The sequence below is a fragment of the Cupressus sempervirens genome, chromosome 2 (assembly GCF_028749045.1).
Source record: "Cupressus sempervirens isolate cs-2001-9-10 chromosome 2, ASM2874904v1, whole genome shotgun sequence".
Taxonomy (NCBI): Eukaryota; Viridiplantae; Streptophyta; class Pinopsida; order Cupressales; family Cupressaceae; genus Cupressus; species Cupressus sempervirens.
The window spans coordinates 553,296,072-553,368,160 of record NC_143119.1 but is presented as its reverse complement, the minus strand read 5'-3'; positions in this window follow the sequence as shown (position 1 = coordinate 553,368,160).

Genomic DNA, 72,089 nt, shown 5'->3' with positions numbered 1-72,089 from the left:
GTGATTTTAAAACTTGATCTAAATGTGAGCCCTTGTCTAGCACTCCGACGTTGCTTGGTATAATGGCAATTTGCTATGGGTGCTCGGCGCTCTAGCAATTTGTAATGGTGTACTTGTCACGGCTACATGGGAGCTTTAATATCGAAAGCTCTCGGTGAAAAATGGTGGCCGAGCCATGCTGGCCGACCCGATCTGGCTTAGCCATTTTCGTCGACCCGATTTGGCTCTTCTTTCTCACTCCATCGGCACAAATTCGGGAGTTGTTCGACAGCGGTTGTCATTCCAATGTGTCATTGCGGTGATTTGGAGAGCGATGCTAAGGGCAGGAGCTTGCGTCTAGCATTTGGGGATGTTTGTGCAAGCGAGCAGGGGAGCTTCTCTTATCGGAACCTCTCCGTGGCCTTTGAATATAGACCCAGTGCCGACGATATCGATGGATATGAGCCTTGGATTCTAAAATTGTTCAGCTAACATTGGTTTTTGTGAGAGATGGTTACGAAAGCACTTCCCAATCGATACGCGGGAGTTCCCTAAGATCGCCTCTGTGCCAACTCGATCGGCACAACATTGGGAATGGTTCGACAGTGGTTGTCATTCCAATGTGTCATCGGGATGTCTTGGAACGCGGCCTTTCAAGGGCGAGCTCGCGTCTAGCACTTGGATTGTGCGTCATCACAAGTGATTGGGGAGATCTCTCTGTGAACGACGGCATGGCGATTGCAAGAGAAAATTGACTTAGTAGTCAGAGCATTGGCCTCGGGCCATTGTGACGGCCTTGCAATTTCTCTATAATTGCAACCTATATTTGCGCAGTAGCAGAGTTTGCACGTTAGATTGGCCTTTGTTCTTGACAGTTCGAAGTACTCTCACTAAGTCAGCAAGTCACCATGATGGCCGAGCCGATCTGGGCGAGCCATGCTAGCCGAGCCGATCTGGGCGAGCCATTCTGGATGAGCCGATCTGGGCGAGCTCCAAAAACGGTATCGTCGATGGCTGTTTGGTCACATTTTTCATTGAATTGGATTTTCAAGGGAGTTGTCCGTGCTATCGCAGATTTCTAATGCAGAGCGAGCCTCGCACTAATAGCTTATATAGGAGAGGTTGTTGCCGCGAGCCTCTCCCATGCCCCTTTCATTGATTCAACATTGGTATCTAGGCAGATCGGATTGTTGGGTTTTCAAACGGTGTATGTTGATGTTGAATGAATGAAAGGGGCATGAAGCGATCTCAGTGCTTTTCCTCGGCTCTCCTTTAGATCATGTTTTCCAATGACTCAATTTTGGAAAAGGTGAGGCAGCGGTTGCCGATCCATGGCGTGTGTTTTTGGTTGTTTTAAAACTTGATCTAAACGTGAGCCCTTGTCTAGCACTCCGGCGTTGCTTGGTATAATGGCAATTTGCTATGGGTGCTCGGCGCTCTAGCAATTTGTCATGGTGTACTTATCGCGGCTACATGGGAGCTTTAATATCAAAAGCTCTCGGCGAAAAATGGTGGCCAAGCCATGCTGGCCGACCCGATTTGGCTCTCGTTTCTCACTCCATCGGCACAAATTCGGGAGTTGTTCGATAGCGGTTGTCGTTCCAATGTGTCATTGCGGTGATCTGGAGAGCGATGCTAAGTGTGGGAGCTTGCGTCTAGCATTTGGGGATGTTTGTGGAAGCGAGCAGGGGAGCTTCTCTTATCGGAACCTCTCCGTGGCCTTTGAACATAGACCCAGTGCCGACGATATCGATGGATACGAGCCTTGGATTATAAAATTGTTCAGCTAACATTGGTTTTTGTGAGAGATGGGTACGAAAGCACTTCTCGATCGATACGCGGGAGTTCCCTAAGATCGCCTCTGTGCCAACTCGATCGGCACAACATTGGGAATGGTTCGACAGCGGTTGTCGTTCCAATGTGTCATCGGGATGTCTTGGAACGCGGCCTTTCAAGGGCAAGCTCGCATCTAGCACTTGGATTGTGCGTCGTCACAAGTGAATGGGGAGATCTCTCTGTGAACGGCGGCATGGCGATTGCAAGAGAAAATTGACTTAGTAGTCGGAGCATTGGCCTCGAGCCATTGTGAAGGCCTTGCAATTTCTCTATAATTGCAAGCTATGTTTGCGCAGTAGCAGAGTTTGCATGTTAGATTGGCCTTTGTTCTTGACAGTTCGAAGTACGTACTCTCACCGAGTCAGCAAGTCACCATGCTGGCCAAGCCGATCTGGGCGAGCCATTCTGGCCGAGCCGATCTGGGCGAGCTCCAAAAACGGTGTCGTGGATGGCTGTTTGGTCACATTTTTCATTGAATTGGATTTTTAAGGGAGTTTTCCGTGCTATCGCAGATTTCTAATGCAGAGCGAGCCTCGCACTAATAGCTTATATAGGAGAGGTTGTTGCCGTGAGCCTCTCCCATGCCCCTTTCATTGATTCAACATTGGTGTCTAGGTGGATCGGATTGTTGGGTTTTCAAATGGTGTATGCTGATGTTGAATGAATGAAAGGGGCATGAAGCGATCTCAGTGCTTTTCCTCGGCTCTCCTTTAGATCATGTTTTCCGATGACTCAATTTTGGAAAATGTGAGGCAGCGGTTGCCGATCCATGGCGTGTCTTTTTGGTGATTTTAAAACTTGATCTAAACATGAGCCCTTTTCTAGCACTCCGACATTGCTTGGTATAATGGCAATTTGCTATGGGTGCTCGGCGCTCTAGCAATTTTGTCATGGTGTACTTATCGCTGCTACATGGGAGTTTTAATATCGAAAGCTCTCGGTGAAAAATGGTGGCCGAGCCATGCTGGCCGACCCGATCTGGCTCTTCTTTCTCACTCCATCGGCACAAATTCGGGAGTTGTTTGATAGCGATTGTCGTTCCAATGTGTCATTGCGGTGATCTGGAGAGCGATGCTAAGGGCGGGAGCTTGCGTCTAGCATTTGGGGATGTTTGTGCAAGCGAGCAGGGGAGCTTCTCTTATCGTAACCTCTCTGTGGCCTTTGAATATAGACCCAGTGCTGACGATATCGATGGATACGAGCCTTGGATTCTAAAATTGTTCAGCTAACATTGGTTTTTGTGAGAGATGGGTACGAAAGCACTATCAGAATCAAGATTATGGAGATTTTAAGAATGGAAGCCACTTGTCAATACTTTCATTTTGCTTTGAATTATTGCTAATTTCCCTATGAAAAATTGCAACTGATCTTTCACCTTGTCCATGTATTCTTTCACAATAATAACTTTATCTAGTAGATCTAGCTTTTTAACTAACAATGGTATCAATTTGTCAAAGAACTAGATATATGGTCCGCATTGTTGGAAGATTGGATCAAGCCATCCAATTGAATCCTTTCATACTTGTTTTGCAGATTGTAGATTGATGAATGCACTATAAGAATCTTGAGATATTATCTTCAAAGTGCTTATTCTATGGTTTAATACATTCATCATAACACTTTTCTTCATTGCATTGTCAAATTGAGGCACTTCTATCTCCACATTAACCAAAGGCACTGGCATTGTTACCCCTATAGGTATCTCCTCTATTTGGGCCTTTGCTTCTATAGTGTGCCTTTCTTCTTCCACCTACCTAGGTGCATGTTCTACCTCTACTACAGCCTTGAGTTTCTCTTTGAGGGATGCTACTTCTACCTCTAAACATTGAATTTTCCCCTCTAACTCTTCTATTCTCTATTTTTGTACATAGCTCATCTTGAGCTCCTCTTCATAAAATTTTCTAATATCTAGACATTCATTGTATACAAAAGCTAGCCTATCCTCAATTTCATCTACCTTTACCTCATTCATGAGAGAAAAGTGTTTGACTAGGCTAGAAATTTTTTTCCTAGTAGTATTTTCTAATGTCCACACAATCATGTTACCTTGTGCAGTTTCTTGTATCTCCATCATAATGGGATTTTTGCTATGGGAAGCACTCCACATTGCCAAGGTTTTTGTACCTAAATTAAATCCTAACCCCCTCCTCAACCCCTCACTTCTACTGGCTTCATCATTGATGGCTTTATCTTGTCTCCTCATTTGGTCTAGAACAAAAACTTTCTCACTGTCCCAATTGGGTATCAAAATCATACCACTCCTATGTACCAACTCCATAGCTTTTGTAGGTGTCATTGTATCACTTTTTGGGTCATAGGTGAGTAGTTTATCAACTAATTTCTTATTTTTCTTAGGATCTTCTCCTAGCATAAGGCTCAATATGAGCTCATTCTATTTTATTTTTTAAAGAAAGCTTTTAAACTTTGATGATTTGATGAAATCATCATCTTCCATAAACTTTTTAAAATGGATGAGCCTATCATCCAATCTTAATGCTACAATTTGAAGATCACTTGAGGCTTTTCCTACCTCTATAGCTCTTTTTTGTAGATAATTTTTCCTAATATCAACAAAATACTCATCATTCCTAGGCATTACTTGTAAACCTCTACTTACCACCCTCTCTGGGATGTGCATTATCTTCTACCTTTTATTTCCCTTTGGCACCCATGTTGAAGTTGTTGACTGTTCTTCCTCCAACTCAACCTCCAACTGTACATCTGGATCAAGGGATTCGCTATTTACAGTGGCTTCCTCTCCCTCTGGCTCATGTGACATTTGAGCCATGATGAGTTCAAAATTTTCTACCATCTTTCTTAGGTTGCTAGGGTAGGGAATCTCTATGTAAAAACCCTTAAAATTAGGGTTGGTCCTACTCACAGCCTCCTCTACCTTCCTTATTTCACCATACTTCCTTAGTAGCTCATTAGCCTCCCCTATTTCAACCATGTTAGCTATTAAATCCTCCATAGGGAATGGATTACTTGGAGGTAGGATGTATCCCCTAATGGCCTTAACTTAATTGGTAATATAGTTGTCAAGGTCATACATCCTATATGACCCAATAGAAAATTTGTACTGGCCTAGGTACTCACTCAACTCCTCATATGCATTTTTTCCTATTTCAAAATCCCTTATCTTAAATGTTCTACAAAAAAATATGGGCTTATGTAGAGGAGGGATCATTTCTTTGTTCATCAATAAGAATTGCCAAAAGAATTCAACAATAGCCAATCTGGGGGGTGAATATTTGGGTAAAATATGAGGAGGCTGTGGGCATGCATATATTTTCATCAAGGTGCACTCATTAAACAAATAGATGTCCCCTTAGTTATGATCTAGTTTTGTTATTTCATCTGAAAATGAGGGTGCAAGCAAGGTCTTCAAAACATTGGGTGCCCTAAAGAAAGTGTGATCCAAGTGCTTCATAATAACAAAGCTAAACAAATTAAAGAATACAAGTGCATTTGAATAATGGAAATTCTTATCCCAAATGTGAGTACAAAGTTGCACAACTAACTCACTAAATTCAACTAAACTTTGATCAATAAAGTCCTGTTTGATGTAACCAATGTTGTAATATAAGATTAGGTGCATCAGCAATGAATAAAGGTGAAACTTGAAATCCTTCATTTCTCCTTTCTTTGCATTAACAATTTGTTTGTGCATGCTATCCATGATAAAGGCCACATAATCATATTCTTTATGGTGGAAAGGGTCTTGTATGTCACAAGCCATCAAAAACAGGGAGCCATAGACACAATCCTCTACACCATCACTTCCCAACACTTTGTGTAGCCCATATACTGTGTTCTTGAAATAATTTTTCAATCTGCTCAAGGGCATAAATTCCCCCACCTTATTTGGAATCAGCCCTAACTTTTTTACATTATAGTGAATGTGGGGCAGCATGACATTGTTCACAAAATAAGTTTTATTTCTCCCAAATTTACCTTGTAAATCTTCAAGATCAATAGGTACATCCATTTTCCCTTGCAATCCAAAAGCCTCTATGAAAGAAGTTCCATCGAATGTGCACAAAAAGCTCCCATTATGCCTTTGGAATGTCCTAGTGAGTAGATTCTAGGAATTTATTAGTGCCTTTAGTAGGTCAACACTTCTAGGAATATCAACTTTTCCATGTTTCTGTTCCATGGGTTACAAATTGGCACATTTTCTATCCTATTCTAGTAGAAATATAAAAACAAGTTGAAACCATCAATTCTAGGGCATTGTGCATCCCTTACCAAGAAGTAAGGGTCTTTGAAGATATGGTCATTTTTTGAAATGGCATTTGATGACGTTGGAAGAAGTTTTAGCCAATCTTCAACATGCTTTTTAGGCTTCCTAACCCTTGACCTTTTTTGAGTTTTCACAATGCCCTTCTTTTTGTTTTCTTCCACTACGACTTCTACAAGATTGTCACCCTCATCTTCAACATCTACCTCTTCTTTAACCTCCTTGTCAGCCATGTTGTTTGCAAACTATACTTTGAATTCTTTATACAGTAACATAGAAATCATGAGGCTATGGATGCTTGTAGAATTTTTTAGAGTATGAACACAAATTCTTTAGAATGGTAATATTTTGAATGTTCAATCAAATATTTATGTTTTAATCATATACTCTACCATATTTTTAATTAATTCTACATGCATGAGTATTTAATACCACCCTCATAGGTTGATAGTAAGAAATATTAATCGTGAAATTTGATCTTGATGTCCTTTTCAATGTTTTATTTTACTTGGCAATGGTGAATTTTCCCTTTTCTAAACTGGCATGACACTTGAGCAATTTTCTTTTCAAATTTTGGTCTTCCACTTTTATGTTGAGTCAAGATCTTTCAATCTTTGTAACCCCAAAAACACCCATGGCAAGCCTTTATGTTCTCCTAGTGAGGCTTCAGGGTACCCCAAGTGTAGAAGCATTAGGGTTTCTTAAACATTACATTGAAATTTACTTTATGCCCTTACATGACCCCTTACATTGTAGAATCTCAATTCTTCTCAATTGATTCCTTTGTTCTTATTCTTCAAGCCTTCCTCGTGTGAGCATAAAGCCTTTGTTATAGCCTTCTCTTTACTGTTTATGCTCACATGCACATGTATCAGTGGAAACCTCAAAAAATTCCTTTATGATGCTACACTTACTTCATTACTTGGGACATCATAACTCTTTACCTATCCATCCTCTAATCATATGCTTAAGGCTTTACCCATGGCATCGTAATTCCTCTTATCTTTTCTTTATTCCTCCTTTATGCTTGTATGAGTTCTTTTAACCTCATAACACTAGAAGGCCTTTACAAATGGCATCTTGCTCTTACATTTCTCCTTTCTCATAGAATCATAAAGCTTTATCTTCATTCCTTCATCTATCCCTTTATGCTTATATGCTCAAGCTTAATTCATAACCATATAGAAAGGGATGGAATAGATCTTTGTTCATACACTTACCTTACAATTGTAAAGGCATAATGAGAATTTTGATCTTTCACTTATCAATGACCTAGATTGAATCTAAGAAAAAATAGGAAAGAACATCATCATTGATTTTAAGCACATGCAAAATTAAGAACTTAAGTTGTCTACCATGTAGGCTAGGCTCGTCTGATATGTATGACATGTCACCACTTGATTTTTTTGCATCAGGGCCCATCTGACAACTCAATAGGTCCCATTTAGAATGATCACTTTTATAATATGGCTTTACAGTTGTCCACAAGTGTAGGAAGCATATGCATGTAAACACGATTTGACCTCACTTTTGCTCTTACAAATTCCTTTTACCTATAGAACCATAAAACATTTTATGCATTCTTACAAACCATCCTTTACATCATGCTAGGGTATTATGCTCTTACACCATTCATTAGAAGGTAGATGTGTAGATCAAAACTCAACACCTTTCTACCCCTTCGCTCAACTATTTACTCATAATATCATAAAGTGACATGACACATTTCCTTTAAAACCTTTTATGATCACAAGCTTAACATTTTATCATATGAATGGGAATACCTCTTCAAGCTTCTTTCACACACCCACTCAATTGTTCACTGTAAATCTGTAAAACCATTGTGAAAGCATAAAAAGCCTTTATGCTTCTTAGCCCAAAGACCAAATGTATGATTAGGGAGCCTCAAAATGAATTGATTTGCTATTATGAAAGACAAAAATTTATCCTCATAAAACAAAAACTTCTTTATGCTTTTATGTTGCATGATAAAATGCAACCATGAAAACATGAGGAAGAAGGTATTTCATTCTTATGTAAAACCCTACATCATAAGACCATAAAGGGAAAAACTTAAGCACTCTACAAACCCTTTTGAAATTTGAAAGGAGATCTAGGGTTTTTACATACTTAAGGATTGTAATGGCTATGCTCAGAGACAAACTTTGAGAATTTAAAAGAGTTCAAACAACACTTGAATTAGGGCACGACTAGGGTAACCTAAAAACTTCAAAATTATGATTGAACAAAACCCTAATCTACATAATACAATGACTTAAATGATTTTTCACCAAAATTTTAGAGTTTTCTATACTATGAAAATTCAAACAAACACAATTGAATGCTTCAAACTTAGTCAAAAGATCATGAGCCTTCATTCTATTATTCTCATACAACATGCCTTACATACTCAAATTCCTATTGGCTCTACACTTGCACCTCGCCTTGGTGTAAGAACTAGTTTAGGATTTTTATAGGAAGGAAAAGGGATTAGTAGTGTAACTCAAGAAATCTAAGAGTTAAGTCACCAATTTAAGACAATGAAATGGAGTCGATCAAATTGATGCAATTAGGTTGTCCATAAGGACTAGGGATATGAGGGTTTCAAAGAAAATTTGTGAGAAAAAAATGACTATCGTGGCTTGAAGAATTTATCTTTACCTTTTTGGACTTATATGCTAACCTTAGGACTTCTATTAGTATTAAAGATTTGAAGTTGGAGATAATATTTGTAAGATATTTGTACAAAATGGTAACTTTTACCTATGCATTTATATTTCTTAATTCTTTTGGACACACTATAGATTTCATTTTTTGTGTTTATCTATAACATTGAAACCTTTTGTGCTTACTATGAGTCTGCAAATTTTCACTATGGCTTTGTCTATTGGATTCCTTGAGAAAAATATAAGCTTTTACTTTTTAGTGGCACTATTTGAATTTTTCCTAATAGGGTTATATTTGTCTGAGGCTTACCTCTATTATTTTCACCATTTTCTATTATTTGAAGACTTCTAGGCTTTTAGTTTTTTGATATGCCTTGTGATTTTTATAATGTTTTTTGGATATATCTTGTATGGCCACCACTACCAAGGTTTTATTTGGATTTAGCTATGATTTTTCTTAGAAGTATTATTTGTAAAGCTAACTTTGTGGTTTTGTGGTTTTGTATTTGTTTAATGACTTGTTCAGTAGTAAGTTATTAATATTACATGTTGCTATATATATTACATTTTAAATCTTTTTTAGGCATTTAGTTTTTAGTATTTTAGAAGTCTTTACACTATTTCTGGCCTTTTATGGATTTGAGGTATTTTAATGTTATTAAAGGATGAAAACATTGTAAAATCTCAAGTAGTATGATTGCCTCTTTTGTCATAATGGGTTTCCATCTGTCATTGATTTTTCAGTATTGGCAGTAGTCAAAAATGAATTTTATAAATAGTAATAGCAAGATGAAAAAAATAACATCTTAAGGAGTGTTATTGCCTCTTTTGTTAGGATAGCTTTCCATATTCCATTGATTGTTCAATATTGGTAGCAACCACTAATGAATTATTTAAATAGTTTTAAACTTTTTAAATTTTTTTAGGTTGATAAATACATTTAGTGATATTTTCACAATGTATGTAAAGCTCCAAAATTTTATTTGAATGGTAAATTGTATACAAACTCCATAGTAATACACAAAATAATAGGTGACATTTATATACCATTATCTAGTTCTATAGTAATCTTCCACTATAAGATTTGATCATACTGGGATGGAGACAAAGTTTTGAAATAGTTTACAGGAGTGTATGTAAGAACAATATTTCACTTAATTGCAATCACTAGAAGATATAGGTATAGGTAAAGTGGATTCTTGTCTCTTGACCTGAGTTTTCTTGTGACAACAATTTTGTTCAATAAACAACAAAATAGATATAATTTTAGAGCTTTAGTTAACTGCCAATTTGATGTCTAATTGCCAAAACAATTTCCAAACATGATGTCCATTGAGAACTTCAAAATCTAGGTCAATCTTGTATTGTTCTTCATTTTCAAAAATTTCCTACTCTATTTTACCATACTTGACTTTTATTTCTAGAAAAGTGAGTAGCTCCATCATACATTGATTGAAGTACTAAATCAACAAGTTGAGAAGTCAATTAGTGGATAACTCAGCCTATTTATGCATCATTCTTCCTATTGTTTAGACAAGAAAATAAGCATAAAAAAGACCCTAACTATGAAATTTTTCATGTTCCCTTATATCATGTAAAAGTAGTGTCTTTGAGTTGTCATGTGTAGCAAAGAAGAATTCAAAATTTGGAGGGAAATCATATGTTAAACATATTAAGTATGGAAGAGAACCTAGAACTAGAAGTGATGCCAACTTGGATGTTTTCATTCCTTACTAGGTAGGTTTTTGATATTTCTTGTATCGAATAATTTAAGATCAATTTCTTCAAAAGAGAAAAGAATCAAAGAAAAAAAAGAAAAGATTAGTCATTAGATAGTGTTGAAATGACAAGATTTGACTTTCATAATTTAATCTAAAAACATTTTGATCACCTTATAACCATATATAATGACATTTCTCACAAGTTCAACCTATATTTAGTGATCTTGCAGTGTAGTTGTTGACCTTACAAGAAAATTTCAAGGTCTATAGAGATTTTAGTTTTTGAGCATTCTTATTTTACAATAAAACCATACACGGTGACTATATTAAAATAATGTATTCTATTCTAAAAATAGATATCAAAACATTCAATTTATTATTCATTAATATGAATTTTGGCAATATAGTTACCTAAATTAAGTTTTCTAAAAGTTCTTTAAAACAATATTGTTGACATTTTTGCCCTCCACAAATTTACTCATAATCATATTCCCTTTTTGGAAGTATTAAATATACTAAAAAATAGCCAAATTAATGCCATCCATTATGAAGTTTCCTTTGAACTCCATTTTTATAGAGTCAAACCTAAAATAATTTAACTACATATGTTTCTATTTCATCATTACTAATTCTTTAAAAGGTTTGTCAATTATATAAGTGATAATGATAATCCTACAGGGTATAGTTATACCAATCATACCTTGAAAAAGTCCCTTCAATGAGCACTAGTCAACCTTTCAAATTTTAGAAAGAAAATATTCAGCCATCACCTATCTCGGTATCCCCATTAGCTTCCATAAAATGAAACCCCTTCCATAAGCTTCAATCATAAGAATAACAAGTTAACAAAGTAGATCGACATAAAGAAAAAATTAAACTAATTTTGTGTTGGAAAGGTAAAACTTAAAAAAAACTATTGCGACATGTTTTTCAATGTCTATGCATCACTATATTAATTAAGAAATTTGATTTTTAGCAAATATACTATTGGTAATTGTTATATTATTGTACAAAAATAGGGGTATGTGTCTATAACAAGCACTACAAAATTTCTATTTGGATCAAAAAATATTTTCTTCCCCTAGTGAGTTATGTCTCACACCCTCTAAATACTACTCCACTTCTCTCTTAAAGGGGAAACCACCTTGTCATTTTACAGCCCAAAATGATGACCTTGGATAATATCTAAAGGGTGTGGCAACTACCAACTAGACCACCCTTGCTAGTAATTTATTTACTTGAAACTAAAGTTTTGATATGATTCTCCCCATTAGATTCTCAAGTGCTTCGGAAAAGGCATAATCATTCCATAAGACCCAACTCTGTGGCCACATGGAAACTATATATCTTGAAATTTTTACTAGCTAGCTAAGAAATGGAATTGATGGGTGATTTGTCCCCACTAATGGAGAAAATAGTACTACAATCTCTAGGTCTCATAAAGTTTTCAAGTTCAATGCTATTAGAGGTAGAGACAACTAAGGTTAATTATTATAACCTAGCAATGTTAAAAAAACACAATCCTTAAATCTCAATTTATGGCTTCTACATCCAAAATCTCCCAAATGAAAACATGGAATGTTGCAAAAATTAATTTGAAGTGTAGTTTTGTATAAAACATCAACATACCTGGAGTTGTTTCTAAAGAAAAATCTTATTACTTGTTGAAGGAAAAAACATAATAGTATTGTGAAAATTACAAACTGGAAGAATAATAAGCTAAATTATTACTATAAATAACAATGGTGTGGTGAAAAATCTTTTTATTAGTAGGGGGAAATAATCACCTACAAACTAATTAAAGATAAATATTAAAATGGTGCTTTAGTAAATGCTTTACTATTTGCACAATATATCAAAAGTTAGTAGCCAAGTTATTTATTCCACCTAGAACAAGATTGCATGTTAAATCATGATATCATACATTTATGGTATGCCTTATGATATTGTGTTTATATCATAATATTTTCATTGATGTTGATTGTAGTATAGACTTTTTGAAGTAGAGGTTTTTTCTTTATTTATGGCTCTAGAGTCTGGGTTTTAAAGCTATCTCAAGGATGAAACTTTTATCAAAGTAGTAACTTGTAATGTGATAGAATAATATAGATCGCTCCTTGGAATATATCATCTTTTGCCTATAGTTTGATAATTATCTATAATCATGGATGTCTCTTTCTCATCCATATGTTAAATTCATTTTCCTTTGTTTAGATTAGCTCTCACATACATGAATTATGTGTATGCATCCTCAAAATAGAGGTATGGATTTTATTTTTGAGAAATAAATAATTTATTTTGTACATTTTTTTTCACTTAGCTTGTCTAGATGTCAATAAAAAACTATTCAATTCTTGTGTAATATTTAACTATTATTCGAGAAGGCCACAATCAAGCCTTGGTGACATTATTGAAGGCAGAGCTTCTTGACACTTTAGGAGTAATGCTAATATGAGTAAAATGTACCTCCTTTTTGTGTGACTTCATTTTTACAATTAAATTACTTTAGGAAGGTCAATTTCTATCTAGTCTAGATTGGAAACCTTCCCTTTTTACCAAATCTCTTCCATATCTATGCTTTTATGAACAATTCACATATGTTCTATACCAAATTTACCAAGCAATATTGTTACATGTTGTAGATGTCATTTTCTAAGTTTAAATGTGTTCCTTATTTATCATGCATCAATTTAGTTAAGATAATGATATAGCTCTAGGTTTCTAGCTATAATTGATTAAGCCAATAGATTAAAAATTTAAAAGTTTAATTTGCATACATTGGGAATGGTTAACCACTTTTTATTTTCTAGTTGAGAGCTATGAATGTTCTTGGAAGTGGAAATGAAGATAGTGCTCTTTTGGACTCTCATTTTTCTTTTGACATAAATCTAATTCATTTGATAATTTATAACCTAACCTAGACTCTCCTACATTCCAAAGTTTCCTTGAAAATGCTTGGCTAGAACTATGCTCCTTTGGAGCTCTTGTTTCACCCAATCTAAATATTAGCATGAACTCCAAAACCAACAATAGCTCTTTGCAAGCTAAAGTCCCTGCCTTTTGGAATGAGATTAGAATATCTCTTCTTAGAGATTTAATAGAGCTATAGGTTCTTTTATCAAAACAAAAATTAATAACAAGTACAATTGTAATTTGAATCAAAATTTGTGACCAATATGTCATATGTTAGTGTTCTAATGTTTTAAGTTTTGCAAAAAATGCCAAACACAACTATCTAAAACTATGACATTGATGGCTTTAATAATTTGGATATAAGAACATTTTTCAAAAATGTCAAAGATGGTATTTAAGATAATATGAATAGTGACTCAAAAATTTTAAAGTGAATTTAGAAACTTCAAATATGTAAAATGCAACAATACAAACTAGTAAGATAGCTCAAGTGCCTAAAGATGGCAATTTGTGGAAAAAGACACATCCCTCTAAGGTAACAAGTGTTGAGATCATGAAACAAAGGCACTATGGGATGACATGTATGCTTCCCACCACTATGATCTGATGGATTTTTTTCTTTTTTATGAACTCATGAGTCCATGCATTAGTAGAACATGGAGTTGCAACAATGGTGGAGAAAGTGCTTGTGATTTCAAGAGGTCTGAGGCATAATTGTAGATCATGGTATTTTAGAATTGGTTTAGGCACTAGCTATGATGCATGCAATAAGATTTATTGTATTTTCAAATATAGTCTCAAAACCCTCAAATCCTAAGTCATTAGAAAGGTTTTATTCTTATCCATGTTTATAACTGTTGCAAAAATCTTCAACTAATTTATTTTTTATAGAATTGATGATTCTTCCAAATTATGTTGGTCTTAGGTGGAATCAATGTTCATTGTGTAAGTAAAATAATACCCTAGCAACTATAATAATGGAATTTTCAGATTTTTTTTCATAGCAATAAAATTGTCTTGGTGTAGGCATCATATCTCAAAATTTAACCATTAGATTTTATTGAATTTTATATATGCATGAAGAAACCTAGTAATATACATATCGACAAAGAGATTTGGAAAATAATATTTTTTATGAAAGTTATAAGAGTCTAAATATGGGTTTTATGCAACTGTTATTTAAATGCTAGTCAACAATAAAGAAGTGTTGTATTGTTTGAAACAAAGAATCCATTGAACTTATTTAATATGAGTATGGAAGTACTGGAAATAGAATTTAAATACATTCAAGGATCTTATATATATTGAATCAAAATTTATGATCCCTTGATGCTTGAAGACACTAACCAAGGGGATACTTTGCTAACAATGTCTTAGTGGATCAGATTTTAAAACAACAATTATACTTTGAATATAAAAATTTACTTATGATAAATATTTTTGAATGGATGGATAGATGGAGGGATATGATGTGTTGTTACTAACTTGGTAAGTTTGGAGGACCTATCGGCAAGATGAAGGTTGAACTTAGTCATGATCAGGCCAAGAATATCCTTGTTAGTGCTTGGATTAACATATATTATTATAGGTACACAATGGATAGTAGGAAAAATAAATGTATATGCATGAATGAAAACCCAAAATGGTAGTTCCAATATAAGATGAGGTATGAATATCTTTATTAGCAACCCTAGTCTTTATGTTGAGTGGATGGAACCAAATATAAAATTTTGACACCAATGCTTGAGGATGAGCGAAGTGCTGATGGAATACTTGACTATACCTTTGAAGGTTGTATTTATGGTTGAAGTGGAAAATATGGAGTGTCTTATTTAGTAAGGGTGAGGAACCTATAATGGTTTTTCATATTTCTATAACTGCATGAATGAATAAAAATGATTGAAATGCCTCTAATTGGTTTATTGATTGATACAAAGATGATTGGATCAAAATGATCCTAGTGAAAGTTGTTTGTTCAAGGATTCTCTACATCAAAAACCCTCTCATCAATTAGTCATGTGATTGACCTATGTATAATACTCATCCACTAAACCTACATAGTTGCATGAATATAGATGTGAGGCCTTGCCTTGACCCTTCATAGCCTTAGTTGTTACACTATTATTTTGATACTCATGACTCGAGATGTTGAGACATTATCTGATGCTTAGAACATATTATATTATTTCATACTATGTGATGCTACTTCTAGATATTTGATGTTTGTCATTTAATGTTTTAGGTATATGTATGTTGATGAATTAAGTAAAATGTAGGATTAACACATTGATTTTGGAATCTTTATGCTTAAGGATATAAGTAGGATGAAAGAAACCCTGATTGATGTATGTTTCAATTTATGTGAATTCTTGATACGTATATATGTACATGTGATTTTACGGGACTACTGATGTATGCAATGAGTGTGCAGATATTTTAGCTGAGAAAATCGATGGAGGAACAGAACTGATCTCTATGTGCTAATTTTGGAAACCTTTTTGTTCATAATTAAATTTATTGGGAGATATGTGTATGTATCTTTCTGTGATTAGTAAATGTTAATGTTCATAATTGTGTTCTTTTAGTGTCACTTGACACTTGTGAATTGTTTGTGTTATTCAGCATGCTAGTTAGGGTTATCTGTGTAACCTTTGGACCTAAGTCGGATTAAGTTAGTGTCTTTTTGCTAATTTGGTTCTTAATCAAGTTTAGTCACCCTAACCTAAATTAGTGCTTAATCTGCATTTTAGAGTTGTTAGTTGGTCCTAATTATTTCCTAGCTTTTTTTTGGCTCTAAACCTATTCCTAAGGCTTTAAAACATGAAATATTTATACCCAAGGGGTATGGGTATGGGTTGGGGGTCTTTTCCAACCCCTAAGCCCCTTTTATTGACTTTTGAGGTCACTCAAAAAGTCTCATTTTGCCTTTGTGCGAAAATTGACTATGGCTACCATGAGTTGCATCACCTCACCTCCATTTAGTGTTTAACCATAGTGTGGGTTAAGTTAGGATCTTCTAGATTTGTAGGTGGGTGAGTGAAGTTATTGATACCTTTGGTGGTTGAGTTTGAGGCTTATTTAGAGGCCCTTCTTGGACTAGTGGAGGTTGTTACCCAATCTCTACATTTAGAGAGGAGTCTTGGAAGATTGAAGCAAGGAAGGGAAAAGCTCTACTCAAAATTGTTCATTTGCCATTACCTCTTTGTGAAGGTAGGAATTCTCATCTCTCTTTTTAAAATTTTTATGTTTGTTTCATGCTTATGCTACCTTGTTGTGTTTGAATGCGTGTATCTATGTGGGTATGTTGGGAAGGTTTAAAAACCATGCTTTTTGAATGTTTTCCTTTCATGTTTATGTTTGAATTTTGAGATGTTCTTGCATGGGTGTTTTGGTATTACTCACCCTTGGATAAGGCAGAAGTGACGAATTTTGGGAAAGGTCTTTTTAGTTGGACTCCAACCAGTGTAGAGTCTCTTCTTAGGATGAGAAGAGGGAGAGAGGGTAGGATGTTATGGGCCCCTACTAGTCAGCACAAACTTCATATGAGTATGGCATGTTAAAATGGAAGAATGAAAGTTCTTGGTTTATAGCCCCGATTGGGCATCTATTTTGGTGTTGTGCTTAACTTCTCCTATTGAAAAAATCCACCTTTCCCTAGTTTTGATTCATTGTGAATCCTATTGTGTAAACCTTGTATGAATATGCATGTTTGATTGTCTCTTGGTTATGCTTTGTTGTCACCTGATCATATTTTGTACCCTCCATGGTTCAAGAAATGTGTTGCAAAAATTGTTATGAATCCCTAGATAAGGGTCATGAAGAAAATTTAATTAAATTATTGTAATTCAGGATTGAAGTCCTATGAAATTTGTATTTCAAAACCTTGTTGTAATGGCAACGATGCCGAGTTTTCTTCCTGGTTCTTTCTCGACTGAGCCTTTGAATCAGGTTTTTCAATAAAAATGGTGATTGAGTATATTGTTTATCATGTGATTTAATCATAATTTTTAGATAGTTGGTTGCACATCAAAAATAGGATGAAATGGTGATGGTTTAGTTAAGAAAAATTTTCAAGTTTCCTTATATGTTGAAAATAAAAATTATGTTAAGGAAAAAAAAAGAAGGGATATGGTAGATATATTTCAATTCAAGTTTGTTTAGGAGATCAAATAAATTTAGTATTTTATGACATGACTATTGAATCTATGTTTTTAATCCATTATAAAATATACACCTTAAAAAAGAAAATATATTGCTTTGTAAATCTTTACTTAGAAAAATTTGACAAAAAAAATTTCCAAGAGAGTAAAAAAACTCTCTGGTTTTTGTATGGAGGACCAAATTTAAAGTGTTTCCATTGTGATAGAGAATCTTGAAGAATCTTTATTATATTTAAAGAAATATATAAATCTGTTTTAAATATTTAAATAAATGACAAATAAATAAATCTATATGAAAATATATCCTAATATCTTTCTACCCACTTTTCTTTATGCATTTAACACCCCCCCCCCCCCCCACCTTACTTGGCATCAGCCTTTGGTGATGCATTGGTAAAGGTTTGTAGCAAAGTCAAATTATGTTGCCTCATGGTGATGGCACTGTAGCTCCACCTTTTTCTTGGAATGCACTAGCCCTCTTGTCATAGTTAATATTGAATTTGTGATAGACTTGTTTAAAGTCTTTTTTTCCTCCATCTTAACTCTCATCATCACTTTGCTAAGGGAGGGTCTGCGCTTGATCCCCTTGCGTAGAGCACTATACTTAGTAGCAACACTTGGAAATGTGTAGGGTTTGGGGGTTTGGGAGGTCGATGTGACTTGTGGAAGGGGGGGATAGAGTGGGAGTTAAGGGTTAGAGTAGGGTTTAAATGTTAGTATAGGTTAGTGTTAGTAATAGGTGTTAGGTGTTAGGGGTTAGTGTTAAATTAGTTTAAATTTTAAGTTATTTTAACTTTAGCATGTTAGTATAGGTGTTAAGTTAGTATATATTATATTATGTTTGGTAGTTACTTTTTGTTGTTAATTAATTATTTTAATTAGTTAATTTTAAATGTAATTTAAGATGTTAGTATGTTATTTTAATTTTTAAAAATTTTATAAAGTTTGCATTAAAATTAGTTCTAATGTAATTAAGTTTGGTTAATAATGTTAATGAGTTATTTAAAACGTATTTAATTTTTAAGTTAGTTATTGTTTTGTTATTTGTTAATTAATTTAGTTAGTTGTTATTTTAATATAGTTTTGTTTTATTTTTGTAAATGTAAATTTAGTTAGTTTTAATATTAATGTTAATTTAGTTTTTTTTTAATATTATTTAGTTTAAATTTAAAGGTTATAATTGTTTTGAATTAAATATAGTATATTTGTGAGTAAGGATCGATGTAATTTTCCTTTTAATAAGTTCTTGATTTAATTTTTTCCCAAATAATTTAAAACGAAACTCATTTAGATTGTTATTTAAATAATCTTCATATCTTGTTGAGAAGTTAATGGAATAACATGATTAATGATCAATATCAAACTAATAACGAAAGTTTCAAAATTTTAGCAATGTATTCATCCACTAGAGTTTTAAACTTGAGATGAAATGTAGAGAACCTTTACTTAAACTGTGATCACAAACTTATCAAACTTGAGCATTTTAATTATTATTTTTTAAAAAAAAATTGTGTTCTTGCCCTCATAGTTTGGGCATGACAATAGAACACAAGAAAAGGTTTCAATGAGAGAATATGTTCCTGAGTACTTTTTTAGGAAATTTCAGGGTTAATATGCCTCTTGCATTCTTTGTAAAGTAACTTGGTTCACTAATCTAAATATTCACCATTACACATATAAAGTGGCTTGATTTGGCTAGTTTAGTGCTTGTATGAAGCAAGCCATAAATTATACACTTTCCCATTCATGAAATACTACAATATTATACTAGGTTATCCTATTATGGTTCAATAAATATGGTGGCTATTTTATGCATATTTGTGAGAATTGATAATTGGAAAATTGGATTGAAACATCAGAAAAAATTAACTAATTTTTTTGTTCCATGTCATAAGTAGTATCTATTGCTACATTTAATGTAGGTGGTGTGCTCAATGCTATTCCAAATTTTATTATTATTGGTGGTACATTTTGGGCTTCCTCAAATGATAGCTTTTACAAACTTAGGAAAAGAACAAAAGAGGTGTGTTCTTATGATATCACTCTCAAAAGCAATTGTTGTAGAATCTCATAAGCTTAAGTTTGTATTTTGTTGTGGACCTATCCAACATGGTGATTTGTGAAATATCTTATTGTTCCCTAGTTTTAAGTTTTTTCATAGAAGAACAATAATTGAAATGATGTTGAAATATGCTATGTATATATATTTTGTAAATAATTTGATTTCCAAAATTGGCCCAAGCCTCAAAAATGGCTTTATTTTGGTTCAAATATGTATCTAGTCAATCTTGTATTAATAGGCCATTTTAGGACAAGTTTTTTTCCTTAGGTGCATGATAGTTGTAGATTTCTTTGAAAAGAATGATCAATTTTATCCTCCAACAATGAAAAAAGTATGAACAATCCTAGACAATGAACACATAATATTATCATATCAAACCTTATTGTTACTCTCTAATAGTTGTATCAATTTAGGGTAAATCCTTTGGATCAAGGTTGACCTAATAGTCATTTGTAAATCCTATAACTAGGTGACATTCCAAGTGAATGGTCTAAAGTCTTCTAACAAGGCTCACTCCTAACAATGTGTATTGTAACCTTTAATAGGGTTGGCCTTTCATAGGGCATCACTTCAAAAGAGTGAGAAAGAGTAGCACGTTAGTGGCGGTTTTTCCAAATTGAATTTCCACATAAATCATTGTGTCAAGTCTGTTGATTGAATTTGCTATGTTTTATGTTTAAATTTCTACAAATTTATTGATAGTAACCTATAAGTTTTAAGTGATTTCATAATCTTATGGATGCATGCATGATGATAAATGTTTTATGGGTTCATTAAGTTGTAAAAAGTTTTATTTACACATCTAGAACTTGGTTAAATGATTCACCCCTCCCCCTCACTCTTAGTTATTCTAAATAATTCCAAAAATTACTATCAAAGCCATCTACTTAAGAGGAATACTTTGAAGGTACTAGAAGCACAAAGATCAAGATGTCAAAAAGGGAAATGCCCAAGATTAATAGAGATAACTTCCCTACATGAAAAAACTTGATGAAGCTACACATTGGAGGATTTGGAGATCATGCATAATCTACCATTACTATTGAGCATGTTGATCCTATTGGAGCCCTAATTATTGAGGATTTGAAAAAGGAGAAAGAACACAACTAGGAAATGTTGGAGATTGCCTTTGCCCTAAGCTATGTTGTCTTTAATGATATCAAAAGTCTTGATAGTGCGAAGAAAATGTGGGATGCTTTACACACCATCTATGAAGGAGACAAGAATGTTCTAAGAGCCAAATCTAAAAAGTTTGATGATATGAGAATGCAAGAAGTTGAAAATATTACTTACTATTGTTCAAGGGTAAAAGATGTTGTTAATGCAATAAGAAGAGATACTGGTGAAATAGATGATGATATCATACTAAGATTTTGTTTAGAACATTACTACTTATATATGCTATTAGAGATTTTGCAATTGAAGAATTGAGATGTATATTAGGGAATGATCTTGTAGATGCTCAAAAATGGTTCGCATCTATGAATTCATCACTTTTTCATGCTAATTTGTCCCATTTTCTCATTCTACTAACTTTGATCTTTTGGCCAGATTGACCACATTTTGTCATTTGTATCCCCTTTCACATCAATTTCATATCAACTCGAAATCATATCAAATCAACTCAGAATCACCCCAAATCAACTTGAAATCACCCCAAATCAACCCAAAATCACTCAAAATCAGTCTTAATCAACCTGAAACATATCAAACATCCCAAATCAATCATCATTTATCTGCTCCTAGGCATTGTTGTGGCTTTCAGTGTCTTGGAAACCTATCAACTTATCAATCTTATCAATCTAACCTTAGTACTGTTGTGGCTCTCAGTGCTAGGTCAAACTATCATTCATATCATTCAATATTTGACATTGTTGAGGCTTTCAATGTCAGATCATGGCATCATCAAACATTTTAATAACATTGACAATGTCGGTCAATGTTATTATGATCAAACCTTATCAATCAATTTCAATCCTATAGCATTTACAATGTCGGTTAAATGTTACATATCAACCAATTCATGTCATGTTTCCTTGGCATGTTATCAACTTCAATAAATCAATCTGATCATGGCTTTGATCTATTGGTCATCATCTTATTCGATCTATATCATCATCAAATTTTCATCAAAGGGTATAGTCGCATTCATTTAATCAATTTGGCCAATCATCTACTAATTTTCTCTATAGGATTAAATAACCCATAATGTAATCCTATTCTTTCTAATTATTCTTCCTAATTATCATCCTCAATTAATTAATTTTATTAATTAATCGATTCATTATTTGCAAGACATGGAAATTCTTAATTTCCCAAGATCCATTTTCCATCATTAATTCCATTTTCTACTAATTCTTATTTTGTGGAATAAGAGGATTTTTAATTCGAATATTCCATAAAATATTGTATCATCATGACACTTGGATATGACACCTTGTGGATTCTCCTTCGACACTTTGCTAAGACTTCTCATAATCAAATATTCTTATTCTCTTATGCATGTCTCTATTTGGCTTCTTTGTCATAGATTCTTGGCTTTAAGTAGGTTGAGGTGTCTTATGATGCGTCATAGATTCTCTTGCACATTTAGCCAAGTTTGACTTGCATGTGTCATAGAATCTTACAATTGGCATACTTTTTCATATGCGTTATAGATTCTCAAAGGAATATCTAGACACATCACATATCTATGGGTGAAAAATCCAATGCTCTCATCCTCCATGTCAATTATAAATTGGACACTCTTCCTCTCATTTTTGGTCTTTGAATCCTTGAAATCTTGAGTCCTTGGTCCTAATTCTTGAGAATTTTTCAAGTCCTTGTCTTATTTTCATTTTGCATTCTTGCTCTCACATTAAATCAAACTTCAAGTATTCTCATGGCATTATCCACATCATAGACTTTTGCTTCAATTTTGTGTGCACTATAGGCAACTTTGGAGCTACAATCATTTGGAGAAGAAAGAAGGACATGGGAGCTACAAATGAAAAAGGGGGTTTCTACTACTTTCTTTATTAGTTTGGCTTTCATGGTAGACTAGTGGGTGCTAATATATGTTGATTGGGTTTGTGATTTTCTCATAGTATGTTATGCATTTAACCCATTTTCTGGTCCTAGATTTGGTGAACTCGACATGGACATGCATATCTAACTTGCATTTTCTTGTCTTGTGCTTGTAGGTGCAAGGAAGGAGCTCACTTCGAAGGGTATAAAGACTATCTGCTCTTCCTTTTCACACCTAGATTAATTATGGGGTCCAGTAAAATGCTTATATGCTCTTGTTTCATGCATTCTATTAGCTTTCTATCCTAGGGTGCACTTTGCTCTGTTAGGGAGCACTTGGGACCCCTAGGAGCAGTTTTAGGAGTCCAAAAACCACCAAAATCTCATTTTGTTGTTTTTGACTTACCAACTATGCCCAACTGGGCCCCAACTTCATCATTGATGTAGTCTACACTATTTGAGTGCACTTGGGAGTGTAGTCTTGAAAATTTCAATTTCTGAGTCTTGTCTAGGCACCATTTCCCTACACTTTACACTTGACCTCCCAACTATGCCTAGAAACTACCAACTGCACCCAACTAGGCCCCAACTACATCATTGATGTAGTTGGCACTATTTGGGTGCACTTGGGGGTGTTCAAAGCCATTTTGGCCTTTTGGTGAGCAATTTACTCTGTCAGAGCACACCTGGGTTCACAGTAAACACATGCATCAATAAAAATTTTCATCTAAGGTTCCTATCACTCTCTATGACATAGATTAGGTGATTTTGTGTTACTAATGGTCTATTTGCAGCATGTGGTGATCATTGGATGGAGATGTGATCATAAAAAACTACTAATGTGTGCTTTGCAGGACATTGTCGAAGACTTTGTGTGTCTTTCAAAACTGTGTGTGGATTTCCTAGATTAGATAACATTTCATTTGGTGCTTAAAAATAACCTTTTTCTTTTCTACCTGGCGTGTCTACAATGTTAAATCCCTAAGAGTTGCATTAGACATATCCTCTCCCCTTGCCATTCGTGGATCTTGGGTGTAAGAGAAATCCATGTAACTTATATAGGAGGCATGCCTTGGACCAAGATACTCGATATTGGGTATGCCAGGGGATGACCTCAGAGTGGTAATAGGCCAAAGCTAGGTCAACATTCTAGCCGCTATATAAAATTTGATTATAGTGAAAGTCATATCGATGGTATTGCTATGTGATAGCTCTCCTCCAGTACCCTTGTGGTGCGTCAAACCCCAATTCTCGAGGCTAGGAGACCATCTGCAAAATTTTATCATTAACTTGCCAAACGAAATGCCCTTACTAAAAACCATGTTTTAGTGGCCAAAATCCTTTCTATCCACTAGCTCAAGGGGTCACCCATGCTCATGAAGACATCCTACATTATTGTGGTCCTTAGTAGAGGCAACAGTCCCTTAGGAAGTCATGCCCCTTGGGAAGCAGATCTTGGTAGCCCCGAGAAGTGAGTGCGCTGTAAGGGGGAGCCTGTGGTGCCAAGATCCTAGGTTGTCTACTCTGGTTAAGCATGACTAAACTTTGGTTCAAGTAGGAATTCAGTGGATATAGTCCTAAAAGCCTAGGTTGTGGTGTGTTTGTTAACTTTTTACAACTATTCTTGTCTTAATGTGTCTTGCATGTGTGCAAAACATAATCAAGATAAAAGCCAAACTTTTAAATTTACACCTTAGATATCATTTGAACTTGTCATAACATCACACATTGCCAAAAAAATTCAACCTTATCAAAATTTGCAAACATTGGTTCAACAGACTCAAACCTTGGAAAACATGGCAACTTTTGCTCTTAAACGTGCTTTGAAAAATGTAGATCTCACACTAGCATAGACTTCACTCACATTCACCCTAGTATAGGCCTCATTAATGCATCATATAGACTTCATATTGCACCTTTTAGTTCTCATTTAGTATCTATTACCTTTCATATTGCATCCATTTAGGTTCAGTTTACTTTCCTTAGTTTTTGCATTCCCATCTCAAAATCAGCACTTTGCATTCACCACCTTACATCTTTTCATACCTATTCATCATCTTGACCACTTTATCCATCATTTTGAGTGTCCTAACCATCATTTTGAGCATTCATACTAGCCCTAACACTATCCTCTACTATATAGCTCTCTGTGACATCAATCCTGAAATCATAGCTTCCAAAATTGCCTCAGTTTTTAGTCTAGTTTACCAACTGTGCCTAGAAACTACCAACTGCACCCAACTGGGCCCCAACTACATCATTGACATAGTCTACATTTTCTGGGTGCACTTGGTGGTCTTGAGATCTAGTTTTGGGTTCTAGATAACATTTTGGGGCTTCGACAGCGTCCTTAGGTACTTGGTTAGCTCTCCTTGCACTAGCTTGCCCAGATCTGCATTCTACAGCACCTAATCTTCATCACCTTCAATTAATAAATCATTCTATATTTCATAACCTTCATTTCTCATCTCCCAACCCATCCTAACATCAACCCCAACATCTTAGCTTCCTGGCATGTCAGTTTGGTAACCATACCCTTTAGAATTAGCAAACATTCTTCCTAGCTTACCAACTGTGCCTAGAAACTACCAACTTGCCCAAACTGGCTCCAAGTGTGTCAATTATGTAGTTGGTACTATTAGGGAACACTTGGCATTGTTAGGTGACACTTGGGTACCTACATGACCATTTTGGGCCTCCAAACTACACTTTAGGACCCCAAAACTGCATCTAGGAGCCTCTACACCTACCCATTTTGCACTTGACCCAAAACCATATCTTGCACCCAAAATACCCTTTTTCATCATAGTAATTGTCCATATCACATATCTACTCAACATCACCACCATTTTGAGTCCTCTAAATGTCATTTTGAACCCCCAAAACCTTTGAATTTAGTCAAAAATCTAAACAAAGTATGAGTCTTAGAGTATCTCCTAGTGTTGATGGATAATGGATCTTGACTAGTCTTTTTCTCTTTTCTTATCATTTTCTTTGGTCAAAATTTTTCTATGTCTTGATAGATTTGACCTTGTGATCTTTTATTCATTTTCCCTTTTCATCTTGATCAATTTTTTGGTCATGATCCAAAGTTCTTTATCACAAGGTTAAACTCCTAGACAAAATACTTTCTAAAAGGTTTTACCTAAGTTCAAAACTTTCCATTTACCCTTGTCATATCATAATAATATCCGTAGCATCCCCAAACATCATTTTTACTTACCCTAGTGGTATATCCCCTTCATATTGCATTGATCAAAATCCTTAGCATCATTTTCACTACCAAACCCTATCAAATTGTCCATCAACCAAATTGCCCTCTTGAGCATCTACCCCCATTTTGAATGTCCCAAAAATCATTACTAACCCTAGAACATCATCCTTTGCATGATATACCTTGCATACATCAATCTTTAGCATCCTTAAGAAGTCCAAAACATAACCCTAATTGTCATTTTGCATACCTTAGAGTCATTTTCATCCCCACTAGTCAAACTTCAAAACATCACCTTGCATTTGCATTTGCATAACATCCCTAGGACATTTTCACTTTGCACATAAAAACCATAATTCATCTATCATTTCCTCACATTGCATTCCTAAACACTTAAAAATCCCAAAAACACTCATATCTTTCATACCCACCACTCTAAATCACCCAAAATGCTCAAAAATTCCATTGCATTCGCACTCTTAGGTATCATGCCAGCACTTACTAGGACACAATCAGCTCAGAGACCAGAAGAACTCTATCAACCTTTATTTTTTGATGCACAAGCACAACCAAAACCTCATCCAATACAAAGAAAGAGCAAGAAAATCCAACAAACCTTTGATGAAGACCAAATTGAGGCATCACAACCATTACTAGCAGACCCCTTGAACATGTTTCGCAAGATCCTCATAATCAAGCTATGGTACAACAAACCTTGAACAATGAACCTACCATGAGATTTCCTCCAAACACTTCCCCCACACATGGGATGGTTCAATGGAGTCCTGAATTTGAACCTATATTTGTGCCCATACCACCTGGAGGTGGAAGTGTACCAACCACACCTGAAGATGAACAATCACATTCCTTTGAATTCAGCCAACCTAACACATCAAACATACAACAAGGTACTGTACACCTAAGTGATGACTCTGACACTGATTATGGCATCATTGATGAAGAAATGGCTAGGGCATGTCAAGACAAAAATTTTCACAAGAACTTCAAATGTTTGGCAGCCCAAGAAATTGTCAAATTTAACCCAAACTTGGAAGGTCCTAAGTCCAAAAATAAAACCAACACAACTATTGAAAACATCCAACCCATGATAAATTTGGACTTAGACAAGGGAAAACAACCTTTGGAGTTTTCAAACACAATACTGGCACCTATAAGGTCCCATCAAGAGTCAACTATCGAAATCCTCCAAAGTACATTTGAACACATCAATGTTAATCCCTTGTTTGATGAAATATGACCAATCCCTAAACACCCCAAAAGGACATTAAGACTTGATTTTAGTCACATGATGCAACAACAAGATGCACCTAAAGGGACTTTTACTCTAGGGATGCCAAACATACCTTCTTTGGAGGAAAATCAACAAAGTACACCTTTGCTCCTAACTTTACCAAGTGTTATGGCATCAAATGCTATGGAGCCTGTCATTAATACAACATGTGAAACATCAAGTGCAATCATCCCTATGGACACACAAAAGAAAAGTCTTATTGATATTATGCCCATTACCAACAAGGACACATCTCATAGTCAAGTCAATATGATGTCACAAATAGGAACATCTAACACACAAAGGTACCAAAGCCACAATCCAAACATGACATTCAATTCTCAAGGACTTGGTCAACCCCCATGACAACAAAAACCTACAATGGTATAAGGACTCAACACTTCCAAGGCACAACCAAGTCTACATCCACTTGACACCAATCCCACATATCAAAAAAAAAATCAACCACAATGACAACAACCGCAAGTGGTGCAAACATCCAACATTCCTAATACACAATCCCATGTGAACCCACTTGACTTACACACAATTTATCAACAACAATTTCAGCAGCAATTCCAACAACAACAAATGATGTTTTCTAAATAAAAAGAGCAAGTCAATCAATAGTTGGAATACCAAAGATGCCTTGAGAAACAAATTGCATACCAGAAACATTTGTTACAACAACATGTGCCACAACAACCTCAAAAAATACCTCTACAAAAACAAGCACATACATGGTCTCACATACAACCAACAGAGGTATCCCAACAACAACCACAACACATGGCACAACAACAATACATGGTACAACAATCACAGTCAATCCCACAACAAGTGCCACATCAAATACCACAACAAGTACCCCAACAACAAGGACCTTTCTGTCTTCAAGGTGCCAACATACCTCCACCACCTAGCGACACTTCATTAGATTCATCAGACATAGAAATGTTAGAATCAAGTAGACATAGTTCTCGCCACAGCAAATGGTCTACTCATAGACACAAAAGACTTGAAGGAAAGACCATCATGTAAAACCCCAATGAAGAACTATTACAAAAATTCAAAGAACTTTCCAAATAAGTCGAGGCATTGGGAGTCCAAAAGAAAAAGGCTCTATATATAGAAAGGGACCTACGTCCTAATCCATTTGATAAAAGCCTATATATGCCTCCATTCCCAAAACACTTTGAGGCTCCTAGGTTTGAAAAATACTAAGGAAAAGGAAACCCTATTGATCACATCTGAGAATTTCGTGCTTCATGTACCAAACTTAGTGATGAGCCCACTTAGCTTATGAGATTTTTCCTTTGTTCTCTAGGTGGGCCTACACTTGAATGGTACTCCAAACTTCCTAGTAATATCAAATCTTGGTCAGAGCTAGCAGACAAGTTTATCTCCCACTTTTCCTTTAATATTACAAATGAGGTGACACTTTCTGATTTGTGCTCAACTAAACAAAAGATGGGAGAATCATTCATCACATTCTTACTATGTTGGAGAAGCTTAGTTAGTAAATGCTCACTAGACATTCTTGAAGAACAAAAAGTAAACCTATGCATTGAAAACTTAGTCCCAGACTTAATGTATAAACTCAAAATCAAGAATCCAAGCAGCATTTCTAAATTGATGAAAAAAGTGGCTAGTATTGAAGATGCTCTTATTCGTAAGGGAATCCTCAAGATAAACAAAGAAAACACAAACACCAACTCATCTAATAACAAGGCAAAAATTTTCTCCAAAAACAAGAATGTGACTAATGATGGCATTGTAGATGCCTGCATGATTAGCACAACACAACGTCAAATGACTTTGAAAGGTGTAAACCCTACAAATTCACAAACTCCTAATCAAACAACACCTCAACAACAAAAAAATGAGACTTCCACACAAGACAAAAGACATCCTAGAACCAAGGATAGAAAATTCACACCATTGGGAATACCTTTTGAGACAGCATTGCAACAGTTACTGAGTAATAACTTCCTAGAATTACCCCTAATAAAAGATGAACTAGTAACTAAAGCAAATTGGTGGGATGACAAAAAGTATTGTGATTACCATTGCACCAAAGGACACAAGACTTCATCATGCTTCCAATTGAAACATGCAATACATGACCTTATTGATGATGGTGTAATCATAGTTGATCCATCATTGTTAGCATCCAACTCTGATCATACTATTTTCAAAGATCCTTTGGGTAATCATGACAAAGAGAAACCCTCAAGTTCAAACTCAAACTCACAAGGTAATGTGAATTACACATGCACTAGCTATGACTACACCATCAATTTCTTTAATGAGTCTAACTTTTGCATATCCACATTCACATTGAAGGCTAAAGACCCTCGTTGTGCTATCACCACATGCTATAGCAAGATCACCCTACCTGGAGCCCCATCTAGACCTACTGCTTCTACTAGACCTGCACTTCTACTTCATCTGATTATAGACTTGTTGAACAACTTGAAAAAATCCCCACACAAATATCCATTTTAAACTTACTACATGCATCTCCCCAACATCAGAAGATCTTGGATCAAGCCCTTAAAGAGTTAGCTATCCCAGATAACATTGATGTTGCCCAGTTCCAAGACATGGTTGGGAACCTATCTATATCACAACATATTACTTTTTCACCTCATGATATTCCTAAGGACAAACCTAACCATAATGATCCCCTTTATCTCGAAGTCTTCGTCCATAATTCCAAAGTCAGGCATTTTTTTATAGATGGAGGAGCAGGACTAAACATCTATACTCTTAAGGTTGTCAACAATTTAGGTTATTCTAAAGATGATGTAGATCCTTCTCAAAGAATCACAATAAAAGATTATAATGATGGTGAACACTATTCCAAGGGCATCATCACATTACCTGTCAGAGCTGGTCCTGATATTGAAGATACATTGTTTCATGTCCTAGATATAGAAATGAATTGCAACATGATACTAGGATGCCCTTGGCTTCATGCTATGAAAGCAGTCCCTTCTACATATCATCAATGTCTAAAGTTTTCCTATCACAATGTAGAGGTTACCATCCTTGGTGATCCAGATCCTTTCTGGTTGTGTGCAAATCTAAGAGATGCTATTGCATACCAAATCCCAACAAACAATGAAGCACAATCCACAAATTCCTCTAAGTATGTGGATGCTGATATACTACTCAGTAAAGCCAAGGAAAAGATGAAGATTGATGACAATGGGTGTGGAGAGTACTTTATGTCTCAAGTCTCTCACATTAGGGAGTCACCACTTTCTCCCATCAGTACAAAGAATTATACTTCTATCAATGAGAATACATCCGTATGTATTGAGAAAGAAAATGCAGAACGAGAACCCACTTTGATATCTCCTAGAAAGTATGGACTTGGGTTTACTATCATGCAGAAACAAGGCTATGATGGCTACAGTGGTCTTGGATCTCAAAAATAAGGTATAATTGAACCCATCACTACAAAAGGACAACCTCCTAGTTTGGCGCTTGGATTTAAACCATTACGAATAGGTCCTCCTAGTCCTATGGTACCTACGTGTAAGACTATGGATGTTTTGAATGATGAAAAGGCATCTGAGGATATCCCACTTGAAACCAACAATCCTCTAGCCTATGAGCATAACCCCAATGACCTAGTTGAATCAGTTACCCATATATCTACCTTCAACCAAAGCCCATTCAACACTAATGATGACATCTCCTCAAGTTATCCTGAACCTTTGGATTGGGACCAATGTGGACCACCAATTTTTGATTGATTTGACAATGATGAAACTCTTATAATATAATTTGAAGGCATTATGATTGAAGATCATACAGAAGTAGTTTCTCCTAAAGAGAACACATTGGCGTATTTTGGGGACCCAACTCCACCTTCTAGTTACAAAGCAAAAAGAGAAAGAAATAACAAGCATAGGTCTCTTGGTGAAAACCAAAAGGCACCATTAGACCATAAAAAATCAAAAGCTAAGCAGCTCCCATTGATACAAAATGAAAAATATGATGCGATGAATATCAGTGTTCCAGTGTTCAACATGCCACAAAGTCTTTTGGAGGTCTCTCAATCAGCGTTCATGCGAAAGGTCATTGGTCTCAACCCTCCCAACCCTCCCTTATATCCCTTTGTTTATCCCAAAATCCAGCTACTTAATTTTTCCAATGACAAAAATTAGTCCTTTATCCAACAAGCCTTTGCATATGTCATCATCAGTGACATCCCACATGATACATCTATTGACCCAATTATCCTCAAATGCCTTGATTTGCAAGAGATAGACATTGTCTTACATACGGTACATGACGGTATCTCTCGAGGCCTTTCTAGTGGTTTGATTTTAGCTAAAAACTTGGAACAAATCCTCCATAGTTATGGTTAGTCATGGATCCATAGCTCATCGGCTAGTAGCACCAACAATAGATATCTTCTCAGCATGTGTCAGTGACATTCTTGATTCCATCCAAAAGTCCTGAAAAAAATATCAAAAAAAAAGTCATGAAAAAAAGGAAAAAATAGTCATGAAAAAATGGATGCCTTGATGAAAACTTGGCAAACAGGCATCTTGGCACAAAAATTTGAGTCAAGAGAAAAATTCCGTCCAAAAGTGAAAACCTGGCAAACAGGCGCTTTAGGCAAGTACCATGGTGAAAACTTGGCAAACAGGCGCCATGTGTAATCAGTGTTGCTCCTCCATCTATCAAGATTCCATTTGGTCTTTTCCCCCTCCATCATTCCTTGATCACATCCTTCATATTGCAAGACATCCTTGGTCCCTTATCATGGCTCACAAACTGGTTAATGTCCTTCGTTACCTTGTCTAAGCATCACCAGTCTACACACACACTCTGTCATTGGCCTTTGTACATAGTTTGCATCTTGTCTGGGGGCATATTACCTACATGGTGCATGAGTTTGAATTTGAACTAGGGGCATATCCCTAAGTGCTTTCTATCCATTGGACTTATCACATAATGAATTGGAGCTAACACTTGTATATGCTTATACGATCTTGAAAAAATCACTAAAAATCATAAAATGTCCTGAGAAAATCACTAAAAATCACATAATGTCCTAAAAAATCCTAAACATTCAAATAAAATCCTGAAAAAATCACTAAAAACCATAACATGTCCTAAAAAAAGCACTAAAAATCATAAAATGTCCTAAAATAGACCCTAAAAATCGTAACATGTCTTGAAAAAATCACTAAAAATCATCAAATATCCTCAAAAAACCCTAAAAATCATAAAACCCATAAAAAATATGCAATAAACCTTGTACATGTTCATTGGTGATAACCACCCCTTTTACATAAACACTTGCACTTTGTAGACTGAAAATCAAAGCACTACACTTCAATGCCAATCACAATATATGAGCAACATGAACCAACAATCAGTCCAACCAGTCATTATGAACTTATCAACTAAATCCACCAATAGTGCTATCACACCGTCAACATGTCAAACACCATCTAAACACCTAACACACTAAAAAGAAAGTAATAATGGACAAGGATAGCTATTGGCTCACGTTGTTTAGTGAGTGATTTATTTTTTGCTTTGTTTTTCTTTGATCATGTTCCTATGCCACACAATGATATAAAAATAATCTATGAGACTGGTTGGGATGGTTCATGGTCATCTTTTTCCATTTTTTTCTATTACAATGTACCTTTGAGAGTCTTAGGCATGTACATATGCCTCAGGAAGGACAAGGTCATTCTCTATTTGCATTGTACTTGTTTACGCAAAAAGCTTGCATTTGCGCTCTGGCCCTTTATGCTATGATGCGTTGCATTCCCTTTGCCATATAAAATTAAAGCTCCATTTGACATATAGTGCACTTTCTAGAAGCAAAATTCTTTCCATCATACTAACATCTCCTCATCTCATCTTTCTTTTTCATCTCATTCTCCATCACCATGATCATGTCTTCTGATTCACCAAATCATCTTCATCTTGCATTCATGCATTCTTGCATCATCCTACACTGTCAATCAACTTTTTATGGCTTTCCACCTAGCTCAACCTTAGTCTGAGATTTGTATCATCATATTTGACCAAATACAACCATTTTTGATGATTTACTTCATGTTATGACATCTTTCCATCATTTTGGGCATGCACACATAATTTTAGGTCATTCTGAGCCCAATCGGGTTGATTCTGGGCCCCAGAACCTTTTAAGGCACAATCTGTGATTTCAAGGCATAGTTGGGGTTCCCAACTATGTCATTGACATAATTGGTCATGCCAACTGCATCATTGATGCACTTGGTAGAGTTTGGGCACACTTGGGAACCTAGGTTATCTAGAACTGCTCCTAGAACCCCTAGGTTGCACTCCGGAAGCCATAACTTTTGCGTTTCAACTCCAATTTACAAACTGTTAGTTGCATTGGAATCATATCTTGATTTTGAAAAAAAATAAGCTATAATTTTCATTATTTGGTCACTATATGGAGTTTTAATCCTTTCAATTACTCTTGGGCTCCTACTTGCCCCCCGTCATGTTGATTTTGGCCCCCAGGGCCTTCTCAGGCACATTTTTCACTTTCAGAGAACACTTGGGCTTCCCAAGTGCATAATTGATGAAATTTTACTATCATGGCACACTTGGACTTACCAATTTCATCAATGACACACTTGGTTGAGTTTTAGGTGCAGTTGGGGACCTAGGATACCCAGAACTGCTCTCGGAGCCCCTATGTTGCACTCCGGAGCCCATAACTTTTGCGTTTTAACTCAAATTTGCAATCTGTCAGTTGCGTTGGATTTGTATCTTCGTTTTGTAAAACATGAAATATAATTTTCATCATTTTTTGTTCTTCTTGATTGGTAACCCATGCAATCACTCTCGGGCTCCCGATTGACCCTGTTTTGCACTCTAGACCTCATAACTTTCACATCTTAGCTCTGATTTGCTATCTGTCAATTACTATGGTTTTTTCTTCTTATTGTCAATAAATTTACTTATCATATGCTTATATTAGTCAATTTATTGAGGGGGCACCCATAAATATCATCCCTACAGGGGCATGTTGTGGCTTTCTCATCAGTTATTCTTTGATACAACATTCTAAATCACATTGTATCAAAGAGGGGCAAAATGTAGATGCTCAAAAATGGTTCGCATCTATGAATTCACCACTTTTTCATACTAATTTTTCCTATTTTCTCATTCTACTAACTTTGATCTTTTGGCCAAATTGACCATATTTTGTCATTTGTATCCCCTTTCACATCAATTTCATATCAACTCAAAATCATATCAAATCAACTCAGAATCACCCCAAATCAACTCAAAATCACCCCAAATCAACCCAAAATCACTCAAAATTAGTCCTAATCAACCTAAAACATATTAAACATCCCAAATCAATCATCATTTATCTTCTCCTAGGCATTGTTGTGGCTTTCACTGTCTTGGAAACCTATCAACTTATCAATCTTATCAATCTAACCTTAGTACTATCGTGGCTCTCAGTGCTAGGTCAAACTATCATTCATATCATTCAATCTTTGACATTTTTGAGGCTTTCAATGTCAGATCATGGCATCATCAACCATTTTAATAACATCAACAATGTCGGTCGATGTTATTATGATCAAACCTTATCAATCAATTTCAATCCTATAGCATTTACAATGTCGGTTAAATGTTACATATCAACCAATTCATGTCATGTTTCCTTGGCATGTTATCAACTTCAATAAATCAATCTGATCATGGCTTTGATCTATTGGTCATCATCTTATTCGATCTATATCATCATCAAATTTTCATCAAAGGGTACAGTCGCATTCATTTAATCAATTTGACCAATCATCTGCTAATTTTCTCTATAGGATTAAATAACCCATAATTTAATCCTATTCTTTCTAATTATTATTCCTAATTATCATCCTCAATTAATTAATTTTATTAATTAATCAATTCATTATCTACAAGCCATGGAAATTCTTAATTTCCCAAGATCCATTTTCCATCATTAATTCTATTTTCTACTAATTCTTATTTTGTGGAATAAGAGGATTTTTAATTCGAATATTCCATAAAATATTGCATCATCATGACACTTGGATATGACACCTTGTGGATTCTCCTTCGACACTTTGCTAAGACTTCTCATAATCAAACATTCTTATTCTCTTACGCATGTCTCTATTTGGGTTCTTTGTCATAGATTTTTGGCTTTAAGTGGGTTGAGGTGTCTTATGATGTGTCATAGATTCTCTTCCACATTTAGCCAAGTTTGACTTGCATGTGTCATAAAATCTTACAATTGGCATACTTTGTCATATGCATCAGAGATTCTCAAAGGAATCTTTGGACACATCACATATCTATGGGTGAAAAATCCAATGCTCTCATCCTCCATGTCAATTATAAATTGGACACTCTTCCTCTCATTTTTGGTCTTTGAATCCTTGAAATCTTGAGTCCTTGTTCCTAATTCTTGAGCATTTTTCAAGTCCTTGGCTTATTTGCATTTTGCATTCTTGCTCTCACATTAAATCAAACTTCAAGTAATCTCATGGCATTATCCACATCATAGACTTTTGCTTCAATTTTGTGTGCACTATAGGCAACTCTGGAGCTACAATCATTTGGAAAAGAAAGAAGGACATGGGAGCTACAAACAAAAAAGGGGGTTTCTATTTCTTTCTTTATTAGTTTTGCTTTCATGGTAGACTAGTGGGTGCTAATATATGTTGATTGGGTTTGTGATTTGCTCATAGTATGTTATGCATTTAACCCATTTTTTGGTCCTACAGATCTAACTCTTGAAGGTCTGGTAGGTAGACTTAATACTTTTGATCTATCTAACTTTGATAATTACAAACTTGAAAATATTGAATCTTGTTTCAAAGCCAAGATCTCATTGAAGGAACCTAATGAGAAGACGAAGAAGAAAAAGATAAAATATGTGTCTAGTGATAGTAATACAAATGAGGAAGATGGAGATCAACTTGAAGCACTACTGACAGGGAAATTTCATAGAGGTAAAGGAAAGTTTAAAGGAAAATTTCCTATCATTTTTTTCAATTGAAATGAAGTTGGTCATATTGTTTCTAGATGTCTAGAGAAGAAGAACCATAGAGGTTGTGACAAGTACAAAAGTAGAAGAGATGAAGACAAGGATTATAAAGACAAAGGCAAGAAGTCTTACTACATTTTTGAAGAGGAAAAAAGAGATGAATCTAATGAACATGATGATGAAGTGGTATATGTTGCAATGAATAATGAATTTGATGAAGATGAAGCTACTACACTTGTCTCTTACGTAAACAAGAATGAGAGATGGATCATTGATAGTGGATGTTTACATCACATGACTAGAGATAAAAGTAAGTTCATTACCTTAAATTTTTATGATGGAAATAGTGTAAGATTTGGTAATGATACACCATGTTTGATAAAAGGAAAAGGTTCTATCAAAATCACAAAAAATATTTTATGTGACAATGCTTACTATGTTGAAGGACTTAACTATAATCTATTGAGTGTGTCACAACTAAATTATTCAAGATGTACGGTTGAGTTTGGATACAAGATTTCTAAGATATATGATACTAATGGAAAATTGATTGGAAAGGGTGATTAATATAAAAGTAATCTATTCTACCTTGATATAGAGGATGCTATATGTTTAATTATAATTTTTTTTGATGTGTGGCTATGGCACAAAAATTCATGTCATGTTAATTTTGATAACTTGGTCAATATTAGTAACATGGGAAAAGTTAGTGGTTTGCCTAAGTTGAAGAAGTTTGATAATATAATGTGCAAACAATGTTAGTTAGACAAAATGACAAAATCAAGGTTTAAGAGTAAAACTCACACCTCTAAATCAATACTAGAGATTATTCATTCTAACTTGTGTGGACCAATTGAAGTGAAAATATATGAAGGAGATAAATACATTATGCTACTTGTTGATGATTATTCTAGAATGATGATAGTTATGTTTCTAAAATAAATATCTAATTCTTTCCAAATGTTTAAGTGGTACTTAGCAAGAGTTGAGAAGGAAATAGGTAAAAGTCTAAAATATTTGAGATCTAATAGAGGAGGAGAATTTACATCAAATGAGTTTGAGATGTTTTGTAATAATAGGGGAATGAAAATATAGACATCTACTCCTAGAAACTCTCCACAAAATAAAATAGCTAAAAGGAGGAACAAGTCTATAATGGACTATGCTAGGATACTCATGATGGAGAAAAATGTTACTTTAAAATACTATACAGAAGTTGTAAGTACAATTTTTTATACCTTGAATCATGTACAAGTCAAGAAAGGTACTTATTCAACACCTTTTGAACTATGGTATGGATACTCACCCAATGTAGAATATTTAAAGGTATTTGAAAGCAAATGCTTCATTCTCAAGGATATCAAGAATGGTAAACTAGATGCAAAAAATAAAGAAGGTATATTCTTAGGATTTTCCATAAGAAGTAAAGCTTATAAGTGTTTAAATACTAACACTTACAAAACTATGGAAAGTGAAAATGTGAAATTTGATGAATATATAGAAGTGTATGAAGCTAAACCTATGAAGAAAATAGAAAAATACAAATCATTTGTATACTTTTATGAAGGTATGCCTACTAAAGAAGATGTTGCAAATCAAGCTACAAACCTATAGCAAGTTTTAGTGATTGTCAAGTCACATACTATGAATGTTGAGTTGCATTTAGGAATCAAGTTACATTTAGTTGTTGAGTTATATTGGAAATGATTGAAAAGATCATGAGGAAAGTTTTTGGAATGATCATATAGAACTGGTAAAGAATTTTCTCAATCATTGTTTTGTCATTGATGTCAAACTTGCTACTTGTAGGAATGAAAATTGCTTTAGTGATTCAAAAACCATCAATTAGTTGATTGATAAGGAGGAGGCAATCAATAAGAGGTAACTAGAACACCTAGAAAAAGGTTGAAGTTATGATGTTGTAATGAAGTACAAGGATCAGCCAAGCCATTGATGAAAAAAGTGTATTTGATGACATACTATAAGATACAGAGAATGGGCACACTAAAACATATCAAAATGTAAAGCTTTAGCTAAGTCTTTTGTAAAGCCCAACTAAATTCATTAGAGAGAGGGAGCCAAGAAAGCTAGTAGGTGCCAAACAAATTCCTAGTTGAAGCCGAGCAAGTAAACTTCAGATGCTAAGTGATATCATAAAATTTAGATGCTGAGTGATACAGAGTTTATCAAGTGCCAAGCAAATATAGGTGTCGAGTAACATAGAGGTGTTGAGCACTAGTAAACCAATAGTGCCAAGTAACGCAGAGGTGCTGAGTGTTAGTAAACCAATAATGCTGAGTTGCTGCATTATTTTGAAAATCAATGATTCACCAGATCTAAGTAGACAAAGTTGTTAACTAGAAGTTTGTGAAATAAATGGAAGATAAGAATCATGAGCTGGTGGCACAGAACACTATGTAGAACATTTTTTTTTTTAAGATACAACTAATAAAGTTTCTAGATAAGAGCAAGATATGGGGTAGATACATTGTATCCTACCTAATCCATTTGAAACCCTAAAATTGGAGAGGAAGAATTCAGCAGGAAAGGCAAATCAAATCTCTATTTAAGGAGTCATAAGGTCATGAAAAAAGAGAGAGAGGTGGTCAAGCATGAAAGCATAAAATGCTAATTGAGGTGCTAAGGAGAAAGAGAGCATAGTTACCCTATTTTAATAAGAAGACCCCAGATATGGATGCATTGGTATGATGTGTAAGAAGACTCAAGGAGATAAAGCTTGAGATGAAGACAAGCAGTTAGAGCTGAAGTGATTGAAGCCAAGCATAAGGATTGAACTGAAAGTGTGATCTAAAATATGCAAAGTATGTTGTAAGTTATATCATATCAAAAGGCCATTATCATTACTTTCTAGCAATTGTAACAGTTAGTTTAAATCCTATGGAATTAGGTTGGTTTAATAGTCATGAGATAAATCCTTTAATAGGGTGACATTCCAAGTGAATGTTCTAAAGTCCTTTAACTAGGCCCATTCCTAACAGTTTGGTAAAATCCTCTAACAAGGTCACATTTAATAGTGTGTTGTAATCCTTTAACATGGAATCACTTTAGAAGAGTGAGAATAAAGTAGCATGTTACTAGTGGTTTTTCCCAAATTGGGTTTCCACGTAAATCATTATGTCATGTGTTGATCTTGCATGTTTTATCTCTGCATGTTGATTTACTGTAACTTGCTAATATAGTTGATTTAAGTTTGGATGGATGAAAAGTGTATGGATTCATTGAAAGTAGTGAAAAATTATTATTAGGGCATTTGGACCTTAGATAACTGATTCACCCCCCCTCTCAATTATTCTAAATAATTTTAACAATTGGTATCAGAGCAAGACTACTAATTCAATTTAAAAGGACTATAAGAAGAAAAGATCAAAATGCCTAAGAGAGAAGTTCCCAAGCTCAACAAAGACAACTTTGTTGCATGGAAAAGCTTGATGAAGCTACATCTTGGATCCATAGGATATTATGCCCAAAATTCAATTGTCACTAAACATGTAGATCCAACTGGTACTCTTACTACAAAAGACATGGAAAACAAGTAGGAACACAATTAGACAATGCTAGAAATTGCCTCTACACTCAACTATGTTGAATTTGATGATATCAAAGGATGTGACACTGCATTCAAAATGTGGAAAGCCATATTAGACATCTATGGAGGAGATCAAAATGTGCAAAGAGCAAAAAGAGAAAGTCTCAGAGGAAAGTTTGATGATATGAAAATGGAGGAAAATGAGAATGTTGCTCAAAAAGGCACAAGAATAAAGGAAGTGGTAAGTGCAATAAGATTCTTGAGTGGTCAATTGGATGAAGATACTATTAATAGTAAGTTCTTAAGAACCTTGCTCCATATCTATGCTATTAGAGTATCAACAATACAAGAACTAAGATGTGTACCAGGAAACAATCTAAGTTTTGAAGGTATAATAGGTAGACTCACTGCATTTGAGTTATCTAATTTTGACAACTACAGACCAGAGAATGTTGAATCTTCTTTTAAGGCCAAGTTATCACTGAAAGATGCAGAACAGGTGAAATCAAAGAAAGGAAGAAAAATGAAATATGTATCCAGTGATAGTAGCACTGATGAGGAAGATGTGGAACAATTGGAAGCATTTCTTGCTAGAAGATTTCATAGAGGTAAAGGAAAATTCAAAGATAAGATGCCTATCATTTGTTTCAATTGCAATGAAGTAGGTCATATTGCTACCAGGTGTACACAGAAGAAGGATTACAAGGAAGGCACAAAAAAAAATTCAGAAGAGATGATGACAAGAGAGATTACAAAGAAAAAGGCAAGAAGTGTTATATTGTTGAAGAAAATTCTAATGATAATGATGATGAAGTTGTTTATGTAGCCATCAAGGATCAATCTGATGAAGAAGAGCCTACAACACTCGTAACATGTGTGAACAAGAATGATAGGTGGATCATAGATAGTGGATGCTCACATCACATAATAGGAGACAAAAGTAAGTTTGTTAACTTTACTCAATATGATGGAAATAGTGTTAGATTTGGTAATGATGCTCCATGTCAAATCATAGGAAAAGGTTCCATTAAGCTCACAGAGAAAATTTTATGTGATAATGCATACTATGTTGAAAGATTAAACTACAATTTGCTGAGTGTCTCACAGTTAGGCAATATAGGATGCAAAGTAGAATTTGGAAACAAAATAGCAAAAATCTATGATACTGATGGTAAACTGATAGGAAAAGGAGATCAAACAAGGAGTAATCTATTTTACCTTGATATGGATGATGTTTCTTATTTTATTGAAAAATTTGATGATGAATGGTTATGGAATAGAAGATTATATCATGTCAACTTTGATAATCTAGTCAATATCAGTAAAATGAAGAAAGTCAGAAGTTTACCAAAATTTAAGAAGCTTGATAATATCATGTGCAAAAAATGTCAGCTAGGAAAGATGATAAAGTCAAGTTTCAAAAGTAAAAACTATATATCTAAAGAAATACTGGAGTTAGTTCATACCGATTTATGTGGTCCAATAGAAGTACAAAGCTATAGAGGAGATAAATACATAATGTTTTCTGTTGATGACTATTCGAGGATGATGATTGTTATGTTCTTAAAATAAAAATCTGATACTTTTCAAATGTTTAAGTGGTATGTGGCTAGAGTTGAAAAGGAAATAGGAAAAAGCTTGAAATGCCTAAGATTAGATAGAGGTGGTGAATTAACTTCAAATGAATTCAAGATATTCTATATTGATAAAGGAATCAAAAGGAAAATGTCACCTCCTAGAACTCCCACATAGAATGGAATTGCTAAAAGAATAAATAGATCTATGATTGACTATGCTAGAACATTAATGATGGAAAAGACCGTTGCCTTAAAATACTAGAGAGAAGCTATAAGTGTAGCTGTTCATACACTAAACCAAGTACAAGCCAAGAAAGGTACAAATACAACACCTTTTGAATTATGGTATGGTCACTCACCTAATGTAAAACATTTCAAAGTGTTTGGTTGCAAATGTTTTATCTTTAAAGATGCTAGAAATGGAAAATTTGATGCAAAAAGTGATGAAGGCATATTTCCTGGTTACTCCACTAGAAGTAAGGCATACAAGTGTTTGAATACTAACACTAACAAAATTGTGAAAAGTGCAAATGTAAACTTTGGTGAGCACACAAAAGTCCAAGCTAAAGAACCAAAGAAAATGGAAGAGTATAGAACCTTTGTGTATTCTTATGAAGGAATTCCTATTGATGAGGATATTGTCAATCAAATTGATACTCAAAAAATTTCAATTTCAGCTGATTCACAACTAGTGAATGTCGAGTTGCATTCAGAAGTCGAGTTACAGAATGAAGAAAATGTACAATCTAATTTTGAAGATAGGACACATGAAATAAATGAAGTGCATAGTGATCTTAAATTTGAAAGATCAAACATGGAAACAAGGATAGAGCCAAGATTATCCAAATATGTAAAAAGACATCACCTTACTGAACAGATAATTGGTGACAAAGATGCAAGACCAGTGACAAGGAAAAAATTGAGACATGAATCATGTCTGATAAGAAAATTTGAACCCAAGACAATATATGGTGCATTACAAAATGATGATTGGTATAAAGCTATGGAAGAAGAGATTGATCAAATAAAGAAAAACAAAACTTGGAGTTTGGTTCCTAGACTAGTTGATAAGAATGTGATTGGCACCAAATGGGTATTCAGAAAAAAGCTAGATGAGAATGGTGAGATTACTAGAAACAAAGCTAGACTAGTATGCAAGGGTTATGCTCAAGAAGAAGGACTAGATTATGGGGAAACATTCGCCCCTGTTGCTAGAATGGAAGGAGTAAGAACTTTACTTGCATATGTTGCATATAAAGATTTTAAAGTCTATCAGATGGATGTAAAGTCTACTTTTTTAAATGGTATACTAAAAGAAGAAGTCAACATTGAACAACCAAAAGGATTTGTTGATGAGAATAACAGGGATATGGTTTGTAAGCTACATAAAGCACTCTATGGTTTGAAACAAGCACCTAGAGCATGGTATGAGAGACTTCACAAGTATCTAATGCAAATAGGATTTAAAAGAACTGATGATAATAGCAACATATACATCAAAGCAGAAGAAGGAAAGGATATTATTGTATCTAAAATATTTGTGGATGACATAGTGTTTGGTGGAAAGGAAGTGCTTTGCAAAGGCTTTGTTGACAAAATGAAACATGAATTTGAGATGTCTATGTTTGGAGAAATCAAATTTTTTGTTGGACTACAAGTACATAAACTCAAACATGGTATATTTGTGACACAATCAAAGTACATCAAAGAGATTCTTAAAACATTTGTATTGGATGAGTCCAAACCAGTCAGCACACCAATGGCAATAGGAAATAAGCTATCCAAAAATGATGAATTAGCTAAAGTCAATCAAAAAATGTACATATCTATGATTGGAAAACTATAATATGTTGTACATAGTAGACCAGACATAGCATTAGCAGTTGGAATAGTGGCTAGATTCTCTGCTAATCCTAAAGAAAATCATCTCATAATAGTAAAAAGAATGATGAGATATCTTAAAGGAACTAATAACTTTGGTCTATACTAAAAAAAGAATGGAAAATTTGAGCTCAATGCATATACAAATGCAGATTGGGGAGGCAACATTGATGATAAAAAAAGCACAAGTGGAGGTGCATTATTTTTAGGCAAAAGGCTTATTACCTAAACTAACAAGAAACAAACATGCACATCTCAGTCCACTACACAATCAAAATATGTGACAGCAGCAATCAATTGCACAAACATTGTGTGGCTCACACATCTATTGAAAGGAATAAAAGAAGAGGTAACAAAACTTGTGATATTGTATTGTGATAACACAAGTGCTATAAATATATCAAAAAATCCAGTAATGCATGCAAAAATCAAGCATATCACAATCAAGTATCATTATGTCAGAGAATTGGTAGAAGACAAAAAAGTGAAATTAGAATACATTCACACAAAGGAACAAACTGCAGATATCTTCACCAAACCATTGCCCAAGAATGCTTATGAATATCTTAGAGGCAAGCTGGGAACTCAAGTAGTTTAAAGCAACAAGGAAGCTACCCTGCATCAATAGGAACAAATCATTGAAATATCAATAGATTGATGCAAAGGATAACAACAGGAGCATAAAATCCAAATCAGTCACAAGCATGGTGACAGAGGGAGACAACATCAAGAAGCCAAAGCTTATATTTTGCATGATAAAGATGCTACATCTTTGGCATTTATGTCAAAGAGGGAGAAATGTTTAGAAACCTGATTAATACAAAGCAAGAGGGAGATATATGAGATCAATAGTAAAGATGCAGTAGCCAAGAAAAGTAGCAGACAACGTATACAATCTTGGTGGTAACTAAGTTGATTAATTGATCAATTTGATTTGCCATCAATGTCAAAGAGGGAGATTGTTGGAAATGATTGAAAAGATCATGAGGAAATTTGTTGGAATGATCATATAGAACTGGTAAAGAATGTTCTCAATCATTGTTTTGTCATTGATGTAATACTTGCTACTTGCAGGAATGACAATTGCTTTAGTGATCCAAATACTATCAATTAGTTGATTGACAAGGAGGAGGCAATCAATAAGAGGTAACTAGAACACCTGGAGAAAGGTTGGAGTTATGATGTTGTAATGAAGTACAAGGATCAGCTAAGCCATTGATGAAAAAAAGTGTATTTGATGACATACTATAAGACACAGAGAATGGGCAAACTAAAATATATCAAAATGTAAAGCTTTAGCCAAGTCTTTTGTAAAGCCCAACTAAGTTCATTAGAGAGAGGGAGTCAAGCAAGCTAGTAGGTGCTGAACAGATTCCTAGTTGAAGCTGAGCAAGTAAACTTCAGATGTTGAGTGATATCGTAAACTTCAGATGCCGAGTGATACAAAATTTATCAAGTGTCAAGAAAATACAAGTGTCGAGCAGATATAAGTGTTGAGTAACACAGAGGTGTCGAGCACTAGTAAACTAATAGTGCCAAGTAAGACAAAGGTGTCGAGCATCAGTAAACCAATAATGCCAAGTTGCTACATTATTTTGAAAATTGAAGATTTACCAAATCTAAGCCGACAAGGTTGTTATCTAGAAGTTTGTGAAATAAATGGAAGATAAGAATCATGAGCTGGTGGCATAGAACAACATGTAGAACATTTTTTTTTTAAAGATACAACTAACGAATTTTCTAGATAAGAGCAAGATATGGGGTAGATACATTTTATCCTACCTAATCCATTTGAAACCCTAAAATTGGAGAGGAAGAATTGAGTGACAAAGGCAAATCAGATCTCTATTTAAGGAGTCATAAGGTCATGAAAAAAGAGAGAGAGGCGGTCAAGCATGAAAGCATAAAATGCTAAAGGAGGTGATAAGGAGAAAGAGAACATAGTTACCCTATTTCAATAAGAAGACCCTAGATATGGATTCATTGGTATGATGAGTAAGAAGACTCAAGGAGATGAAGCTTGAGAGGAAGACAATCAATTAGAGCTGAAGTGATTGAAGCTAAGTATAAGGATTGTACTAAAAGTGTGATCTGAAATCTGCAAAGTATGTTGTAAGTTATATTAGATCTAAAGGCCATTATTGCTACTTTCTAGCAAGTGTAATAGTTAGTTTAAATCCTATGGACTTAGGTTGGTTTAATAGCCATGAGATAAATCCTTTAATAGGGTGACATTCCAAGTGAATGTTCTAAAGTCCTTTAACTAGGCCCATTCCCTATAGTTTGGTAAAATCCTCTAACAAGGTCACATTTAAAAGTGTGTTGTAAGCCTTTAACAGGGCAGGCTTTTAACAGGGCATCACTTTAGAAGAGTGAGAATCAAGTAGCATGTTACTAGTGGTTTTTTCCAAATTGGGTTTCCACATAAATCATTGTGTTATGTGTTGATCTTGCATGTTTTATCTTTACATGTTGATTTACTGTAGCTTGCTAATATGGTTGATTTAAGTTTGGATGGATGAAAAGTGAATGGATTCATTACAAGTAGTGAAAAAGTAATATTAGGGCATTTGGACCTTGGATAACTGATTCACGCCTCACCCCCCCCCCCCCCCCCTTCTCAGTTATTCTAAAGAATTCTAACAAGCAGAGGAACTTTCTAATTTTTATGTTAGTATACATCAGAGAGATGCCAAAATACCTAATAGAGATTTACATAGTGAGTCTAAAGTAGATAGACCAAATGAAGAAACTAGAGCTAAACCAAGATTGTCTAAATATGTCAAGAGTCATCATCCTACTACACAAATCATTGGAGATAAAGATGTTAGACTAATGACAAGAAATAAGTTGAGAAATGATACATGCTTGCTAAGCATGAAAGAACCCAAAATAATGAAAGATTCCTTAGGAGATGTGGAATGGAATAAATCCATAGAATAAGAGATTGAATAAATTAAGAAAAATAAAACATGGACTCTAGTTCATAGACTAGAAGACAAAAATGTGATTGACACCAAGTGGATATACAAAAATAAGTAAGCTGAAAGTGGTGAAGTCACAAGGAACAAGGCAAGATTAGTCTACAAAGGATATGCACAAGAAGAAGGAATTGATGATGGAGAAATATTTGCTCCTATTGCTAGATTGAAAGGAGTAAGAACTCTGATTTCTTATTATGCATACAAAGGTTTCAAAGTTTATCAAATGGATGTTAAATCTGCATTTCTGAATGACATATTAGAGGAAGAAGTTTACATAGAACAACTGGGAGGATTTTTTGATGTTAATAATAAAAACATGGTATCTAGATTACACAAAACTTTATATGGTTTGAAGTAAGCACCAAGAGCATGGCATGAGAAACTTTATAATTATCTTGTGAAGGTTAGATTTGAAAGGACTAATGATAACTATAATTTGTACTTGAAGACAAAGAAAAGAAAAGGTTTTTTGTTATCTAAAATTTTTGTTGATGATATCATATGTGGAGGTCAAGATTCTCTATGTAAGAATTTTGCAAATGAAATGAAGCAAGAATTTGAGATGTCTATGTTTAGAGAGATCAATTTCTTTATAGGTTTGCAAGTACATTAGATGAAATATGGTATGTACATCACTCAATCAAATTTTGTCAAGGAAATACTCAAAACTTTTGGATTGGAAGATTCCAAACTAGTAAGTATACCTATGGTGATAGGACATAAATTGTCAAAGAATGATGATTCAGCTAAGGTGAATCAAACATTATATAGGTCTGTAATTGTCAAATTATAGTATGTAGTACATAGAAGACTTGATATTGCATTATTTTTAGGGATAATTGCAAGATTCTATGCTAATTATAGAGAGAATCATTTGATGGTTGTAAAGAGAATAATGAGATATCTAAAAGAAATAGAGGAATATGGTCTAGACTATAAGAAAAATGAGAAATTTGAATTAAAGGCCTATACTGATGCTGATTGGCTAAAAACATTGATGATAAGATAAACACCAGTGGAGGATCATTTTTCTAATGCTAGAGGCTGGTTACATGGACTAACAAGAAACAAAATTGCACTTCACAATCTACTATTGAAGCTGAATATGTTGCTGCTATTGTAAATTTAACAAAAAATGTATGGATCAAATAGCTACTCAAAGGTATGAATGAAGAGATAACTAAACTAATGATACTTTATTGTGATAATACAAGTGTTATAAATATATCAAAGAATCTTGTGATGCACATAAAGTTTAAGCACATTGCAATCAAGTATCATTACTTGAGAGAATTAGTTCAAGATAAAGAGGTGAAGATGGAATATGTTAACACAAAAGAGAAAATTGTTGATATCTTCATAAAATCATTACCTAAGGATGCTGATGAGTATCTAAGAGATAATCTAGGAGTGATACCCTACCAAAGGCTATCTAAGAAACAAGAGGAGTGTCATGCATCAAACAAGCCGATTGATATATGTTACGCATTGATGTAATGGATCTTACTTTAAGAACTACCTAAAGTAATCAAAGAGCTAAAATTACAAATTAGTCACAAGTAAGGTGGCTAAAAGAGAAATTGAAGAAGTTCATATCTACATATTAAGATGAAAATTCTTTGGCATCTTTGTGAAAGAGGGAGATAGTAACTGATTAGAAGATATAAATAAGATAAGGGGAATACTGATCAAAAGAGATGTTGAAGAAAAATATTGAAGGTAGACATAAAGGAATGGAACAAAGAGGGAGAAATCATAACACATAGTAGAAGGAAGAAATTATGAATATTGAAAGTAAGTGTATCTACTGATTACATCTACCTAGTAAGAGGAAGCTAATGTAGAGGAAGATATAAGAAGTAATGCAAAGGGACTAATAAGGATGACACAATAGAGTTTTGTACCCTATTTAGAAGATGAAAGTTGTTGATAGAGGGAAAGATTTCAATACAAGGAATTATTTTATTTTTTGGTATTTTTTTGGTCTTATTGTTTTAACTAAGTCAGTTTGGTTTTCTATTAATGCCAAAGAGGGAGATTGTTGAAAATGAGAAATGTGTTTCAATCATTGTTTTGTCATGACGTCAAACCTTTTATTTTGCTAGTAAGACAACTTCTTATATGATTTAATTACTATTATTTGTTTGATTGATGAAGAGGATTTGATCAAATGATGTAATTAGAACCTAGAGGAAAGGTTGAGTTATGATATGAAAAAGAAGTACAAGAATTAGGTAAGACAATGATATCTTAGTACATTAATAATCTACTTAAGGTTGCAAAGTTTGGATAGACTAAGTAAATTTAGAAGAACATGTTAAATAAAGTTTGTCTACCAAGCTTGAACAAATGGATAGTAGGTGCCAAGAAAAGTTAATGCAAGTCAAGTTGAAAATTAGTTGGAGTTGAGTAAGATTAAATTTTAGTGTATACCCAGAAAAATAGTTGATGATGAGTAAAGTTTAGTTGATGCTGAGCACTAGTAAACTGTAGTTCGTGCCTAGTGATTTTTTAGAGGATGTCAAGCAATGAAATGTGTGTTGAGAATTAGAAGAAAGTTAATTTTGAGTGTCAACATTATTAGAAAGATCATGAATTCAATGGATTTGATCTCACAAGTTTGTTTTCTTGGATTAAATGAACTAGGTGGAAGATAAAATTGATGACCTAGTGGCACATAGTTCATGGTAAATAATTTTGATGAGAATACAAAGAGGATTGAAGGAGAAGTTTCTATAAGTGATATGAAATGAGGGGTAGATTTATTAAACCCTACCTAATCTATCCTAACCCTAAACTAGATGATGGAGAATGAATGAAAAAAGATTTTAATTCTCTATTTATTGGGATGGCTAGTTAAAAGAAAGGGTTGTCACATGTGAGATGTTGGATAATGTTGTCCTTAATGTCACACAAATGAAATATCGGTCATTAGTCTCAAGTTCACCGAGCTCAAACAGTCTGCAATGCAATTTACAGTGCCAACCGAGCTCACTCGATCATCGAAGGAAATATGGAAGACAGTGTTAACCGAGCTAACTTAGTCAATGAAGGAAATGTGAAAAGCCAGTGTTAACCAAGCTTCACTCGATCTCCAAAGGTTAGTCTCCACCGAGCTCACTCGGTCATCAAATGAATCATGGAAAAGTCAGTGTTAACCGAGCTTCACTCGGTCTCCAAAGGTTAGTTTCCACCGAGCTCACTCGGTCATCAAATGAATTATGGAAAAGTCAGTGTTAACTAAGCTTCACTCAGTCTCCAAAGGGTAGTTTCCACTGAGCTTACTCAGTTATCTCAGGAAACTCAGTACTTACTGAGTTCTCCCAGCGACTGAAGGATTGTCACTAAGTTCGCTGTATACACCGAGCTCAGTTGGTTAACACAAGAATTATTTTCTAAACAAAGTTTTCCGTGCAAGGTCAACCAGTATTAGGATGTGCAAATTAATTACTTTTAACTGACTATTGTAATTGTTTGTTTTAGTCAGTAATTCGAGCTGACTTAGATCATCTGAAAGGTATATATGGTCATTCAAGTTATGGATTAAAGTGTGTGATTATGAAAAGGGTTATGAATGTGAATTATAGTATGAAGAGGAAAATTTTGAGAAAAGTCTAATGAAGGATTAGATGTGTTAAAGGAGCTGCAAAGTTGTATTTGATCAGTAAGGATCCAGTCAAGAATAACAGAGATCTGCAATTAGCAAAGATAAGTTGCACATTATATCAGGTCATTTCATTTTTGCTTTCTAACCATTGTAACAGTATATTCAAAATCTCTTAATAGAGTTGGTTTAACAAGCCATTCAATAAATCCTCTAACAAGGTGACAGTTCAGTTGAATTGTTCTAAAGACCTCTAGCAAGGCCACTCCTAACAGGTTGATTAAATCCTTTAACAGGGTCACACCTAACAGTGAGTTTTTGTAACCTTTAATAGGGTTGGATCCTAAGAGGGCTCACTTCAGAAGAGTGAAAAAGTTACATTGGTGGTTTTTCCCATATTGGGTTTCCACATTAAATCTAGTGTCTCTTGTGTTCTTAATTGCTAAATTACTTTATGCATGATATCATATTAGTTATTAATATTTATCATTTGCTGCATTATCAAGATTCAATATTTTATTAATTAGATCAAGGGTATATTCAGACATCTTAGGGACTGTGGAAAGTTTTTGTAGTAACTGATTCACCCCCTCCCCCTCTCAGTTACTCTATTCTCATTTCCAACATGAGAACCTAAGGAAGACAAGGATTTGAGGGTATTACTTCATCAAGTGACCTAATTGAGAGGCTACATTGGAAAGTTAAGTAAGAAGGCTTAAGGGTATGAATACTTGAAGGGGTGAACAAGTTATCAGAGCTAAAATGTGTAAAAGCCAAGCAAAATGGAGGACTAAAATAGAGATCTATAATCTACTAATGGAGTTGTAAGTTTTTATTAGATCAAGCCATATTGTTACTCTCTAATAATTTTGTTAGTCTAGAGTAAATCCTTTGGATTAAGGTTGACCTAACAATCATTTGTAAATCCTCTATCTAGGTGACATTCCAAGTGAATGGTCTAAATTCCTCTAACAAGGCTCACTATGAATAGGGTGATTGAAATATTTTAATAGGGTCACATTTAACCATGTGTATTGTAACCTTTAATAGGATTGGCCTTTCATAGGGCATCACTTTATAAGAGTGAGAAAGAGTAGCATGTTATTGGTGGTTTTTCCCAAATTGGATTTCCACATAAATCATTGTGTCAAGTATGTTGATTGAATTTGTTACATTTCATGTTTACATTTCTACAAATTTATTTGATGATACCTACAAGTTTTAAGTGATTTCATAATCTTATGGATGCATGGATGATGATAAATATTTTATGGGTTCACTATGCTGTAAAAATTTTAATTTATACATCTGGACCTTGTATAACTAATTCACCCCCACCTCTTAGTTATTCTAAATAATTCCAACACATAATCCTTAGAGGAAAATAAGACTTGAGAAAGGATACCTTAATTATAGCCAATAGAGAGTTATTAAAATATAAAATCCTTCTTAACACACGTCATGTAGGTAGAAGAGGGAAAAAGTAGCTCATTACCTAACATGTGATAAATCAGGTATAATTAAATATATGTTATAAAATTCCAAAAAAATAGATGACCTCTAAAATTTGCCTCTAGTTAATCTATGAAGATACCTACCAACACCTTATAATATAAAACCCTTCAAAAACTACTACTACAATAATTATCCCAAAAACAAAAAACACCCCAAGCTTATCCAAGCCACCTTATGTGGACGCACTTCTACAGATGAGTATCAATGCTAACATGTAATTACAATTAAGTTACAACTCATTTTTTAAGAGTCACTTCAATATAAATACTATCTTAATGGTGTAAGGAAGAGATTTAGTCATATACTCATCCACTTCTTATTCGCTATCATCATTATTATGTATTTTCTCTTCACTATCACTAGGTTGCTTGGATGCAACTATAACTGTAGGGTAAACTTTTGTTTCCTCCTTGTTCTCTTTCCTAGGTAGACTATTATCATTCTTTGCCTCAATCATTGCCACTATTATTTCACACATTTTCCATTGAATCTTCTCTATTAACTATTTGAGCCCCTCCATCAAAAACACAAGAAATGCATGTTGCAATGCCTCACTTGGTTAATTATAATTATTCAATCCATTGTCTTAGCACTCATTTATTTCCCCTACACTTTTGTAAAAGAAAAAACCACTACATTTCTTCTATGCTTCATTTTCTTCCACCATTTCTTCAAATAGGTAAAAATGTGCTTACCATATCATCTTTCTTCTTTCTTTCTTTGTTCCACCATTTCTACAAAATAGTGAACAATAGAAAAAACCTATAGCCTACCAAAATATCTGCATAAAGTGACCATTTACAATTTGCAAAAACAAAATAGCTTTCAATTGTCATAACATTCTTTCACTATTCAAGGCCTCATCATTCATTTCAAAGGTAAGTAGTATATCCATCTATAAGTTGTGATGATGCAACCTTCCAATTATAATTATCATGAATATACTTTTACAATGTATGGCATTGTGTTCATCAACATTTTATGTTTCTTCTAATACATCAACTCACATATCTATACTCTTGTCTGATGGGAAATGGAATGTACTACAATGAAACAAACTCCTAGGTTCCATGTTGTTACTAACCACAAATGAATGCATCTTATTCTAAAATTTACTCTAGTGACATGCAGACCTTTCCTACTATGTAGTGGATAAGTTAGATGACCACCAACTCTTTCATATAGTGGAAACATTGAGTGGCCATCTCATCTTGTAGAATGGTAAGAACCATTTGTTATTACTTCCCCAAGTTTGACATGTTCCTAGAAAAGAATTGTCTCTCAATGCATTTGTCACTTTATGATTCTTGCAATGAAGTGGTGGCTTGGAAGAATACTCTAATTCTCATATGATTTGCAATTACTCAATATTCAATATTTACTCATAGTATTTGTCTTCATGATCTATCTTCTAAGATAGGACATGATTATTTTATTAGCCTCTAATTTAAAACTTTGTAAGTAAAGAACATGTCTGTATAGTGTTTTTGGGACATTTTCTATCAAAAATGTAGACTAAATTATTTTTTCAAAAAATAATTTTCCTCAATTTATCAAAGATCTTGTTTTTATGCAAACTGGATCATAAACAATGAGTTTCCTTCTCTAGCATAGGATAGAGCAACTTATCAAGAACTACGTAGCAATACCTACACTTCTCAACATTTAAGGAAATGATCCATTTGTTTTCATTATGAATAAAATGAACTTTTGATAGGCTTTCCACCAACAAAAATGTATTTCATCCAACTCAACATGGTTTCCATGGTCCTTTTTGTTATCTTTCTAGTTTTTATTATTTATCAATGTTGGGAAGTTATCAGAAACATGTTTATAGAATAGATTGACTTTTAGGAACATCACTTTTCTTTATATTTGGTTAAATGGACCAAACTTAATATCATGCTTGGCATGAATGGCAATGCCAACAAATAGTGTGGTGGGACTAAGGAGTGCTTGCACATGGTAAATTTTATCTTGTAAATAGTTTGACATAGATAGATACAACTTACTTCTATATATACTAATATGTTAGCAAGAAATACTAATCTATTAAGAGAACAAAGCATTAACTAACAAAACTAATATAACATATAAGGTAGACAAAAGAGGAACCCCTAATTAGGAATGTGAGCCAAATGAATGGACTCTCCCAATAGGAATTAGCTCTTTTCTTGGTAGATGAGTCTATGCAAATGATTGATATGTATGCTCAAGGCTTCTCAAAACTAGCTTCAATGGAGATGGATGGGTAATGGAAAATTGGTAGCTTTGTGAGCTCTCAATTTGGCATTATAAGGGTATGGTTAAGGCTTTGTCTCTCAAACTAGCATTATAACTTTAGCTTCAAGGTTGTGATTAAATGGCTTGGGAGGGGATTCAATTTATAGGCTAAGGGCTTGAGGGATGGAGGGTTAAGATGCAAGGAGAGATGAAAGCTTAAGGAGGGCTAGGATGCACTCAAAGGGGAGCACATGGATTGTGCTTGTTTAGCACCAACCAGGGAGTGACACATGTCACAGGGTGAGTGGATGGAGGAAAGGCCAAGGATGAGTCAACAAAGGAGGCTCAAGGGATAATATCTTCATAAAGACCCTTCATAAATGGCTTGTTAGAGCAATGAATGGGCTTGTAAGAGTATTTATGTCTTTGTAAGAGCATTGAAGGCTTAGTGCTTGGGATATTTTGGAGGGGGTTGAGATTGTTCACTTTGCTTGGCTTAGAAAAGTCTTAAGCTTGCTTAGGGAATGTGACAAGGTTAGGGGGGTGGATTAGAGATGGTTTAGGATTAGATTAGGCTTGTTAGAGATATGCAAGTGGATGACATTCATGAGGGTGGGTGAGTTAGTGGCTAAGCTTGGTTAGTATGGGTGGATGGGGTGGATTAGGCTAAATGAAGGGTTTAGGAATAGGTTAGGGGTTATTAGATTGAGGGCTTTATTTATCAAATAGATTTATTTAATAAATGGGAATTTGGAATTAGATAGGAGAATAGGATTTAATTGATAAATAATAGGTTATTTGATTTATCAATTAGGAATATAGATTATTAATTAAATTAATCAGTTAGGGGATGGCAGAGGATTAAATAAATAGGAATTTAATTAATGATGCCTTTAGAGATAGCTAAATAGGATTACCAAAGTGGTGTAATCAAATTTAGGTGTCTACAACTTCCATTTACATATAATTCCCCAACATCTTTCCCATTACATGGATTTTATCCATGTGAGATACTAGATATCTAGATTTTAGAGATTTACTTCTTACCCATATTGAGGGTTTATGCTGGTTAATGAAAAAAATTGATATCTCTAAGACCACTCAATCAAATAACATACCACCAAATCAAAAATAAGAATGAATTACCACTTTAACATCTACATTGATGGATTCTTAAGTTGATAACAAAGATTTGATAATATAGGAAGAACTTGAGAAGAATGATTTGTCCCCTAAATGAAATATATAAATATAAATATATATATATATATATATATATATATATATATATATATATATATATATATATATATATATATATATATATATATATATATATATATATATATATATATATATCCCTAACATATAATATACAATACCTAACATGCCTTTTTAATTTTGACAATTCTACATTCTTATTAATCTTGAACAACTAGCATCATTCTTAAACAAATTTGTATTTTGATAGTTTTTTGAGTATTTTTTCATATTTTGTTTTTCTTTTATCAAATGATTCGGTGGTTTTGGATGAATATTATGTCCCCATCCTTTAACTAGCCACCATAGGTTATCGTGAGTGTGTGTGTGTGTGTGTGTGTGTGTGATTCAATAGGAACTATGCCAGCATTGTACAAGAGTTATCTTCAATATTCTTCTATAATTTTCAAATAAAAAAGGCTACATTCAAATACAAAGAAATAGAACCTCTTCCCACATACAAAGAAAATAGTTCTAGAGAGTATTTCCTTAATATTAACAAATAACATTTGAAGTAATTATCACATGAATTCAAAATATGAACACCAACCCCAATTACCAATGTATCTACAATCTTAATTCTAAGATATCTTGTAGGGATTCTTCTAAAGCATAATTCTGATAATGAAGGATGGTGATTATGTTGAAGCACCCTAAAAGAATTAAGGAACCTTCTATATACATATATACATAATATATCAACACACATTACAGTACATTTGTTAAATTTTCTTCTCTAGTTACAACATATGACTAGTAGAACAATCGCTAAAATGATGAATTAACTCATAAAAAGGAGTGAATAATTTTTTGATATTATTGACAACTGAACTCCTAAGAACTTTTTCTATAAATGAATGGCAATCATGTCATCCAATTTTTCTAGCCACCTATAAATCTTTGTTGACATCTTAAGAATTCCCAACTATGGTGCGAGATAATTTAATCACAATGTATAGTTCAAAATTTATTTGTCAAGACTCAAGAATTTAGTTTAATAGCCTAGTAAATACTATAGAACATTACTTAATTTTGTATGGACTGCACCAAAGGTGAAGACCACCATAAACCTAGAGAAGTCTTCCATGTCAAGAAAATAAATTCCAAAGGAGCCATGGCAATAGATAATCTCCATACCATAGAATTCTTCATACACTACCTTTTTTAAATTCATAGTCATGAAGTTTTTATTCAATTATTTATCAGACCCCTTTTCTTATCAAGCAACCATGGAAAAGTATTCATTCATATTCCAAACTTCAATTGTTGAGATTTTTATTCACAATAATTTACATTTCCAAACCATTGGCTATTCAAATATTCAAAATATGGTTTAGTGAAACATTAAAATAAGTAATAAAATCCCTCTTGCTGGAAATAATTATGTGCTTCAATTTTAACAAATACTCCAAAGAATAAATTGGGACCCACTTAATAACCTAGAATATAATATTTAATGAATATCAATTCAAAATTTTTTTGCCATATTTGAAATATTTCTTTGCACAATAGTCATCTCTTGGAGTAAAAGCATTCACTCTTAATTCACACCCCAAATATAATCTATAGACAATATTAGATTTCAAAAATAATATTTTTTTCTCAAACCAGGTAGAGCACAAAAATATTCCTATCCACCAATATCTTTAGTTTTTATTTTTTTTCCAAAACTTAAAAATTTAGCCCAAATTTAGACTTGTTCACGAATCTACCTCTTTGAAGAAGAACAAGGTTTCCATCAAGCTCTCTAGACATAGAGAAACAAAACACCAATAAAGAAAGTCTTCCTATATTTTTCTATATATTTTTTTTAACTGTCATAGTCCTATTATAGACGTTATTTCATGTCACAAAATTATAATAAAAAATTTAAACCTATTTTATTCTATGGAGACATGAATTTACTCCATATTGGCTTTTGAATCACCTAATTTCATTTAGTATTGATCAAGATATTCTAATTTTGGTTGGCATTGTCCAAATCCTTACTAAGACAACCTGAAAGTTGATTAAAATGTAATATCTTCTTATGGAACATGCATGAATACCACAAATTGAAATGATAGGTGGATAACAACATTTATTTTACATCTCCAATTGTTTAGGTTGTCATGCATCGATTTACATGTTGTTTCAATGTAGGAAAGGTCTAAAAATAATGTCCTAGGTAATAAGAAAACAAGGTGTTTTAAAAAGTAATGAAGTTTATGAAATTAGAAGTGTTCATAAGTGGAATGGTAAATGATATTTGTAAATACATGTATATTAAGAGTTTAAAAGTGTATTGGATGCAAAGGCACACATGGATTATGTGTTTTTAGGGACTTTTTCATAAGATATGGTTAATTGTCATAGTAGGATAGCAAATGGGTTAGTGAACTTCAAATTTATTTTTTTTAATAAAGATTTATGAAGGTGTTAAGGCTTTTATTATAATATTTTTAAGTGATAAATGTCATTTATTATTGTGAGTAGATAAAGAATCCTAAGGTAAATTCTTTGAATTAGTTAACATTTGTAGAAGACATTATGAAAGTGGGGGACAATCACATTAGATGTTAATATGTGAGGAAGTTGTGAGTTGTAAATAACATTGTTTAATCTTAAATGGTAACAATCACAACCACATATTATGTACTTATACTAGATGATAATGACATGAATCCATGAAATTAAATATTTCATCTTCATCTATGTTGATAACCTTGATTTTTTTATTTCTTTGGTAATGATCACAACATATATATTTTCATACACCTTAGATTTTAATTTTGCATTGTCAATCATTTATGATAGCTTTTTTGTGTTACCAAATGTAGTGTTTCATTATTCATATGCTATTGATCACATCATAAATTTTGCAGCCAAGTCAAATTATATGTCTTTAGGCCAAATTTCTTTGCCCAATTCTTTCCAAGGACCAAATGGAGTAGCTGGCAAAGTTGGTGCTCAACACTCTTAGGTTTAATATTGGTCATTTTGTGTCCTAATGTAGGAGCATCCTAGGCTTTCTTGCAATCCTACATGTTGGAGCTGAGTGCCAATGGTTTTGGATCTTATGTTATTGCCAAGCTATCTAGTGGGTACCTCAAATCTTGCATTTTTGTTGTGTTTCCACTATGTGGTTATATTGTTGGGGTCTAGGACATCTCCTTTGGGGATTCTCCTACCTTGCACTACATCATGTCCATAATTATGTGTTATGTAAAAAAATAAATAAAAGAAGAATATACTCAAGATGATTTAATTTTATTGGGTGTCTATCTATTTTTTAGTGTTATCTACATGGTATGGTTTCTACCTAGGACTAAAAGTTTTAGTTCCTTATTCATCAAAAGATGCTTGTGGATTGTTGAAATCCATCGTCTGGGACTAATATCCTATTATATTTATTAAAAATGAATTTATGTAATCATAACAAGAATAGTTTCATTTTTTGTATATAATATTGTATCAATTTTTCTTGATGGTATGTGATCTTAAAATGGGTCGAAGATGAAACCATTTATAGTAAACTATATCATGACAGGGATGGTGATTCTTTCCTAGTCTTAGTAGAAGATCTTGATTCTAGCTTCTATCTTCCAATTGGTCAAGGAAAGGTACATATGCATTGTTTAACCTGCTATACAAGTTCAAATTTTTGGCATTAATGTCTTATCTAGTTATCATTTTTTTGCAAATTGAGAAAGAAGGGAAGGATGTAACAATCACAAGTTTAAAAAAAAATGGTTGGCTATGCTTTGCAAGTAAAGATATGTTTTATGTTCCATCTTCTAAATGCATATTTGGCTTATGATTTTGGATCAACTTATCAAGATCATGTTTCCACTTAGAGTTTTATGTTACAACTTCATTTTTTTAGCTATGTATTGGAACAAAATAAATTGAAGCTTCAAAGATGATTTATAAATGCTATAAAAACATGGCAGATGTAGCTTCAAGTGGAATGCATCTTGCTTGGTTTAATTTTCATAGGATGGAAAATAAAACCATGTAGTCTAGTAGACATAATAAACAATGTGATATTACTATCACGTAGTTTGATTCCAAACTACATAGTTTATTCTTACTATAGTTTGTTCTTGTAGTTTGACTCTATTTATTCCAGTGGTTGGTGGAAATTTTTTGAATGATTATTTGTAATATTAGATTAAAAGTGGGATGGAGTTTTAGGGGAGGTAAAGTTCTACATCAGACTTCTATTACTTTGACTGTGTGTGTGTGTGTGTGTGTGTGTGTGTGTGTGTGTGTGTGTGTGTGTGTGTGTGTGTGTGTGTGTGTGTGTGTGTGTGTGTGTGTGTGTGTGTGTGTGTGTGTGTGTGTGTGTGTGTGTGTGTGTGTGTGTGTGTGTGTGTGTGTGTGTGTGTGTGTGTGTGTGTGTGTGTGTGTGTGTGTGTGTGTGTGTGTGTGTGTGTGTGTGTGCGTGTGTGTGCGTGCATGCGCGCATAGACACAACATATAGCATAGGGTAAGAGGATATACTAAATGAAATTATGAATGCCTTGGAATGGACATGATATAGGGATGGAGTAGGGAAATTGCATTTATCTTGTAACTTGGTGCTATCAAGAACTCATGCTTAAATATGACAAGTGTTACAATGTTTTATGAGGCCAATTATTACCTCTATTTTATATAAAATTTAGTACTCTATTTTTAATATTTTTAGGAAATTTGTGAACTCATAATTAGTTTAACTTATGATAAAGTCCAAATAGAACTGTTAAACCACAGGTAGATAGTTATGTCATATTTTGCCAATATTATGCATATAATGTAGTATTTCATATAACCATCAAAATGTTTGTTCTAATATCTAGATTTAGTTTGATTATGATTATTTGTGTAAATATTTCTACATTGCAACTAACTTGCTAGGAAAGGAAGAAGTTGGAGAGTGGTCAACAAAATTCAAGAAGGAGTGTCAAGGCCTAGCTACAGTGAAGGAATCATTATGGCACTAGGAGACATAGCTACTACAAAGTAGGAGCCATTATTCTAGGAATGTGGGGATGAAGTGTTGCTATATTCCATTTTAATTTACTATTGTGTTGAATTGGTCACCCAAACTTTATTGCTTATTCTACAAGTTGTTATATTTCCATCTTCTTCTAAAGCAGATCTTCAGTAAGTTTGTTTTATTTTCTATTTTAGAATAAGTTTTGATCCTCTATTTATAGGGAATGGATTGATAGTTTAAGGAGGCTAGGAAAAGTTTATGGAAAAACATTGTTGTATCTTATAGCAAGTTATTTGTAGTTTTATGTATTATTCTTATATAAGGAGTTTTTGAAATATAATAAAGTAATTCTTGGTTTACATTTTGTGTTAGTAGATTAGAAAAAATCTACCAAGAGGGCCCAAATGGGAGGTGGATTAAATTAGAGGAGTGTAGATTTATTCCTAGCATTTCTAGTATTTTAAATAGAAGTTACAGTTCCTTTCTACTACATCGTACTTTGTGAATGCTCTTGTAGCATTTGCAAGAGTAGTTATAGTGAATGGTTTGGGTTAAAATATAGGTTAGCATAGAGTTGCATTTCCAACATTCATTTCAATAAGGAGTTAAATGTGTTACTTTCCTACAACACTAGTGCAGGTTATTTATATACATTTTACTTTCTTGCAACATAAGCATAATGACTCTTCAAGGAACCTAGTGCACATACCATGCCAACCATTTCAAGTATCCATCCCTGGGTTGACAAATTAAACCTCATGGTGGGAGAATTAATCCTTAGATAGAATAAACTATTGTGAGGTAGACCATTCTTAGCACCATTGCTAGGGATGGTGTCAAGCTAGGAACATCTTTTTGAGTCATAGCTTTTTTATAGCTAGTTTTCAAATAGGGATTTGTAGTCTTAAAAATTGCCTCACGAGTGTGAAGAATTTAGTTGCACATCGAAGAGGAAGACAATGAGATGAATATGACACATATCTTCCATGAGGTTCTATTAATTTGAATGATGAAGTTGAAGAATTTGAGTTGTCTTTTGAGGATGCAAGTCCTAATTTTCCTATAGCGTCTTCCTCTAGAGTAGAATCTTTGGATATAAGTGGTTTTCAGCCTTTTGCTAAAATCTTGGCTAGCTTTCTTGATAGTTCTAGTCCAAATCTACCTATTGTTAACTATCTTGTAGCTAATGCTCCTTTTTAGTAGCAACCCCATAATCAAATAGTTCCAGTAATGGCACACCCTATTTTTTCATTTCCTCTTCCAAGGCTCATAAAAAATGCTAACCTAAAAAATATACCCATAGCTACTCGTCCAAAGTTTTATGGCCTTCTAACTAAGGATTTTTATACTTTCTTGTTTGGGTTTGACATGCTCTATCATATATTTGACTATAACATTGATGCCCACAAGCTCAAGTTATTTCCAACAACACTAAAAAAATCATCCTTACAATGGTGCATGGGCTTAGGAGCCAATGTAATGGGTACCTAGGATGAGATGTAGACTTTATTTCTAGAGAAATAAAAAGATTACTACAAGGGGAGTGATCCAAGGGGAGATGAAATTTTTAGCATGTCACAAAAGGAGGACAAAACATTGGAAGACTATGTTTCATTTTTTTTGTACACACTATAGAAGAACCACCAGTATGTACCGGTAGAGGATTCATAGAAACTAGTCTTCTTGAGAGGGGTAAATGATAATTGTCTAAACACATTAGACCTAATTACTAGTGGCAATATGTACCAATCTTCTTGGGATGGCCTCAAGAAAATTTGTCTTAACTATTCAAGGTCAACTATGAAGAAAGGTAGAGGGTACCGGTCCACAATCACTAAAGGAATCAGTCAAGGCATTTCAAAGCTCAAGATATCTAATTTACTTTTAGATTTCAAGTAGGATATCATAAATGATGTTGCTACACATCTCAAAACCATGACTACAAATAAGGAGCATGAAAAGGCTAAATCATGATTGGCAGAGTACTTTTCCAGTATCGCACGCCTTCTTGAGAAGTGTCGCCCTCCCTTAGTAAAAAGTGTTGCACGGTTTTTGTGAAAAACCTATGCATGTCATCAGTGGGAACTTTTCTTCATGATCTGATCTTTTTGAGAGTGGTTTTGGATACCCTTTTGGGCATTCTTTGAGCCTATGTTGCTGCATTTTGAATTCAGGAGGTTTCTTTTGGAATTCAGTTTTTGGGTTTCTGTTGTTGTCCTTCAAGGTTTTAAATATATCGTTTAAGTATAAGTTGACGTATATTTATAAGTTGAAGTATATTTAATTCCTTATACTTAAGATATATTTTAATATATGTGACAAATCGTTTGAGATAGGTTTCAGACCTCTTAGAGATAAGTTATGGATTCTAGGAAATTTCAGGGCTTCAGAAATCCAGACTTAGCCAATTTTCAGGGCTTTAGGATTTCAGGCTTAGCCAGATTTTGGGATTCTGCATTTTACCCCAGCTTGGGTTTTGTTGATGAGTGGTCATTTCTTGTGCCCTCATCTTGTTGTGGTGGTTGTTGGTTTTGTTTGGGTGTGTTGGTTTGGTAGTGGCGTTTGGAGATTCGTTGGTTGCCAGGATTGTGTTGAAGTCTTCCATTGTGATCTTTGTGATCCCTGTATGATGTTGTCTTGTGCATTCATACTTGTAAAAAAAATATATATTGGCTTTATTTGAATCCTTGTGTCCAAGGATCTCCGAGCAGGGCATTACATGTCTAGGAAGTTATTAAAGAAAAAATGTCAATGTTGTCATGTAAAAAAAATTGCAAAATGACAACTTTTCTTGCTAAATAATTGAAAAGGAAGTTTAAAATTGACATAACCATTTGAATGATGGTTATGACCATTGGAGGCAAGGAATACATGTTTAAATTTTTTTTACATGGAGAGGACAACATAGTTGTACAAACTAGTGAAGATTTACATGAATAAAACTCTAATTTTCTACTTTTTCCTCTATTTTTCTAGGTTGTACAAATGTGTATGGATTGGTGAAGGAGATCAACTATCATGGTTGGATATCTAATGAACTAGGTCTCATTTTCATTTGGTTTGAAGGTTATATCTTTTCATTTTCTTAAGTTATTACAATTTTTGTGAAGGTTGCTTATTTGGGCCTAAATTCAAGGGTTTTGGCAAACATGTGCCTCTAACTTGCAAACCTGCAGTTGGAATTTAATGCCTCTTTGGGGAATACAATTTAGGGGAGTTTACTTTGATATGGCAGAGTTTCAAACATGGAGGAATTGGTTTGACATTTTTACTAGCTAGCCCCAGGCTGAGCATCCCTATGTGTTTAGCTAGGAATTGAAGAAGAAGTCGCATTTAGTCTTCCAAACTAATTTTTGAACCTAGGTGAAGGGTGAAATGGAGTTTTAGGAAGGAGAGGAAGAGTTTCATGGGGTTGATTTGATTCTATGAACCCATCTTCAAGCACTTGCTTTGGAAATCCAACCTAATTAGGCTTATTAGGTTTGCGGACTAAAGTAGAGCTTGGGTATGCTAGAATGGAGTTAGACCTTGATCCTTTGAAGTCATCAAGAACTAGGTAAAAGGTATGTTAAAAAGTGATAAGTTTGCATTGTCCTTTGGAAAGTTTGGAAGTTTTCTAAGAAAAACTAAATTTTGACCTACTTGGATTTCTAGGCCTAAGTTAAGGATATTGATCCTTTGAAGGTATTGGGGCCTTGAAATTGCATGAATCCTAGTGGTTTAGTCCTAGAAATACTGAATCAAGTCTCAGTTTTAAGTCTTGAAACCTTTTTACTTATTTTGCCTTAATTGGCCTAGTTGAGGGCAAGTGTCTCTAAAGCCATATTTTTATCCAAGTTTTCCAAGAGCCATAGGAAAAGGGAAGGACCTTAGGAGAGTGAAGTCCACTTGGATAATTAAAGGTAATCATTTGGAAAAGCTTGGTATCCAAGATATCATCCTAAAGTGGGTTTGGGTCCCCTTAGAGGTTTAAGAACCAAGTGGAAAAACTAGGATGTCTTCTTTGCATCAATAAGGGTCATTAGACCTAGGTGTGATAGCTAGGGTGTAGGAAGTCACAATGTATTTGGAAGAGTCACTAATTGGCATAAAATTCAAGGAATATCTTACCATAGGGAAATGACAAACTTAAGGGATAAGTCTCTAGCTTAGGGAAAGGTCCCTAACATGGAATTGCTAAGGGATAGCCCATTTAACAAGTTGGAAGTGTTAGAAAGTATTTTGCATGTAGTAGAAGTTTGAATTATATAGGTGGAGATATAAAAGAGTAAATAACATATGAAGCAAGTGAATTGAACAATTGCACATATTATTTCATCTTAAATAATGAAGTATATTGAGATCTGACTTTCTTTAAAAGGGTTCAAAGGTAGATTGAAGCCCATCATCAACATTATTTTTTCTTAACATAACCTTTCAATATGTTTCTCTTGATTTTTTCTTGGTAAGCATTAAGTATAAATCTACACAAAAATCCATTTTCATTATGGCTCTTGTTTCTTAGTGGTTTAGAAGCACTCTCACATGGAATGGTGAAATAAGGGTGTCTGGGCCTCTTTGGCTCATCTTTAACCCTTTTGTGTGGCCCATTAGCAATTTGGGTATGTTATGAACTTTTTGCTCAATGAGGTCACAAGGGCACAATTTATGTAATTTGAATGCATATACTTATAATTTAGGGTCTAGTAATTGTGTTGGGTCAATCTAGACTCATTTTAATGGTTAAAATGCCTGTTAGGCTCTAAAATGTAAAAAATGCATTAAAAGTATAAAAGTTGGTATGTAGCTTTGCAACTTTTTGCATAACTGAGCAAAAATGCTTCTAATCTTTCCTCCAATAGTCACAACCTTTCAAATATGGTTGGATAAGTTGGGGAAGACCTTCATATAGCCCATTCAAGCAAGTAGAAGGTACAACATACATTTTTGGCATTGAAATCAATAAAAGGAACCTTGTTTTCTACATTCTAGGTTGTTATGCATGGTACAATCATGTTAAAATGTTTAGAGAGATATGCTTGGTATAATTGGATAGATATTTGAATCACCTTTCTAATGCAATTGGTTTAAGGTCTTCAAACACTATATAACTCAAGTTATTCCTATTTTAGTGCTGACAACCTAAAGTTCAAGGGTTACAAAGGTTTTGATTGAAATCAAGATATAATGTGAGATTTCAACATAGGAAAATTATGGCCTTTGGTGGAATTCTTATATTTTTAATGTGCTTTAAGATTCTTTTGGTTTTAGGTGATAAGATGCATATACCTTGTATGCATCAATAAACAAACCTACTGTCCCAGCATTTTAAGGCCTCAAAACTCTATACTATGGTCTGTAACTTGGTAATCAGCATATTTGGATCATTCCTCAACATCTCCAATTGGTATCATATTTTTAACACATGTTAAATGGTACTTCTTTGTAAATTTGGCCTAATTATCCCTTATGTCTAAAATGCTATCCCCATGGGTTTTGAAAATTTTGTTGCTAATGGGATCTCTCCACTTTGGAATCTGATAGTACATTAGAAATAGGAAGTAATCTTGGTGTTAGTCTTTTCTTTTCATGCTAAATGTACAAGATGTAGACCTAAGTCTCATTCCTTGGGCTACTAGGAATCTAAGAGGTTGATGAAGGAACTATGTACTTTTCTCAGTTTGGGGTCTTCAATTCTATTCCATATGCTTATGCTAATGTAAGAACATCATTTCTTGAGTCTAAGTTCTTGGTTCCATGTCTGGTGTAGGTTTCTTGTATTAAGTAATATTTGTGGTCAAGGTGCGATTGTGCAGTCTTGAGCCTTGTTTGGGTTGTCAAACCTTGTTAGGTTGTTCTTGTAGGTTTTACCCTCCCAATCTACCTTGTTAGTACCCTAACACTTGTATCACTTAGGCCCTTTTTAATGTCTTTTAATGCACTTGCATTATCATCATAGTTACTAGTGTATAGGTTGATATTTGAATCTCAACATGTGAATATCTTGTCTTAGTTCTCATAGGTAGTCAAGATCCTTGACATAAATTACAAGTCATAAGCTACATGCATAAACAAAATTCAATTGGTTCTCACAAAAATTATTTTAAGTTTTCTCATGCCTAAGTGGTTGGCAGGCCTTAAGACCCAATCAATAAGTCATTCTTCTATGTTGATAGGCACATATTGTAATCAAGTTTCTAGGAATTGATTGCAAGCTATTTAGGCATCTTCATATGTCATTGGGTTAAGTATTACATCCTTAAAATCTAGTGTTGAAGACCTAATTTCATATTAACCTCTTAATAGAATCATAGTTAAGTATTTGAGACTTGACTACATATCAACATGTATTGAACTTACAACTTGTAATGTAGCTCTAGGACCCACTTAAATATTGTATCTCTTTTGCACTTAAAATCAAGTCTTTAAGTTATGATTAAATATCTTCTTTATAGAAACTTGTAGGAAAAGTTATGAAGGGAAAGATGGGCCTTCCAAGTTCTATGAGAAAATGCTCTAATCAATGTGTTTTCCCAAAGGTTTTCAAATGCGACCTTAACGCTTAAGTTTCCCAAATCAAGTAAATGGATTATCTAAAGAACTTTTACTAATATAATGGTTTTTAATACCCTAAAACATCCCAAATAAAACCAAATACCAAGAGCCTATCTCTAAGGTAAACCAATCATGCCAGCCTACTAGGCCTAGAAGCCCCAATTAGCCCTCAAATGTTGTCCTCTTGCATTTTTCTCCACATTTTCCCAACATCAAGAAAATAAATTGAATATTAGGATACCAATTTTGATTCTCTATAACATATCAAAAGATTAGGTATGGTTGTTTTGGACCAAGTCTTTGCTATTACACTATGGGCCACTTTTTAGGCATAAAAACCCCTCCATTTACAAAGGAACTATATGGAATAATTATTTCCCAGCCATAAAACTTGGTAAAGTATCTTAATATGATATTAAAGTGAGTATGATTCAATTTCATTGAACCCATTAACTCTCTATATGTGATTTTTATGAATCCCTCACGAAACAAGGTTAAAAACTAGGGCCTCTTCAAATCTGACTAAGAAAATCACTTCCAGGACCCTCTAATTGATCCTACACCATGTTTATGATGATTAATTTGACTATTTTAATAAAACCATGGCCTAATTTAGGCATATCTCCTACTATTATACCTATGGCATCAAATTTAATGCATTTTCATGCACCCAAGGACTCCAAACTTGTCTAGTTGGATGATCATATGCATCCTCTAACTATTCCCTACATTAGTATGCATAATTACATATGATACATGTTAATAATCCATCCCCAAGTCACTGTTAGAATATAAAGTGATGGTTACATCATTTTTCTTGAAGGAAACTAATGCAAGGCACCAAGGAAAATGGATAGTGGTCCTAGTTTTGGATTTGGAACATTAATAAGAATGTTGTAATAAGACCAAAATGTAAGCTCAATTGGGCTTTTGTGGCATTATAAGCCAGAGTGCCAAATTGTACCAATGGGTCAAAAATAAGCAATTATGGTGGTTTTTAAATGCAAATAGGATTTTTGTGATCCTTAGAAGGTTTTAAGGGTCCTTAGGGTCATTTTGTTAAGTCCTAGGTGTATAGGAAGTTAGTTATCAAAAATTGTCAAAAATTACAAAAATTGTTAAGCAAAATTGTAAAAATGGTGACAACTTTGCAATATGGTTGCAAAAATAGTTGTACATTGGCATAACCATTTGAAATATGGTTACGATCTTTGAAGACATAGAGGAAATGTTTAGATATGTTTTATAGGGAGAGGACAACATGATGGTGCAAATTGGTGAACATTTGCATGAATAAAACTCTAATTTTTTGCTATTTTCACTATTTTTCTATATTGTACATAATTGTACAGATTAGGATAAGGGATCAGTTGACATGGTTGGATACCCTGATAAACTAGACTTCATTTTCTTTTTTCTTGAAGGATTTATCTTTCCATTTGTTCAAGTCATTGCATTTTTTGTTCAAGTGGCTTGTTTGGGGGTAAATTCAAGGATTTTGGCAAATGTGTACCTCTAACTTGAAATCCCACAATTGGAATTTGATGCCACTTGGAGGGATGCAAGTTAAGGGAGTGTACTTTGATATGGTAGAGTTTCATGCCTAGAGGAGAAAGTTTCATATTTTTACCAGTCAGCCCTAGGCTGAACATCCCTATGTGTTTAGCCCAAATTTTTAGGAGAAGAGGTGATTAGATTTCCAAACCAACTGATCTAACCTAGGAAAAGGGTGAAATGGAGATGTGGCATGGAGAGGAAGAGTTAAATGTAGTCTTGTTGGTCCTATGAACCCATTTCCTAACACTTTCTTTGGAAAGCTAGCCTAATTAGGCCTACTAGATCTATGAAGCAAGTGGGAATTATGACATGCTGGAGTAGGTTCAACCCAAGATATTTTGGAGTCTTCAAGAACCTAGTAAAGGGTATTTAAAAAGTTAATTGTTTTGATACCTCATTTGGAAAGTTTGGAAGCTAGCCATAGAAAACTAAAAATTGATCTACTAGAATTTCTAGGCCCAATTTTGGGAATTTGGTCTTTTGGGGGTGTTAGAACCTTAAAAGTTCATGAATCTCTATGGTATGAGCTTAGTGATGTTGATCCTAGTCTAAGTTTGGAATTTGAAAACCAGATTTCATATTTTTCCTTATTTGGCCCAGTTGAGGGCTAGTGTCCCTAAAACCTATAATTGACCCAAGTTTGTTAAGAGCCCTAGAGAAGGGGAAGGACCATAGAAAAGTGGAGTCCACTTGGAGAGATATTGGTCAAAATTAGATAAAGGTTGGTAAGCTTGATTGACATCTTGCAATGGGTTGGGTGCTACTAGGCACTTAGGAAGCTTTTAGTGAAAGAAGGTTGTAAGCCCTACATCAAAAACAATGTGAAAATGACTATCTATAACACTTCATCTAAATAAATAAAAACTTGAAATTGGACCTAGGTGTGGTAGTATGGGTATTGGATGCCATTTATTGCAAACTTGCAAACTGGATGAGTTTTATTGCTATATTTCACCAATCTCACTGTGTCCATGGTCATTGTTCTCTTTTCATTCATGTTTGGGGGTATGTTCCTAGTGCAAAGAACCAAGGAACTTGGTTTATATTTTTGTTTTCATTTTATTTTTAACCTACTTAGGCTAGAATAAACAACCTTGGATGAGAAGTCTATGGTTGTCAAAGAAAGACACCATTTTGTATGCTTAAGGCACTTTATGCAATTTATAAGCAAAAGTTTCTCATTAGGAAAATTTGAAATTTTTTATGTTTTTGGTCAAGAAATCCTAGGATTGAGTTTTTTTAGTTGGTTTTAGGTATGTTAAAACCTTTTCCAAGTCCTAGAAGTGGAATCAAGTGAAAAATGTAAAAATTGTACTTATTGTGCAAAGTTGCATTGTTGAAAGTTGTAAAAGTTGCTCAAATTTGTAACTTAGTGGAAAAAGGGTTATAACTATTAAAATATTGTCTCTAGCCATTAAAATATACATAAGAGATATATATATCTCATTTTTGAGGTCTAGAGAGCATTAATATATGGATTGGAAGAAGTTGCAAAGAAAGAAATTCAATTTTTGAGTCATTTTTACTATTGTTTGCATGTTGCATGAAATGTAAAATTTTTTAAACCAAATGTGATGGATTTTTTAGATAGCACTTTTAATAGTATTTCTTTTTCTTTTGGTCTCATCATTTTATGTGTTTTATAACTCAAGTTATTGCATCTTTAGTGAACTAGGTTTTTAGGACAACATTTTGGTGCACATAGAAAAAATGGGCCTCTACGTACAATTTCCTTGGTTGAAATTTTAGGCCACTTGGGAAATGGTAGTTAGTAGGGTTCTTTTTAAGATTCCAGAGTTTTAAGATTGGAGGATGTGTTTTTTTGATTTTTCCAATCAAGCCCTAGGTCAAGTACCATGAAGAATTTGACCTCTTATAGCATGTTGATTTGTGAAGGGCATGAGTTTGGGAATTTGTGAAAGGCTAAGAATTTGGAAATAAGTTATTTTAGTGTTTCTAAACCTTCTTAAGCATTGAGTTCATTTCCATGACCCCGTTTCCTACTAGTTTCTTTGTAAACTAGTCATCTACTTGACTAGGACATGTTTAAGAACTGGCAATCTCCATTTAAGTTGAAGTCTCCATTTAGAGGTGGCAATGAGATTTTTTTTTTTCTATAAAGATAATTAATATATTTCAATGATAAATTTGAGTGATCATTCCCAACTTGAGTATCTTGGCTTCCTAAGTCCTATAAATGCAAAGTTGTAATGTTGCTGAAAAAGTTGCTTGAGAAACTTTTGCAATTTTTGCAAAAAAATTGCAAATGGAAGTTTAGGAAGTTGTAACTATCCATGCTTGAGTATATTAGCATAGGAATTTTTTTTTGAAGGTTAGAAGGTTTCCAATCAAATTTACATTTTAAAGCAACTTTTACAACTTTTGCAATTTTGCACAAAAAGTGCAACTAATGCAAAGCTCACTAGATTTCACTTCTAGGACTTGGAAAAGGTTCCAAACTATTAAAAAAAAAACTAAAAACACCTAATTCTAGGTTATCTTTACCAAAAACTCAAAAAGATTCAATTTAGCCTAATTAGCAACTTTTTCTCGTATCTTGCACAAAGTGGCCTAGGCATACATATCTTGCTCATATCTCTCTCACCATTCATCATGGGATAAAATTTTCTATTTCCTTAGCTCTAGGTGGATAGGTAAACCCTATCCCCAAGCTTAGCCCATCCCATTGAGTGCTCAAACATTATTAGGCATGCTGAACCAAAACATCCCTAAGGGTCACTAAATTCTATAGGGAAATGATTTTTGATGGAGCATATCTTAGAGCTCGTGCAAGGTATGAATGTGATTCTAGGTCCTATGGGACCATGTTATGGAGACCTACAATAACCTCTCTCACTTTTTTAAGATCTTACTCCATTTTGATTTTGCGATGCCATCTTGAGTGATTCTAAAACTCATAGTGTTGGCTAGTACAAAGTTACCAATTGCCAAATCTCTCCCATTATTCGTTGTGGAATAAACTATCAATTTTTTTAGCTCTAGGTGGTAATTAAACCCTAGCCCCAAGCTCATCCAGTCCCATTGAGTACTTGAACATTCTTGGGCATGTTGAACTGAAACATCCCTAAGGGTCACTAAGTGTTATAGGGTAGTAATCTTTCACGAGGCATATCTCAGAGCTTGTGTGAGGTATGGATGTGATTCTAGGTCCTATAAAGAATTAAAATAAACTCTCTTGCTTCTTGAATATCTTACTCTATTTTGATTTTATGACGCCATCTCGAGTGATGTTAAAAATCGTAGTGTTGGCCAGTACAAAGTTGCCAACAACCAAATACCCCTCACTGTTTGTCATGGAATTAAACTGTCTATTCCATTAGCTCCAAGTGGTTGGGCCAGTCCCATTGAGCACTCAAATATTGTTAGGCATGTCGAATGGAAACATCCCTAAGGGTCACTAAATACCATAGGGCAACAATATTTGATGGGCATATATTGAATATTGTACTAGGTATGGATGTGATTCTAGGTCTTATTGGACCATGTTGTAGAGACAAATAACCTCTCTCACTTTTTGGAGATCTTACTCTATGCCACCATCTAGGGTGATGTTGAAACTCATAGTGTTGGCCAGTACAAAGTTGCCAACTACCAAATTTTCCTCACCATTCATCATGGGATCGAACTATCTATTCCATTAGCTTTGAGTGGCTCGGTAAACCTTATCCCCAAGCTCATCTAGTCTCATTGAGCACTTGAACATTCTTGGGCACACCAAAATGAAACATCCCTAAGGGTCACTAAATGCCATAGGGAAACGATCTTTGATAGGGCATATCTCAGAGCTTGTGTGAGGTATGGATGTGATTCTAGGTCCTATAAGACCATGTTGCAGAGATCTACAATAAAATCTCTCAATTTTTGGAGATCTTACTCCATTTTGATTTTGTGATGCCATCTTGGGTGATGCTAAAACTTATAGTGTTGGCTAGTACAAAGTTTCCAACTACCAAATCTCACTCACCATTCATCATGGCATCAAACTATCTATTCCATTAGCTCTGGGTGGCTGTGTAAACCTTAGCCCCAAGCTTGTCCAATCTTGTTGAGCACTTGAACATTCTCGGGCACATCAAATTAACATTTCCCTAAGGGTCACCAAATGCCATAGGGCAGTGATCTTTGATGGGGCCTATCTCAAAGCTCGTGCGAGGTATGGATGCAATTCTAGGTCCTATAGGACCATGTTGCAAAGACCTATAATAACCTCTCTCACTTTTTAGAGATATTACTCTATTTTGATTTTATGTTACCATCTCAAGTGATATTAAAACTCATAGTGTTGG